The sequence below is a fragment of the Lagopus muta genome, chromosome 4 (genome assembly GCF_023343835.1).
Source record: "Lagopus muta isolate bLagMut1 chromosome 4, bLagMut1 primary, whole genome shotgun sequence".
Classification (NCBI taxonomy): Eukaryota; Metazoa; Chordata; class Aves; order Galliformes; family Phasianidae; genus Lagopus; species Lagopus muta.
The window spans coordinates 25,850,825-25,922,913 of NC_064436.1; the positions used below are offsets into that span (position 1 = coordinate 25,850,825).

General features: G+C 39.8%; 1 protein-coding gene and 1 long non-coding RNA gene across 9 annotated transcripts in view; both read left to right on the forward strand.

The window, feature by feature from the left end:
- FGF5 (fibroblast growth factor 5) overlaps nt 1–8,801 on the forward strand; it is a 22,885-nt gene extending 14,084 nt beyond the window's left edge. For 4 of the 8 annotated variants that reach the window (XM_048942505.1, XM_048942508.1, XM_048942502.1 and 1 more), the window contains one exon: nt 1–8,801. This exon is cut by the window's left edge and continues 1,918 nt beyond it. The gene's annotated coding sequence lies outside the window, so the exon portion shown is untranslated. The other 4 variants (XM_048942503.1, XM_048942504.1, XM_048942501.1 and 1 more) reach the window with 4 other exon arrangements.
- A 9,415-nt stretch (nt 8,802–18,216) lies between these two features.
- On the forward strand, nt 18,217–50,323 carry LOC125692109 (uncharacterized). Its single transcript, XR_007376468.1, has 3 exons — nt 18,217–18,319; nt 49,046–49,144; nt 49,466–50,323. It is a non-coding gene; the product is annotated as an uncharacterized LOC125692109 (long non-coding RNA).
- The last annotated feature ends 21,766 nt before the right edge of the window (nt 50,324–72,089 follow it).

Genomic DNA, 72,089 nt, shown 5'->3' on the forward strand with positions numbered 1-72,089 from the left:
CAGCTTCCTCCCATTGAGTGTCACATGAATGTGTATCTTCAAAGAGATGAAATTCAGCCCCTCTGTATCGACTGAAAAACAAAGAAGATTTCCTCCTCTGAAGTATATCAAGGGTTGCAATTTTTGCAGAACCACAATGCAGAGCTAAAATATCCCTCTGCAGCAAAGTAAGAGGAGAAACAAGTCCACACTGACTGAATTTTCTTCCTGGCCACCTCCAACACAGCAAATAGTGAGTTGTGAAAAAGGTACCAAATCCCCACAAAATTCACTTGCTAACTTCTAAAGGACATGTGCTAATGCTGTCTGCGTGTCTAAGATTCAGCTGTGGTTAAGCCCCTTTTTAAGCAAACACCACGTTTGGCACTAGCATGTGGATTCTTACCTTTAAGCTAGGAACTGACCTTCAACTGAGAAAATAAAGTACTAGGATGAGCTATTAAAAACTTCAACTGAATTTTGCCTCATCATGTTGCTTTCAATTTCCTTGTCACTATTGTCCTTTTTTTTTTTTTTTTTTCTTTTTCCTTTTAATCCAGGTGAGAATTTTGTTTCAAAAATAATTTCTGTATGGTGATAAGTTAGGTATATGAAAATCCCAAGCAGCTTTCCCAATGAATAGATGAAGTACTGAAAGGAGTTAAGCCTTTGGGATTTAGGATAGAAATCTTTATTCTGTGTAATATATATATATATATATATATATGTATATATGTATATATATGAATGTGTGCATGTATATATTTGGAACTGCATCGCAAAAGATGAGGTTTTTACCTTGTTATTTCAACTGCATCCATAATGATTGCTTCAATAATGGGATCCGCGTGCTAAAATTGTATTTTTTGAAAGATTATGATTCACTTTGAAGCTGGAAAATAATGGGCTAAGAATGCCAGAATTACATCAGGATAGCACATTTGTCAGTCGCTGAGTTGAACATCCTTCAGATTGTTAAGGATGGAGTACTGCTCCATAGCAGCTCACAAGTTCTTTGCTCTAAATTGGCTTTAAATAACAATTCCAAACTTGCATGAAAACAGTTAAACAAATAGAACTGATTTGGAAATGGTTGCAACTGTTCCAACTGTACCATAATCTGGAGGTCTCACTTCCAAATGAGAATCATCTTCTTGAGGCTCATCATTTCATCTCAGTAGGTAGGGTTGTAATTTTTTTCCTCTATAGGCATCTGTTAATTTGTCTATTTTTCTGCACCAGCTGTCCCTTGACTTATTACTGTCCACTCACAAAACCTCAGTAGATCATTTTATAGCTTTTTAAGGTGTCTGCTCATCCTTAGACTGAACAATTTCCCATCATCTGTAAGTTTTTTTTCTGATTGCTCTTTCTGTTTTCCCCAGACTTAGCAGCACACCTCCAGACATCACTTTGCTGGTGTCCCTTTGTCTAAAAGATGGAAAATGAAATATAGAAGTGGTCAACTTTCATAACATATATCCCAGTAAAGGCCTTTTTTTCTTAACTCTACTACTAATTTGTTTTCTTATAAAGCCTTCAGTGATTGGTTTTGAGAAATCCAAGTAGACCTTGTCCACCAGATCATCTCTGTGTGTGCAAACTGACCACTTAAGAGCCCTCTCAAGGTTTGTGTGGCAGGATTCCTCTTACAGAAGTTGCATTGACCCTTTTCAAATAGATTAGAAAAGAAAGAATATGTGGCCAAGTAAATGAGTATGTTCCAGCTCTTCACTGGAGATCTTCACCCTCTTCTCTGTGCTGTGGCACTTGGCTGTAAATGCTTGCCATTAGTCAACTTCATTGCTGTGTCCACAAGTGCTGATTTTAAAAGAATAAGATTTCTAAAAGCACTTTGTGTGTTTCTCTTTGGCTTAGGTAGATTTTCAGAACTCAGGAAGGTATGTGTTAACTTGAAATTTCTTGTGCTTCTCAGCCTGTAGGAGACCTCTCTTTAAATTCTGTTTTTCCTTTTTTATTCCCAGGGAGAGCAGCTTATTAATAGTTGCCTTTGATCACTCGTTATGGAACAGGAGCGTCTGTCTTCAGGCTTATTGCCAAGCATCTTACTAGAGGCAACTTTTCTGATAGCACTCATGGGACTCATCTGTTAAATAATCACCTAAATGAGACGAAGAGAATTTTTAATACAAATGATGTAGGTCTACTGTTTCCATTTTTAGTTCATACTTTTCAGTGCATAGTAGTGTATGAGAGGAAAAGGAACCTAGATGCCTTTGTACTTTCCTGCCTCTGGTCTGTAAGTTCACGGGCCCAGTGAGTTCTGTATCTCCTTTAGTCACAATGCCAGTGGCATTGCTGAGGTGTCACTGAGGATTGCTAAGATGCTGTCAGAGTGCTGGGTACTTGCATGGGAAATATGTTTGATTTCATGAAATGAGTTGAGCTGCTTTTGGTTGTATCTTAGATAACAGTGCTCGCAGAACTGGAATTCCTGAATATGTTGGGAGCTTCCTAATGCCCAGCGTGAAAAATATGCTAGAAACAATTGACAAAAGTTACTCAGCGAACAGTATCAAGCTCAATGCCTATGCTCTCCAGAGTTGAAGAGCAGTCAGTAATGAAGTAACCATCATTAACACTGCTTCTATCCTGCCTTAATGAAGAATTGCAAATACTGCATTTTTGTAGAAATGCTTTAAGGGAGGCTCAGAGAACTGCTGATTAGTGACTGTTTGCATTGGAATGCATATAACTGATCACAGAATAAAAACCAAAACAGCTGGAAGATCACAATGAGATGGTTTTGGCAATGAAATAAAAGGGTTTGATTCATCTCTTGCTGCTCTTTAAACGCACTGCATAGAGGGAAAGGTAAGAAGTGGTCTGACAAAAAATACTTAAGCTTTCCAAATGTCTTCAGCAGTAATTGTCCACTGGGTTAGTTAAATAAGTAACTATCTTGGCATGCATCAAAATATCTTATAAACCTTGAGGTGTAAGAGAGCCTTTCATCTTGGCAGAAGACAAACAGCATGGTCACTCAGTCCTCTGTCCCCACATCCATGTAGAAGCACATGGCTGTGACTGTGCCTCCTTGTTCATAAGCTTTGTAGGTAGCCTTCCTTGACTCAGGAGCTATTGCCCAAGCAGACTGTTCTGATTATACAACTGTTTTATTTTTGCCTTTATCACTGCAGTTATTGAAAAGAAAGCTCTTTCAGAGTTATCCACCTGTGGTACGTTTAGGAAAAAGATCACATTTACCAGTTACATGTTAATGGAGGAAGGACAATGTGAGACACAAGGACTACTTGGCCTTTGCAGCTGAAGAGGATACTGCCTCTTGTACAATTTGGCTGCTCTGTATTGAATTCTAGTCTCACAAACGCCACATTACAGCATGGGAAGAGTTTGTAAACTGCTCCAGCTTCCTTTCACAAAGAGTGGAAAGAAACATCCTATAATTATATGATCCATTTAAGAAGAGCACTCCTGCTACCCAGCTGGAATCCACTTAGTCACTCTAACCAGCACTTCCCAGGCTGCTGGTGCTTAATTGCTAACACCCTGTTACAAACAGCCCAGGAATAAAGGAAATATTTTTAAGCTATCTAATGTGTAACATGGCAACACGTGATTAAAATTCAATGCATTATCTCTCTTGGTATTTTATTACTGCAGGTGCACAGCAGTGACTGATCAGAGCAGCACTGTGGGCTATGCTGCAATTAATTGGAGCTATGCTATTCATACACCTGTGCTCACAAAAGATTCTGAGTGTAAATAGAGGGTGCCGAGGAAAAGAAAGAAGGAACTGACTCAGTGCTGATGTAGCTATAAATAAATCACTTTCTTAGGGGAAATACCACAGAAGGGTACAAACACTTCTTAAGTCAACCTGTCTGTCATTCCAGGTCTGCAGATGTTGGAGATGCTTGAAGCATGGTTACAGATAGATCTCAGCATCAGAGAGTGACTCAGCTCTTCCTCATTTTAGTAAGTGGGTTTAGTGAATGAGTTCACAGGCTGCCCAGGGAGGTGGTAGACTCACCGTACCTGAGGGCATTCAAGAACCATGGAGATGTGGCACTGAGGGACTTGGGCAGCAGGCATGGTGGAGATGTGTTGGGATTGGACTTGGTGATCTTTTCTAATTTTCATGATTCTGTGATTCTATTATCTGCAGTTCTTGGAACAGCTTGTTTATCTTCATGACTCAAATGTGCTGATGTGGTGTTCCCACACCTAGGGGAAAGCATGGCACATTTGGGAAGGGGATGTGAACAACTTGTTGGAAAAGGATGCCTGCAGGAAACACTGTGAGACATTGCTGGCTAATGTGGGAAGGATGGAAGCATTGCGAGTGGCCTTGTGGATCTTTGCCCTTTGTACAGAGTTTCAGACCTTCAGTGTGTTTTCTTACCTGATTTTGTGTACCTTTCACAACATTTTACCTGTGTGGTTTTTTTTTACTTAGGAAATCACAGAGGGTATACCACATCAAAGGCTGGAGTGATTTTAACAGAAATTGGAGAGTTGTCTATTGGGGAATCATATCTGTATGTTGTCAGTGTAAAAGCATGAAGGTGTGGGGTTATTATTTGCAAATAGATTGAAGGATATTTGGTTTTGACTGGTTCCTTTATCATTGTTAAAATTAATTAAAATACTTCAGAAAAAAAAATAGATCTTATAGGGTTTATTTTTTTTTTTTTTATTTTCTCACTGAAACCTGTTCTGGAAGTGATCTCATTGCTTTAGTATTCTTCTCATTACATCATGGAACACAGACTTGCTTGTTTCATTGTCCAAAGAAGCCAGCACATCCAAATCATGTGAATTACAGAAATATTTCAGGCAGTTTTTCCTTGTTTGGTTTGTGTTCATTTGTTTAAAAAAAAAAAAAGGAAAAAAAAAACCCAAAAAACCAACAACAAATCCCACAAGACCACAAAGCTTTTATCTATGAGCTTTATCATTTTTGTTTTTTATTTGAGCCACAGCATTAAATAATGACATAAAGCCTCTAAGAAATAGTGTTAAATAGATTTTACCCTCCTTTATTGAGCTCTTCAGCTCCTTTTTGGTTTATTTATTGCTGTACTGATATTGTGCCACAAGTACAGCTGACAATTGTCTGTGCATCTGTGTTTTATTCTTAGGCACAACCATACTCTGCTTGGACAGACTTTGCACCCAAAGCCAGGAAGCTGCTTTGAAGCTGCACTTTATTTTATAGGTATAGTGAGTGATATTCTCTGTTCATGCCAAAATCTCGATGTGTTGTGATTTGATAGCACTGTGATAGGGAAATAGCAGTAGGTGCAAAGTCCTGGAAAGAGTTGTAGAAAGTGGAATGTAAGGAAAGAATAGGAATAAGAATATGTACCAAAGTGAACTGTGATAGGCATCAATGCAGGAATAAATACTTTTTACTGAAACTTTCGTATCTAGCATTTGGAAAGTCTTAGCTATGTCTTCAGTGGATTTCCTTTTGTTGGCCTTTGCTTTTCTATGATAATGTAATTATTTTAAGATAAAGCAGTAAATAATGCTCTTTCCCAGTTTGGTTGTGTAGTGCCTTTTGAAACGCTCATGTACTTGTTTGTATTTATTTTATTTTATTTTATTTTATTTTATTTTATTTTATTTTATTTTATTTTATTTTATTTTATTTTTCAAATGACTCTTCCTATTGGTGTCAATGGTGGCAGCCAATTCTTCACAAGGATTCCTCGGTAGGATGTGTGAAAATTTTGTTTTCTAAATGTATATAAAGCTGAATCACCAGAATCTCTACATTCTCCCCTAAAAATCTTTCCCATGAGGATCATCAATACATTTATTTACTTTAATCATGTCGTCAGATGAATCACCTTTTAAAAGCAAACACTTGCAGTAGATTTCTGCCAAGTTTTTTACACATCTCTTTCAGCATGGTAACTCAGGCGTTTGTGAGAGTCTGTGGCTTCAGATAAAGTTTGTAGACATGGCTGTGTCCTTGTGCTGCAGATAACTTGTTCTCAGGTGGATCTGTAGAGTTGAGTGCCTAGGAAAGCCTGAGGGGATACTGAGAAATGTTAATACTTCCAAAACCTTTTTTGGTACAAAAAGGGCTCTGCATATATTTCTAAGAACATGATGACGAGTTTTGTCATCTCTTCCTACTTTTTTCCTAACTACGGATTCTGAACTTCATGTCCTGACAAACTATTAATGGATTTGGTTTGAATTACTTTCCAGGGTATGTCTTGTTAGTGTTTTCCATTGTTTTTCTCCTTTGAGAATGTTGGCTCATTCTGTTTAATAGAAAGAAAGTATTCCTTTTGTAATTTAAAGATTCTAATTTAAATAAGAACATATAAAGAAGAGCTTAATGTCATAAGCAGGGTTGAAAAGAGGTAGCAGATATTATCTTGAAATAACTTTCTTTGCATTTGAACACTGAAAACACCGCTTGAGTACTTGCTTGGTACTTGCAATTGGTTTGAAGGTTGAATAGGAACAGCAATATCAAACTCTCCCATCCCCTCTCCTAACTGGAAAGATAGAAGGAAAGAAACAGATTTTTATTTTCCTAAATGAAATCAAATATTGCACTTGAACTGAGGCAAAATCTTTGGTCCATAGGGGATGCCTGTAAGCTGAAGTGCTTGAAGGACATCATCTCACAGGGGTATCTCACTTGTATTCTGTGGTTTGCATTGAAAACTTCATCATTTCCATGCAGTTATTAAGATGTAGAGCAGTTCTCTTGTTAAATCAGTTCTTCTACCAGAAGAGCTTTGTGCTCAGACTCAGAATGAAAGATTGGCTTCAAATATGATAACCCACCAGACTAGAGGGCTGTCATTTTATTTCATGAATACATTCTATTTGCAACTTGAAATGGAAAAAGGCTTTGTTTTTTCTTGATTTCTGAGTTGTTCTTATGTCAATAGGCACTATAATTGTTTGTTCAAAAAGGTTAAAGGAGATCTTCCATGTCGGAGTTTGAAACATTTAAGATTAAAACCAACAAGTCTGAGGGCCCATCTACAGAACCTAGGTCCTTCTTATCTGTTCTCAAGAACAGTTTCCATATCCCTACATTGAGGCTAGAGAGCTATGAAAGTGAGATACAGAAATGTACTGTCAGAATTAAGAAAGTGGTAGTGGTAAAGACAAAGGTTTGTGGAAATAATGAATATGTGATGCCAAGAACTTTGTTATTTGCCTTTAGTTGGGAGAAAGCCATGCAAAATGGACTTGAACTTATTCAGGGTAACTGAATAACTGGAGTACAAGGATGCTTGGTGATTTCAAAGAAATAAAGCAATACTGCTTGACAAACTGTATTCATGGAATGAATAGCAAGTTCTGCATAGTTTCTTTCATCTGTCTTCCTAAAGTTCAGTTGTACTGACGCAAGATAAGTTTTGGTCTTTCATGTTTTCAGAATCATGATATTTCCTGAATTCTGACATTGTGTTACCCAACCTTTCTTGATTAACCCTTGAGCAATGGGAAGCTGGAGGTTTTACAAACATGGACTGCAGTGAGCTAAATATCAAATGGCTTCAAAATTGGAACTGGCCACTTTACACTCTAATTAATGCATGTGGTTTGTTAGTCTTTTCCAGCTTCAAATTCTGACCCCACTCAAGTCTTAGCCTCGCATGGAAGACTTGATGAGAAACTGCTCTCATTTACTGAGGTGTGAATCATTGTGCTGAAGCCTTGTACTGTGAAGAAGATTTTGTATTGCTTGTGTCAATTTGTGCCAAATGCCTGTAAAGATCTGAGTGTGTATGACTCAAAGAGAGAAACAATATAATTCACTGGATCAACACTCTTGCAGAGAGGAGGGAAAAATTTCAAGCTAACACCTCAGTTTGGCTAATAAAAAGCATTACTTTTACCGGAAAAAAAAAAAAAAAACAAAACATCAAAACAAAGGAAAAGTGATGATCACTGTAGATTTTTAGCTCTTTGATTTTGTTTTGGTTTCTTTTCTTCAAGAAACTGCAGTTTCAGGGGAAAAAATGTACTTTGTTTATTGCTATTTCAGTGACATTTTCATAAGATAAAAAAGAAAAAACTCAGAACTACTGTTGCATTTCTTGTTGAGTTGACAGATTTCGGGTCCTCCTATGGGGAGGAGGTGTTCTTTGAAAGAAATAAGTGCACACCGTGTTATCATGGTCCAAAGGTGTTTTTGTGTCAGCTGGCATTTTGCATTTCGAGAGCTGCAAATGTGATAGATTCAGTAAAGTTCATCTTCTTCTAGCATAGAGTCAAAGGTTCATCTTTGAGGCATTTGAAAAAGTGCTTCTTCTGAGCTGTAGCTGTTTTTCCATTCCTGTGGAATCTGTTGACATTCTAAAGCATGCATGTTATTCAGACAGAAAATGTTAGACAACTTCCTTTTTCTGGGGCTGCAAGATGTCAAAGATAGAGGATTAAAAACTATCTGGGGAGGAGTCTTCCATATGAACAGCAGAACAGCTTTCTTGTTTGGTGTATATTTTGAAAGGACGTGTGGGTTTTTGAAAACCAGAAGTTTAGGCACACTGGCAATACTGGGGAAGAATGAAAGGGCTGCACTCAGAACACTGGGAGGGAGGGGAAACAAACAAACAAAAAAAAAAACAGAACCCAGAACCAACAAATATCCCCACCTCTAACCACCAGCTGGAGGTCTGCCAATTCTGTGTGCATGGGTAACAAATTTACTCATTTTACTTTTTCAGATATAGTCAGAAGAAATTGAAGGAGCACAAAATGCGTGTGAAATACTGATAGAATAATGCATTTAGGTAACTTTTAATAAAAAACCTTAGTTTGGCTTCAGAGAAAAATTCTTGCTTGTGTGATGTGGTTATATGAAGGGGAACTCCTCATGGAACGTGTCTGGAACATTCACCCAAAGGTGCAAAAAGAATGAAAGGATTCTTTTGCCCTCAGGCACACACAGTGTGGAAGGCAGCCACCTGGGTGTTCACAAATTACATTCCTGGATTATCTTCTATCTCAGGAAAGGAAGTGTTTGGTCTGAACGGTGCATTGCAGCACATCATCCCCAAGTTTTGCTGCGGATGTAATTGTGTGAGGAGGCAGCAGCATTCTGTAATGCTGCTCAGATGGCTTTTAATTGTTTTGTTTGAAGCTCTGGTAACTCATAGTCTGAGCTGAACAACAGAGAGACACCAAGCAGCTTTTGTTTGTTCAACCATTACTTTTGTCACCTTGTTCTTTTCTCTGCACCCTGTTCTCTGCACCCTGTTCTCTGCACCCTGTCCTCTGCTTGGTGATATTTTTCTTGGCTTATGTTGGGAATTAGAAAAACAGCTCTCATTGACGGAAATAAAATCTGCTCAGTGCAGCACAGGTACACAGGATTCCTTTTGGGCTAGAACTAGTCCAAAAGGGTTTTATTGGCACAGAATAGTGTTGACAGTGCGTAAGGTTAATGAAAATATGCATCCAAACCTCCCAAAGGGGTGAGGTGGTCCTGCTAAGGTGAGGACCAGGAACAGTTGAGTGATGTACTGAGAAAGGAAGGCAGGCAAGAGAGAAACAAAGAGTGAATGCAGGCATCAGTGCGTGTAAGGTACAATCAGCGAGTTATCCTGGGGTCTTGGCAGTGTTTTAGAGGATTGGTTATAGCATGCAGCACAGCTGTGAGGACACTAGATGATCTTAAAGGTCTATTCCAATCTTAAGGTTTCTGTGATTGGTGTGCAGCACTCACTTTCTGACATGTACTTTTTTAAAGAAAGTAATACAGAGGATATCGTTATGTTGTGGCTGCTAATTGTCACCCAACATCCTTGGGTGATCATGTCAAATGCATGACGGTCACCATAGTGACACACCATAGTATTCAGCTCTTCTATTTTGCTTCTCAACTTGAGGGAGCTGTTTAGTAACTTCTAGCTTATCCCTAGGATGTACCTTAACCAATTCCACTGTATTTCACACTGTGCACATAACTACCTGGTGATGCAGAGGGACACATTATGGCCACACAAACTCCCCGCTTCAAAAACAAAGCCTTTCTTCCAGAAATTTCACAGTACTAGTCTCTGGAGACCAAAAGATAGTTGCACGTTCTTTAAGCTTTTTCTGTTGTATTTATTTGGAGACAAAGATGAAATATTTGGATTACAAGAGGTTTGCACTTGCGCTTTATGGCCAGGTGTCTTGGGTTTGACTTCTGGTGGTGGCTAATCTTCCGAGTTGGGCAGATCCCATGGATGCTGTGTGTAAATCCAGCTGTTGGCATGGTGGTGTGATCCCTTAATGGCCTCACTTCATCAGAGATTGCGCTCTGTCCTTCACAGAAACTTAAAGGCAATGTAAAAATATTAAATTCTCATTCCCACTCAAACATTTTATTCATTTAGCTTCCAAGTGCTCAGTTAACACCTAAAGGTGAAAAGGAACTTTTAAAAAGTGAAAAATAACACCCCATAAAATGACACTTTTCCTTTTTAACTTTGTCCCAATCTTTTACTAGGAGGAAATAATTAAGTAAAAAGAGAAGAAATTAGAAAGGAGAAATGGGCATTTTGCCACTCTTTCTGCTTAGAAAAGAGTCAGATTAAACACATATTGAGAATTTTTCTTTTTGCCTGAAACATTGTACCAGAGTTACCATCAACATGAAATCCTTTTTAATGCTGAACTGTCTTATTTTCATGTGCATTTCCTGCCTGTAAACATGTTGTTTTGATTATTAGATTTAGTGATTATTATTCTGAATGATGCATTAAGCCTGGGAACATGGAATCTCTTTCTCAGAGATCCTTTTCTCCATTTAGGCATGGCACTGCAATGTGTCTTTGGATATTTGAGGCCTCAGCTTCATGGAAGGAAATTTGTGTCTTTCCTACAGGAAAGTATCAATGTGCCTGTTACAAATACAGCTAAATGCTTTGCATTAAAATAACTGGTGTTGCTGTGGGGTGGTGCAGGGGAGATGCAGCAATGAGGAATGATGTTTGCTCTGTGCTGGTGATATGCTGTAAGTTTTCATTGCCATGAACACTGAATGTCTGACACGCAGTTTTTCAGATACCATTGTTTTTGCTGTCTTTTTGTATTGGCAGCAGAATAGTTCTGTGAGAGAAGAGTTTTTGGATCCTCTCTGCTGTGGCTGTTGCAAGTTTTTGCTGGTTCCCATTTTCTGCTCCTGGCTCCTTGTAGCTGTGAGGCCCTGTAGAGAGAGACCACCTTCAAGCATACACTGCTTAGAGGTGACACAGCTCCATACACAGGGTGACTGCATTCTGCTGCAGCAGTGCTGCAAGAGCTCTGTGCTCACATATCAGAGCTGTGCGTGCCCCTGAGCCCTGACTGGTCTGATCCCTTCAGGCAGTTCACTGAGGGAGGTGGTGTTTCCTAGCACATGACCTGTGTATAGGATCTGTGCTCTGGAATTTTCTTCTATGCTTCTGCTCAAATCGCTGCTGCTGGAAAGATGCAGATGTTGATATTCTGAGGACATCCCAAGTGCCAAAGCTCTGTTGTGTTCAGTGCTTCCTCCTCTACAAACTGATGGGCACTGGCTCCTTGCTGCATGCCAGCCTTTCTGCATGCCAGCCATCTGAATACTGCATTGCTGATAACAGTGGGTTCCCTCTGTTCTTGGTGGGTGCACATCAGCCTGTGACACTCGGAAGTTCATGATGGTGACTGTAGCTGTTGTCACACAGCAGCACCACAGTCTTCCCCTGAGGTCTGATTGGGAATTTGCTCTTTGTATGTGTGCTCTGTGAGGCTTCTATTGTCATTGGAGCTCCATAGCCATGTATAGGGCACAAGATGAGCACAAGATTCATTTGTAGGTGAGTGGCACCAATATGCCTCAGAGCATTGCATCTTGCTGACAGAAAGAATCTTTGTTGATGTGGAAATTAAGAATATTTTTTGTAACGAGGAGAACTGACTTCTTAGTATCCGGGTAGTTACCTTCCATAACTTAAATTGCACCTGACAGTGTCATTGATGGTGGGAGCTGTCAGTGAAATACTTGCTTGTTCTGCTCAGGCAATATTTCTTCTGATCCATGGCCCATTCCAAGGAGGAGCATTTCTTCTCTAAGTTTCAGATCAGAATTCTGCCTGTGGGTGCTACATTTCAACCTTATGATGTTATTGATGTGAGTTGTGGCAGTGTCAAGGAGACATCACCACAACCATTTGCAGTCTATGGTATTTGTGTTAGTGCTCATTGTGCTGTTGGAGATTGGAGGTTGGAGTGATCTGGTGTTGTATCTACTCCTTTTAACCCACAGCTATACAAAGGGTGGAACAAACTGTGTGCTGAAAGCGGCAGCTTTATTTTTTCATTTCCTCCCAAATATTTAGAGTGCTGCATCTCTGATTTACTGATATTAGCATCTGCAGCAGTACTTCTCTAAGGAATGTCATTAATACTATTCCACATAGAATTAAACGTTCCTTCAATTATTTATGAGCTGATGAACTGCATTCTGAACCTGTGCTCACACTACAGGGTCAGGGTTCACTCCTTGCATTGCATTGGTGACTCCAATTGAGGTGTGGAGCCTTTGTAGTCCTGTACTTTGAGCTGTACAGACATATGATAAATTATATAGTTGGAAATCTCTATGGCCTGAACTCAGTGCTTTAACAGATAGGGGTTTGCAGCATCAGCCTGCCTGAAAAAATGTAATTATTGCACTTTCAAATAAATCTTTTCTCTCTTTTGTATCTTCCAAATTTTCAGTAAGTCTTCATATGTATTTCTTAATTTCAACTCAAACTTACTTTAAAATGCACGGGCAAAAAAAAAGAGAAAAAAAAAAAGAAAAAGAAAAAAAAAAAAAAAGAAAAAGAAAAAGAAAAAAAAAAAAAAGGCAGTGCATTTACCCAAATACTTATTTACTTGTGAAAAGCAAAGGAGAAATTTGTTTCAAAGGACTTAGATTAAAAATTGTAACAGAATTATTTGGAAACTTCAAAAACCCTTCGTCTGTTTTCATGGTGAATGACCATGGAAAGAAATGCCTTTCAGCAATATGACATAACTTCACATAGAACTAATTGTTATCCGGTGATACTGAAATTCAGAATGAAAATGCACCACCAGTATCCTGCCAAGAACGGGCATTGGTCCAGCACAAATAGGTAAAGTCATGGTCTTGAAAAAAAAAACCATACACCCAATTCTTCATTAACCATTTGATTTTGTAATTACTGTTCAGATAGTGGTGTGCTCTTAATTTATTTCAGCCCATTATCAGCCAGTAATCCAGGAACTGTTTGTTAATCTCAAATTCTAATGCACACATCAGTGGAATGCTTCGAAGGGCCAATTAATGCCAACTAACTGACTGTTTGGTTAAACAGTTAGCAAATATGTATGTTTCTATTCCAAGATTAGATATTATGCCACTTTGGAATAAAGCCGGCTTCCAAGTAGCAAATTATTTTGAGTGGTAAGAAGGAGATTCTGAACTTTCTGATTGTTTTCCATAATGAGACAGATTTCTTATGGTGTTGGTGGATTGGAGAAATTAGGTGGCAGAAGTACAGGGTTACAGTGATTAAATTCAGAGATAAACTAAAAACATGCAAAATCTCATTCTAAATACCCATCAAGCTTTAAATCCAAGTTGCCAAAAGATAACTCCCTATTTAGGTTTTAAAATCAGAGTATGTAGTGAAGTCAGCATTTGCTCACAGTCTGCTGCAGAACAGACTTAAATGAAAATATTGCCTTGTACATTAGTGCTTTCCATTTCCTCAATTGCTGCTCTCAAAGATATCTCAATGCTGGCCTGGAGGGACTTTTTGATGTTGGCACTTGAGCCAGAGTGGAATTACATGGGGCTGAAACAAAGGGTGTTTTAACCACAGCAAAGTAACACATTTTGCTTTGGGCATGAAAGCTGCTGGTGGCTGGTATCTGAAGGCAAGTTTTCTTCTCTCACTCTCATTTTATTTCAGGTTAGAGCAGCATAACCAGGCCACCTGGATCTTTCACCTAAGATATAAAAATATCTTTGTTCATATAAAGAACTAATAACACAGCACGCTACAGGAAAAAAAAATGACATGCTAATGCTTATGAGGTGTGGAAGCAAAAATAGCTAGTGTGTTCTCAATTAGTTAAAACCCTACAGTTAATTTGCACATCCCACTGGACTGAAACATATAAAACTTCGATGTAAGTAAACACAATTTTGTCAGTTATTTAAGAAAATTCTATGTGTGCAACAGCATGCTTTCAGAGTTTTTTTTCCCATCTCTTTTTAGAATAAAAAAGCTTTGTAAATAATTGACTATCTCGGTATAATACAATGGAACTTTGCCATAGCTCCTTCTGTCCCCCAAATCCTTGGGGTTCGCTTGCATTTGCTCCACTTTCTGTAGGTATATAGAAAGATAGTGTTTCTACTACTGTTTATTTTCAGGTTTGTAAATTCCACTTTCAAGAAAGAGATACTTATGGTGATGTAAGCGTGCCAATATTTTCATTGAATTTTATTTTGTTTAATTAACTTGTGCCAGCACTGCAAAACAAAACTCTACTTCTTTCTTCCCAAGGGTGAATTCTAACCCAACTGCACTCCAGAATGGTCCTCACCACCCCCTTCTCATCTCCTTTGAGATTATTTTACTCCTAAGGAAAATACAGATCAACTCCTAGAAATGCATCATCGAAAATCCCAAGCAAAATACGATGCACATCTGTAGCACAGGTGGAATTTATTTGATTATTATTTTCATTTTTCTCTATTATCTTGAGGATGTGGCTTGGGAAGGGGGAAACCAGTGTGTGAGCACCTATATCGTGTTCTGGATTTGTACATATAAAAGATGCCCAAAGTGCTTTAATTTTGCCCAAATATGTAGAAAATGCCCAATCTTCTCACTTTTTGGTATAAGTGCAAATACAAATGGATGCACATCACCTTAACATAAGTGACTACATCTCTTAAAGTCTGAAGTCAGTTGGGGTGTTGCAGGATTGGACTTCTATGAACTACAGCGTGCATAACAATAACTGTTGATACGGACTATTGAACAAAACACAGTAAAACTGTAATTAAAATTTTTAACTTCTCTAAATGAAAAATTAACACTTCATCATTCAGAGGTAGGAAGAGCCAGGGGTGGCAAGATGGATGAGCAAAGACATTGAGTATTATGAAATAAGGAATAAGAGGAAAGTTTGTGTAGCACCTGCTTATGATAGATTTGAATCGTAGAATCATAAATGGCCAGGGTTGAAAAGGATCACAATGATCATCTAGCTTCAACCCTCCTGCTACATGCAGGGTCACCATCCACTACACCAGGCTGCCCAGAGCCACATCCAGCCTGTTTTATTTGTTTTAAGATGATTTTGTTGATTCCTCATGCTGAGAGCTAAATGAGCTCTAAGGATGTCAGAAGCGAGGAGGAAGAGGAGGGAATTGAGACTCATTACCAATTTGAATTTTTCATTAATTTTTGTTTTTTTTCATACCACAATCATGACCATAAAATATTCCCTCCCTATTCCTACACCTAAAGTCAAAAATCAATAAGGTTGGAAAAGACCTCTAAGACCATCACGTCCATCCCCACCATGCCCGCTAGCCATATCTCTCAGCGCCACACCTCCATGGTTCTTGAACGCCTCAAGGGATGGCGATTCTGTAATTGCAGTTTTGTGAATTATTTTCTTGACAGAAACAATGAAAGAAAACTGATTATAGGAAAAAAAAATGCAGAGAAGAGAAAAGGATGGCTCCTAGATCCCCAGATAATAAACTTCCTGCTAACTTTTTTGACAGATTTTAAATCAGATTGTAGATCTCTTAGTGATGGTGCCAAAATTACTGTGCATCCATGACCTTCATTAGACTTCAACTAGTGTTGTTCTCGAGTGTACAGATGGATTATTTTCCTTGGCAGTCAGGAAGGGAAGAGGGGGGAGCTTACTTGAAGAGGTCAAGAGCTTTGGATTTTCAGTATACAGCAATGTTTCAACTCTGTGTTTTTTTTTTAATCCCAAATATCAGTAATTGCTTTTTTTCTCTTGCTAGTACCAATAACAAATTGCCAACTCCCTGGTAAACTGATGAAGCAGTGCGTGTAATATTAACCAGCTTTGACAATTTGAATCCTCTCCATTGACATGCTTTTAGAAGCAGGTGGGCTTGGGATGAGCAAACATGAGCCCCAGCAAAATAAAATTTTTCAGAGCAACAGAAACTGCACTCTGCACATAAGGAAAATCCTGTGTAGTGTTCACAGCACTTGGTTGCATCTCTGCCTCGTCTCATTGCGAGGTGCTCTTTTGTGCTAACAAAGGCTTACATTAAGCTGGCCTCTTTCTCCCTTCTCCAGAGATATCTTCTCTGTGTTCTCCATCACTGGACCTTGAGAAGTCTCCCAACTGTCAGCTCGACAGCCAAACAATTGTATGTAGGTGAAAACTGAGGCAACATATTGATTGTTTATAGGTGAGAATTCTTCCAGAACTGAAGGATTTACTAAAGCTCAGAGAAAACTAGGGAGCTAAGGGTAAGTATCAGCTAGTCAAAAATATCTCCATCCTCGCTCTGTCCTGGTACCAGATGCTTTGTTTATAGTTGCCCATTTAGAGCTGTAGTGAGTCATCAGTGAGCTGTCCTGTGCTCCCTCGCTTACAGTAAACATGCTGTTTATAGCGCATTATTTTATCCAGGTGCTCCCTGACTTTCACTAAAGCCTTTTTACTAGTGTCTTGGAACAATCTTCATTATGTCTCTTCAAAAGATTTTGCTTTCACCAAACTGGAGAGTCAGGTTTATATTCCTTTGGAACTCCATGTTTACTTCTATTGTTGTTGTTTTTATTTTTCATCCAAGGTGGTAACTTGTTACTCTGTGGAGATGAGACTATTAATCACTGTGTCAGAAGCTCAACACTCCAGTACATATACTGACATTTATGTACTCACATGAAATCAATATAAAATGCTATTTCTTCTTGGAAAATGATGTATCTGGACTGCTCTGACCCTGACTAATCTGTGCACCAAAGTAGCTATTCTTCCTATGCCTGCATATGTCCCAGGAGCTCTCCTTTGCTGTAGAAGCCACTGCCACCATCAAGAAGAGTGGTACATGCAAGTTAGGAATCCAGTGGCTGCTGCTCTAGTGTCATATGTCTCCTGCCTCTTGGCATAGCTCTTAGCGTTCCAGTTTTCACAGTTAGAAACAGAGGTTTGGACTGACAAGTGGATGTTTCTCTGAGTTGGAAGTAAAAGTTAAGTCTAAGACTTGCAAATTCAGGGCTCATTTTTTCATGGTTCAGGACAGTTAAATCATCTGGCTTTGTAGAAGAATTGCAAATGCACTGGTCTCCTTGTTAACTTGATTTTTTGGCCTCTCCATTGAATGGCCTTCAGATCCCGATAAGCATCTTTATCACCATACAGAAATTTATCCATTATTAATAACATCCGGATTCCGAGTTCTTTTGGATTGCCAAAGATGGTAGTCAGGTGCAATAAAGAAACTTAACAAATATAGTTGTTTCATTTTCTTTATAATGAATTAAAGTTCTTGTGTGACCAGAAGTGGTAGATATATAAGTACAGCAGTACATCTTGTGCATACAGTACAAGAACTTCTGTAGAATTTATTTTTGACATGGGTGAAGCTGAAAAGTTCTACAGTGCTGCAATGGAGAAGCAAGGACTGTGCCTACTGTAAATGCAGAAGGACTTCAAGTTGGCCTAAGAGCTCTGCAGAAACCAACATTCAGTGCTTTTGTTTATTTGATGCTTGTTTTTTTATTTCTCGTTGTATGAGAATTGCATGTTCCAAAGGTAAGGACACAGCAAGAAGTTGTCGAATGGCTCTTGGCACAGGTTGCATGGAGAGACGGGGCATCTCTGAAGGTATTTGAGGCCAGATTGGATGCGGCCCTGGGCAGCTTGATCTGGTAGGTAGCAACTAGCCCACAGCAAGGGATTGGAGCACAATGATCATTAAAGTCCCTTTCAACCTAAATTCTAGGATTTTGTCACTTTTTTGGATGGGACCACACAGCAAAAGAAACCAGTTTCTCTGAGCTAATGAGCAATTTCATTAAATACTTGAGTTTCTTTACAAAAACCACCTCAATACAATCCTAACTTTTCTCAGGTCATTCAGATTAGCCTGCAAAAGATTTTGTATTCTACCTCAAAACTCACCACCTGCATGTGATTGAATTGCCAGAAGGAGGACATTAACCATGATTGCTGTTGGCCTCAGCACAGCAGGATTTAATCCTGCCTTGGGGGGTGATTTGCTTCAGAGCTAGACTTCAGTCTTGCTGGAGGAATGGTAGCTGAAAAGAGAAGAAGGCAGCTCTAAAAATTGCTTCTCAGAACCTGCATAAATGTGAGTTTTGTGACTCTTTTTGTATCACTTTTTAAAAATGGGTAAGTTCCTTAGGGTAAGGTACAAATGGACTCCTTGTGGGTTTTGTAAGCAAGTGTATGTTTACTCTGTCTCACCTTCACCTATATAGTCTGATGTGCATTCAGTGTTGCTCCTTTTTTAAGGATGATAAAGGGCATGGAAGTCATAGTGACATCTTTTTGCAATTCAGGAAATGACACAATACCCTGGGGCTCTTATTGTGCCCTGGAGCAAGTCTTACAGTTTAAGATAAGCTGTGGCTGATCTTCCAGGATAGACATGGGGTGACAGGACAAAGAGGGAGGCTACACCTGCACAGGGAGATCTGTGAGTGTGGGTTTCGGTCACCGGTATCAGAATGAGTTGCTATTATGTTCTTGCGGATGTTGGTGTCAGCATCAATTAGGTAAAACATACTCATAGAAAATGGGGAAAATGGAAAGATGAGAACTCATCCTTCCTGTTCTGTCAATAGCAAAAAAAAAAAAACCAAAACAAAAAACCACAGAACACCTCAACAAGCAATAGTCAAATAGATGTCCTTGTTCTCAGTCCTGTGAGCTACTATACTGTAGTAGAACAGGACTTGGTTCTGACCGAGTCATCATCATGTGCTGACGAGGTCTTGTTTTCCTTTGCTGTTTGCAAACATCTAGGAAAGATTTCCTGATGGGAGAAAGAGTGTATTAAATGAATGTGTATTTCATTTCTAATTAAGTCAGTTTGTATGTTTAATGAGTCCCTATGGATACTGCATGAGTCACGCAGGTAATTGTAACTTCATCACAAACAAATCAATTCTGCATTTGGAACATGAAATACATGTCAAATCACATCTAATTGGGAAAAGCGTAGTGAAAACAAGATTTTCTTTCTGGGTATAGATGTGTTCTTCAGTTTGCCTTGTGTGCCTTTCTACCCTTTTGGAAGGGGTGAAGATGAATGGAAACCATGCTCCTTGCTGAGAATTATTGCATAGATGACAAGCAGAACTGTTTTTTCTTTACGGTTTCAGAAATCATTGGCATAATTCTCTGCTACTGCTTGTGTAGTATATGCTGGTTCATGATTGGGAACAGGTGTCACAGAGTATAGAACCAACTGGAACACTTAGGAATGGAGCTACTGGATCTAGTGCTCTCTGAAATGCAACAGCTGTTGGGAACTGCCTGCATGCTTCTGTTGTATTCACTCTCACAATGATCAAATACTGGGTGCTATTTTAAAATATGACTCTATGACTCAGCACACTAAGGTAGCTGTTAAATCCACTGTTTTTCCTTTTTTTTTTTTTTTTTTTTCTAACTAGTCTATTCCAAAGAAATATATCTAAAAAGAATCGCTTGATGTTAAATGCTTCTCATAAATAATAACAGGCAATTTAATGGGAAGTATTTTCTGACAGCATGCATGTGTTTTAAGAGCCTTTTGGTGTTTGCAGTTAGGCATCATATTTCACATAGAGTTTACTTTATAAAGCAGCATAAAACAAATAAGCAGGGGGAATAAAAAGGTATCTGGGCAAGCTCAGTGAAACAGGATAGTGATGGTATAAGAAAAAGTTGTTGTTTTTCAAAAACCAATTTAATTTCTCTGTTTTTGTCACTGGCTTTTTTTCAGTCATTAGCATCTACACATTTATTGTTTTCTGCTCTTGAATCCCACCATCTTACTGCCTAATGTTACCAAACACAATGACTTTCACAATGTAAACGATTACCTTGAAAAGAAGCAGTGGGGGGAAGGTGGAAAGAGGTAATGCATAGAAACTTCTGGTAAAAATGAATGAAATAAGCAGCTCTTCTGTCATCAGGTTGTTTCATGTCCTCAAATTAAGTAATGGCCTGATAAGTGAGACTCGGTGAAAGCCAGCTGTAAGAAAAGACATTGAAAGTTTCACTGACAGAAGCATAATGTGACAGCTGGAATGAGAACTAATGGGCTTCAAGGGATTTCTGTGTACCATACAAAATACTTGAGAATATTTTCTTTCTTAGCTTGTGAGTGATATTCTTGACCACAGCACCTGTTAATGTGAAAAATCTTATAGCTGTACTTCGTATACACTTGTGGACTTCAGTGAAAACAGGGTTTGTTAAAAGGGAAAATGGTTGCTTATTGACAAACTGATGCACTGAGACTGAATGTTTACTGACATGGCCACCACGTGTGATGACTTTGAGTTGATAAATCATCACATTGTCATAAGGAATCTTACAAAGTGCCCAGTGACCACTTAATTTAGACCATCCCAGAACCAGTCAATACAGCACATGCTCCCATTATGATATATCCTCTTTGAATTTTAAGGTAATAAATGACCCTAAAACATGTGTACTATGGGTCTGCAAACTGTTCCTTTTAGACCTTTAAAACAATTGAGATCAGCCACCACTCATTGATTGAAACCCTTGTGGGTGAAAACAACATATATGGGTTGTATCTGATGGGAACCTGAAATATAAGAACAATGAAATATGTGAGAAGTGTTCCGTTTTATATGGAAACTATGCTGATATGATTTCAGCAGAATAGATGAGAAGTAATAGCTTTGGGAAGTATGGTCTGCCTTTCTTGAGAGGTAGGAACCTTCAATAGGACTGGCTTTCCAAAAGGGTTAAAGGAGTGCTCTGCTCCCTCTGAAAGAAACCAGTGGCCTGCAGCTTATGCTCCTGTTCTCGGTGTATGCAAAAATCCACCTGTAAGTTATTCACTCTGTAGCTTCAATGTTATTTTTTGTGATCTAGGAACAACATTACTATTTATTCACATGTACAGTGAACTTAATTAGGCAAAAGGAGTTTCCCCCATTACTTTTTTTTTTTTCTTTCTCTCTGATATATGTGACAATCACATGAGAACTTGCTTTCAATGTGAGAGCTCAGGCTGTACTATGCAGCTCTTCTCTCTGGCAGGCAGGATGCTACTAGATGAAAATTAAATGCTTTCACTTTGTTAACCTGAGAGAGTACCAAGTGTTTACAATGTGAGCAAAGAAGAAAGAGAGAGACAGAGAGATCGGCATTTGTCAATCACTGAGAAGTTTGTTTTGATCTGTATTTGCTTTGAAGGAAAACTTGTGTTGGATGCAGATAAATAATGCTATTTTGACTCTTTAGGTGTAAGCATCTCAAAGGTGATAAAGTTAGAAAATATCAGCTGTTGAGAATGTGCTGGAAGTGCAAATCTCTCCAGGTAGTTGAACCTGCTTGTTCCATCACTATGGAAGCTTTGTGTAATATTTTAATGCAATAACCTATCTGCAAGAAAACCAATAGAAATATTATAATTCTAAGCATCAGGGAGAGACTTTAAAAGGAAACAAACCTAAATTTCAGTGTATAACAACTGTGATACGTACTCTTAAAATAGCAATGCAGTACCCAACCAGAAACCCTTTGCACCAGGTATTACACAATTAGAAGATGTCATAATGACTTCTGGCCAGCATCTTGTAAATGAATAAAGGTGGGGGGGGGGGGGGAAAGGATGCATTTTCTCTCGAGAGAAAATGATTTCTTAATGTGCTGTAGGCACTTTACAGCAGTGCTGAGGTTTACCTTCTCTTCAAATGCTTTGACAGTGATTTCTCTGTGTCTTCTGTGCTCAAGGAATAACTCAGTAATTGCCAGTAAGGGATCCAGTGAGCAACTCCAGTGAAAGGTTATCGTTTAAACTAATGACGGTTTTTGTTCAGGAACAACAACTAAAAAAAATGTCCACAGACAACTGCTTTTTGTTGTCCGCTGATAGGTAGTAACCTACGGAGTAGCCCTTGCATATAGTTCATGTTCACAGAGCTTGGGGCTTATGCTGTGACCTCTCTTCCCCTTAGAAATCTGTTTTTGTAATGGCCAAAAGATGTTTCAGCTCCTTTTTTTATTTTTATTTTAATTGGCTCTGGGGTTGGGGATTCTGGTGAGACATAGCTCTTACTGAGGGTTGTGAGGTACTTGTGTAGCATATTAATTCAGTGCTCAGGTCACTTCAGTTTCTCCAATTTGATTTCATGTGATTTCTCACTCTAAGACTGCAGTCTTTAATCTTGAAAGAAATACAAACATTTTATCTGTGCCATTTCTTATCCTCACTTTCAACGAAGGAATATGTTCCCCTTTGCTGTTTTCTTACAGAAGTGTTGCTGATGATGTTTAATTCTGAGCAAACTTCTGCTCCTGAGGATTGATGCTGAAGGTGTGATACAGGAAATGTCACGGGCTTTTGAGTTTAATGCATGGGGAGATATAATCAGGCATATCGATTCTTTCCTTCCTGCATTTCCGCTCTCTGTAATTAAGAACAAGTTTGTGCTTGTGCAAGAATTCTGTGTGTTCCTTAGAACAGTCACTTGTTCACAATCTGAATACTAATGAGACCGAAGGAGGGAATTAATTTCATCAGGGAACAACAATTTTTCTTTCGGGTGGTAATAGTAATTCCTTTAATAAAGAGGAAAATATATTTCCACTGGTTGTAGCGCTGTAGGACCAGACTTTGGCCTCATTCAAGAACTTGCCCAGAGGAGTAAAAGGGAAATATAACTAGTGTGAGATATCCAGATTGCACTGCATGTGGAATAAGAGAGTAGGGCTTACCTTTGTGTCATGTCCCACACTTCTTCAGGGGCAGGAAGAGCTGGGTAATCACACTGGTGTGTGCTACACAGCCCATAAAGTTGTGAAAGGATATGATAGGATGGGCAGAGAGAATGTGGGGTGTAGATTTGTGCTGAGTGATTGGGTGTTAGCAAGAGTCAGCTGAAGTAAATCAGTTGGGTCTGTAGTTCAGGAAGAAGGCAGCTGGAAAGGACAAAGTTCTATTTCTGTACAGAATTAGGAGATGTTGGAATGGATGGATTGTAGAATGAAAAACTGAGTCTCAGAAAAGCAGTGATAAGGGAAAGAGGTCTTGTGCTTTTTCAAGACAAGAATACCACAGCAGACATCAGGAGAATAAAAAAGTATTCTTACTGCTTTTTACTTCAACTAATCAAACTGGGTATGTTAAAAAGTCATTGTCAGCAGTTGGTAATAGATACAGTATAATGTACAGTAACAAGCAGAATTGATGGACAAGCATTTTTTTTCCCTGACTTTGGAAACCAATAGTTGTCAATGCCTCTCCATTTCCTTGATGCACCACACAATGGCAGTGTTTGTCTCTGGTTTGTAGACCCAGGATGCTTGGTGCTGGGCAGAGGCAATAAGCTGGGCAGCCATGCAGCTGAAAGATCAAGTTTAAAGCAAAAAATGAAGAATTCCCAGCAGTACTGTGTTCCAGCCCACTGCGCAGCCATTTGCCCTTGTCATGAGCACCAGAGCCAAAAGGGAAGCACTACGTGCTCTGTTTTAATTCTTATAAAGTAACTGGGAAAACAGAGAGTGTAGATCCACCTCTCAGGCCACCCAGCATTCAATTCACATCATTAAGGATCTGATCCTTCATGCAGACTTCCTGTTTTCCTTTTCAAATTTTCATCCTGAATTCTTTTATGAATTTGTTTTTATATATTTTTTGGTGCTAAAAGCTCTCATGTCATCACCAGAAAATAGGTTTGTAGAGCATCTTGAACACTGCTGTAGTTTCTTGAGAGATGTTTTTTAACTTCTCTCTCCAAAATTGGAATTTTTCCTTCTTAGAGTTCTGAGGCAGACTCTCATTTTGAGTGAGAGCTTGTTGCTGGTGTTGTACCAGTGGGTGGAATGGAGGACAAGGCTCATCTTGACCTTACGCTGGGTGGTAGATTTTGTTGCAACATCTCAGGTTGGATATTAGGACAAATTTCTTCTCAGAAACAGTGATGAGGCATTGGCATAGGCTGCCTGGGGAAGTGGTAGAGTTGCTGTCCCTGGAATTGTTCAAGAAACATGAAGATGTGCAATTTGAGGATATGGTCTAGTGGAGAAGGTGGTAATGAGCTAGATTATCTTCGAGGTCTTTTCCAACCTTACTGTCTCTATGATCTCAGGCAAAAGAAAGGGCATCGCTTTTATATATTGATTTGGATCCCTTTCAAGTCAAATAAGTAAATAATAACCTTTTCTTGAGTCACGATGGATGTAGAACTGAGTTTTTGAATATACCTGATCCATCATTTTAGTGCAATTCTCAGGCTCTGTGTTTGCAGTGAAGTTAACTTTGGTTCAGTTTTACTGGAGGTATGCTGAGTCTTAGTGTCCAGCACACTGTGAGAGCTCAAGCACCACTGTGCCTGGGAATTGTCCCTGGGAAGGGCTAAGGTCTTGTGCCATGGCCCCACCTGCTTTTTTGGAAAATCATACTGTCAGTCTGTATCCTTCTCTTTTGGTCAATGAACAGAGGGTATTCCCTGCTGCAAAGGGAAATGTACTGAAAATGTCACATACTAAGTACAGTGGGCACAACATAGTGGAACGCAGTGGAAAGTATGCACAAGGGGTAAAAGTAAAATTGGAGGTGTTTTTATTGCACCCATATCTTTCAGATCATTCTTGTAATGCATGATATTATGAATTCAAATTTAAAAAAAAAAAAAAAAAAAAGGCTAAATATAAAGAACAGTGTGATCTATACCTGTATCTGGGGAATAGAAGTCTTTCACACTTGCCAAGGAAGGGACACCTGCAATCCTACAATTACACATGGGATGTTTTAGGGAGAGGTGTACCTGAGCTCAGAGAGCTGAACAGTCAGTGCTTCTGGGATAAAACTGACAAAATATCCCTTGGTGGAGAAATTCACTTTGCAAATACAAACGCTGTGTGGTAGTAATGGAGCTGTGACAAGAGGGGGCAGGAATGCTCTACCCTGCTCATGGCTGCACTCAGCCTCACTTAATGCAAAGGAATGGAAGACCCAAAATTCCAGACTGAATCATTGCAGTGCAGTGCATGGAACCTGTTACCAGGCCATGGCAGTGTGCTGAAATGAATTTACGGTGTTATGCAGTGATGTGATTTAAATTTAATGTGTTTTTTTTCATCAGGCTTGTAATAACCTCACATATCTCTGTCTTGCAGTTGTATCTCTGTGGCTGAGATAGGAGACGCATTAATCTAAATCTTGCAAAAATTCAGAAATATATGGTTTTTAAGGTATTCTTAGCACTTCTTTGTGTTTACAGAAGAGCTGGTTTGCCGTTGGGGTACATTTCTTTCAAAGGTTGCCTGGCATACTGTAGACGTTGCTTGCTATATTTGAATATTTGCTTTATCCCAGCAGCGATTTTCTAACTCTAGTTATTGACTGAGGTGGGAGCACGGGCAATACAGACAGAGTGATGACACCATATCCCAGCCCCATGCCACATGTCAGTGTGTTCACATTAAGTGATCTCTGACACTGCACATGCTGACCTGGGATTTGTACTGTTAGATGGATGTCATATGTTGGAAAACAGCTGATTTTTATTTTTTTTTTTTTTACTGGCAATTTGAGTGCATAACCCTAGTCAAGAACTCTCGAAATTCTCACCCTCATTTATGAGCGAATTTATGGCTCAGGCAGATTTTGTTATTTCTTATTACATTACTGAGAAAGGAGCAGGTAATACGAACCCTCCCTGGCTTTAAGAACAGCATTTGTGAGCTCCAGTGGGATCAGCATTTCTGATAGCTTTATGAAGTTGTTTTTTATAAGCAGTTTGTTTTCCCAAAAATGAACTTTTCATTTCAAATGTTCTTTGAATGGATCCATTCTAAGACTTATGAAGAATGGATTGATAGAGTGGATTTTTTTTCAGAGTCACTGAGGTTGGAAAAGACCTACAAGATCATCAGTCCAACACCTCTCACCAATAACTCTCACTAAACTATGTCCCTCAACAAAGTCTACATGTTCCTTGAACACCACCAGGGTTGGTGACTCCACCACCCTCTAGTCCTGTTGCTAGTTACATGAAAGAAGAGGCCAACACCCAACTCACTACAACCTCCGTTCAGATAGTAATAGAGAGTAAAAAGGTCTCCCCTGAGCCTCCACTACTTCAGACTGAACAATTCCAGCTCCTTCTGCCACTCCTCATAAGACCTGTGCTCCAGACCCCTCACCAGCTTTGCTGCTCTTCTCTGGACACACTTCAGGGCCTCAATGTCTTGCACCGAGGGGCCCAAAATTGAACAGAGTACTTGAGGTGTGGCCTCACGAGTGCTGAATACAATGGGGCAATCTCTTCTCTGCTCCTGCTGGCAACACTATTTCTGATGCAAACCAGGATACCATTGACCTTCTTGGCCACCTGGGCACTGCTGGCTTATGTTCAGCAAGCATCAGTCAATACCCCTGGTCTGTTTCCTCTACACAGTCTTCCAGCTACTCTGACCCAAGCCTGTAACACTGTCTGGGGTCACTGTGGCCAAAGTGCAGGACCCAGCACTTGGTCTTGCTGAACCTCATCTCTTTGGCTTCAGCTTAGCAATCCAGCCTGTCCAGATCCCTCTGCAGGGCCAGGCAGGTAAATACTTCCAGCCAACTTGGTGTCATCTGCAGATCTACTGAGAGTGCACTCAGTGCCCTCATCTAGGTCATCAATAAAAATATTGAAGAGAACAGGCTCCAATACTGACACCTGTGGAACACCACTTGTGACAGGTGTCCAGCTGGATTTATCTCTGTTCAACATTGCTCTCTAGGTCTAGCCCTTCATCTAGTTCTTTACCCAGCGAAGAGCATACCTGTCCAAGCTGTGGGGCTGCTAGCTTCTGCGGAGAATACTGCGGGAGACTGTGTCAAAGGCTTTGCTGAAGTCAAGGTAGAACACATCAACAGGCTTTCCCTCATCCACCAGATGGGTCACTAGATCATAGAAGGAAACAGGTTGTTCAAGCAGAACTTGCTTTTCATGGACCCATGCTAGCTAGGCTTGATCCTTCAGTTGTCCCACGCGTGCCATGTGATCTCCCTCAAGACAATCTGCTTCATAACTTTCTCTGGCACTAAGGTCAGGCTGACAGATCTGTAGTTCACTGGATCCTCCTTACAACCCTTCCATAGCGCTGCATGTATTATTCATCATAATGCATCAAGAAATTAGAAGTTTGCATACACTTTGAAGAAAGAAATGCTGTAGATCTAGCTGCAATAATATTAATATATTTCATGCTAATATTATTTATAAATAGCATGAAATGGATAAATGCTCTTAAGAAAAAGATACAGCATTTACTATATAATCATTTTTAAACAATTTTGAAAATAGTGCTTTGTTTTGCACTAGCTATTCTGAGATATGAAATTTGGTTGGATGTATTATGTTTGAAATCCTCAGGTCCCTACTTCTGTTTTTATATCGGTAGTCAATATTTTATTTAAGCAGAAAGTTTCAAAATTAAATCCATCAATCACATCACCTTTCAGCAGTATGTAAGCACAAATTCTACCACCAAGAAGAGAAATATCATCTTTAACTACAGGACAGTTCTGTATTTCTTACTTGAGTCTTTAGTATTGTTTGTTCTTCTAATGAGGAATGGAGCAACAGACCTATATAAAACTCTGCTTGCTAATTTTTGTGGTGTGGAAATGCAGGGAGAAATGTTGAGAATAGAGGTTTATTGCTAATGGGAGACTTAGGAAATATGAATTATTCTACATTCTCAGTAGTCAAAGCTTAACACAAAGTTCAGCACAGTAACACAATTAATTTTAATGTGGCTGATTATCAGCTTTTGTTAGCGTGAAGTAATAAATGGGACTTTGTGTGGTCCTTTATTTGAGGGCATAGTAATGGAGTTGATTTTAAGGATGAATAATTTTAGACCTTCAAACATTCAATCTTATGACTCTTAAATTTTAGTTGATTTTCTGTGCCCAAGTAGCTCTACATTCAAATATTTCCTATGGGCTGCTGATAATATCAGTGTAAGAATTAATGGATCAATTGTCCATTACCTGAGCTGATCCCACCTCCATTCTTCTCAAGTTGAGCTAGCAAGAAATGCACAAAAAGCATAGGAGAAAAATCAGGAAAATGTGAGGGTATGGAAAGATCCTCCTGAAACACACCTGACTGTGGTCTGCCTGTGGTGGGTAATATTCTGTGGGCTTCAGTTACACACAGAGTTGTGAGGTTATTGCTGGCAGAACGCGTGACATAACTTGCTCAGCTCACTATTTCTGAGTTAGATTGTGGTCCAATACTGAATTAGTTGAATTGGAGCAATTACTTCTCATAGTTTTCTCCCTTGAAAATTTTGTTTGGTAAACCTGCCCTGATAGAAGGACTTCTACTCCTGCAACGTGAGGAAGACTTTCTAGAAATCATTTGGACTGTAGTTAATTAAAATGGAAGATTTTAAGTGCCAAACCACAACTGCTTTCCAGTGTCTGTAATCTTTCTCTAAGCTGACGCAAATACATGTGTTCTACATCTGTACTGGAGTGTTCAGCCCTGACATTCCTTCTCTAGTGCAGTATTTGTGAAATAAAAGACTGGATGTGCTTTATACAGATGGGATATTTGATCAGCTTGGAAATGCTTCCACCATGGTTGCAGTGTTCTATTCCTGGCCACCTGTGTTCCATTTAAATTGGTGATTAGTTGGGACTTACTCTACTCTCACACCAGTTCATTACTGACAACGGGAATCACCGACCGTTCCGAATGTCAGTTCTGAATGTGTTGGGAACTGACTCTTGCTTTTGAAGATTATAATTGGTGAAAAGATACGACTGCAAACAAAGCAACTTCTGTTTTGCTTACAGAACTGCAACAGTTTTAAGATGCATTTTCTATCAGCTGACACTTGCAGGCAATCAATATAAAAATAGCATTTATCATGTTGAACTGAGCCTGTGTTGATAGCTAGAACTGTCAAAACAAGGTGGAATGAAATAAACCTCATTTTTATCTGTTATTTGACTCACAAAAATAGATCTGTTATATTTCTTGGGTCATTCATTTTTTCATTACATTGGCTGATTCCTTTTTTTTTTCCTTTTTTTTTTTTTTTTTTTTTTTTTTGGCTTTGACCAAGCTGGAACCTAGCAAAGTTATAAACTCAATGAGTAGTCACTCCCTAAGTATTGGGCAATAAGTTATTGTACTGACTCAGCTGTTAAGCGAATACCATCAGGCTTTGTCCCTTGAATTAGAATATGCTTTCTCCTTGATGTCCTGTTTGCTCTATTGCTTTCTTTTCTATCCAGCATATCTAGCATTCAGGACGGATCAGTTCAGACACTTCACAGAATCCCATTGAGTCAAAAATGAGCATTGCTTGGGAGGATTGCTGATGGAAAGCACAGCCTTGCTTGGGACTCCCATGTTGTAGAATTTCAAAAGTGATGCATCGCGATAGCTCAATGTCCTGGGTAGTTTAGCCTATAAACACAGCCTGCACGTAGCTGGTTGCTGTGTGGTTCAAAGCACAGCTCTGTGGTATAAGCACTGACGACTGACATGAAATCTTGGGTGCTAAGATTTGCTTGTTGTGCTCAGAAAATATTTCTGTCACCTCAAGCTTCGTGATGTATTTTTGCACAAGATTCTTTGGAAGGTGCCAATAGATGGGAGAGTAACAAGTGGACACATTTAGATATCCATTTCCATATTCCAGCTCTGCAGTGTGTTGTAAAACTTGCCAGGATTCTTTTTTACATATCACAGGTATTAACAATACTGTCACACCAAAGTATGCAGAAGAAATTTATTACAACAATTTCATAAAATGGGAAATAAATGGGGTAAGAATAGAGAAATGGGCAGATCACAATGATAAATTGCTTCACACTGCTGATCCTGAGTATCTGTGGGAGAAACAAATCACTGGACGGGCCTTCACCTCCACAGTCTGTTCTAGCTTTATTGAGATTGCAAAGATATGTTAGTGTTACTGTAAACTTTTATATGTGAAGATGGTATAGTAACACTGAGTGCGTACATAATCATAGCAATGATCAGGTTGCTTGGAGCCTGGTCCAGCATGGCTTAGAAAGTTTCTAGGGATGGGGCATCCACCACATCTCTGGGCAACTTGTGCCAGTGCCTCACAACCCTACTGTAAAAGGCTTTGTAAAGGACAGTCTGAGAGCAACCATTATTTCTTTGACTTTGTGTGGAAGGGAGTATTTCTTTTATTTCTTCTTCTGCTGTTTTTATAACCCCTGTGGGGTAAGGATCTAAGTGTGGAAATATAGAATTTGTTTTATTAGACTGAATGATATATTTAGAATAAACGAGTGAGCTTTCAGGCATGCAAACTGTTCTCCCTTCTGCTGTTTTGTGGCATTTTCATCATCCTGATTTCTCTGTATCGAATTCCAGAGCTGTTCTGCTGTTGTGAACATGGCTGTAAAGTAAGGTCAGAGAGTCTTCAGACTGCCTGAAGAAGTGGTGGATATAGCATGTATCTTCTCCACCAAGAGGGGGTTGCTTGTGGAAGGAGGTCTGTAGAACAAGTGCTGCATGAGGAAATTATATCACTGTGTTAGAATGGATTGGGTATCCAGGCCAGGAGATCTTGTATTTATTAGTTTAAAATAATAATATTGACATTATCACAGCTTCTGGAGGTCCTTCCTGAGGCTGGGTGAGGCATAAAAAATGCAGAGGTAGAGACCAGGAGCTAAAAAAGAGCGAATTCAAGAGTCTGAAGAAAATAAAGGAGAAAATGAGTGATGAGCTTGTAGTGGGGAAAAAAGAAAAAATAGAGATGAGAGCCTCTAAACCCAATGTGTATTCTTCCTGTGAAGATATGCCCTTAGTCAGGTGTGTGATGTGGCTGCTCTTGGTGGCTACAAATGGAGATGTTGGTTCCCACTGGCCGTGGATGCCATGGATCACCCAAACGTGGCAACAGCAAAGGAAGCAGGGAGGGGAAGGGCCAGGTTAACACAATGTCAGTGCATAACTCCACATTCTTGGGAGAATTTTGCTGAAACACTGACTTTTAAAGAAAATATTTGGGGATCGTTTTTACAGGAAATAAATTTCATGGTGTTTTTAACTCGTATCTATAAAAAGCTAGAAAGGATACCAAGCAGACAGCACTGGTCTGCTGAGCGGCCCTGCAGCTGCTTTGGCTTCACAAATGTTTTGCATATGCAGTTCTTAAAGAGAAAAGAAGAAAGAAATGGGGCAAAAACAACACCAAAAACTTTGTTCCCCTTGTCCAAACCATGAGAATTTCTTCCCCTACTTTTTTTTTTTTTCAATAATAATTTTCTTGAACACAGTCTGCATTTTTCCATTGAATGTTTGAAATAATTAGCAAAGACTTCAGCTTCAAGAAGCAGCTGTTCTGAAAATCAGGTGTAAAAAGGTCCTGACAGTATTTGCAAAGCAAAATTGCAATTATGTAAATTCCAGCTACTGGATTTGTAAGCATGGGAGCCTGGGAGAACAGAGCTGGAAAGCTCTCAATTACACTGTAGAGAAATCCTGGTTTGTGTTACAAGGCAAAGGCTGTGCTTGGCAGTTTGCAGTGAGCGTACAAATCGGGTCGCAGACCTGTACCCATCGCTTCTTCTATTTTGGTCTGGAAGTTGAGCGGTTGCAAGGTTCTGTCTTTAATGATTTCCTCTTGACCGCTGTAATGAACAGCTGCACAGCGTTGTCCAACACCATTTGGAGTATTTACTGGCCTGCATTCAGCTGAGATGAAACGGGAGACACTTCATCTAATCGTCCTGGATGGCTCAGTGTTTGCTCTTGAAAGTTTTCTTTTATACAGACTTTGAGCAAGTGCAGAACAAATTAATGTCACAGTTTGACACTGACTGACCTTTTGAGAATGATTATTGCTGGGGAGCTCTTGAGGCATATTTTACAGAGCTGTTTGCTGTAGGCTGGAGCAAGGAAAAAAATCATCATTCAGAATTGTACAAGTAAAAATCTAAGCAATATCCAAGGTAATGCAGATCTGTGAGTTAAGTGCTTGCCTGCTTCGACTTGTTACATGTTACCCATATAATGTTTGAAAACTAGATCCAAAGTTTTTTACATTGGGTTAATTCTGGTAACTGGAAGCATGAAGGAAACTCAGTTTGGGGTAGAAGTTCACAGCTCATCATGGAATTCTGGGTTTGGCTTGTGCCATCTGAACCTTGGGCCACTGAATTAGTACTGATGGTCTTTGTTCCTTTGTTTCTTTTATTCTGCTCAATTCCTTGTTTGGAGAAACATTGCTGTATCTTGTTCCCATGTATGATCCTCAGGAGGAGGGGATCATACTTCTTCAGCACTCTTTGAAAAGTAGGCTTGATATTTGGGGAAGAACGTCCAGCTGTAGCCCACAGCAGCCTATTGAAAGATGAGAGAAATAGATGAGAATGGACAATTGTTGAAAGGACCAACTAAGAATACTTTAATAGGCAACTAAAAGAATAAATATGCCAAGAATAAATATATCATGCAGTAATCCCAGACATCACTGTCTCTAAGATTTCTGCTGTATTTAAAAAATGATGGTCAGATACATTCTTCCCTCTTTTGTTTTTCCTCTAGTTTCACCTTTTTACAGACCCTTCCTCCTCCTGTGGAATGTTTCATTTTGTCTCATAATTAGGGGCTGCATCACCAGGAGTCTCAGGGCTCTGATGAGTGCTGAGCCTGAAGGATGTCCCAAGTACTCAAATCTACTGGCAGATGGGAGTGAATATAGTTGTGTTTCTAAGCAAATGTCTGCTTAATAAAACAGCAGCAGGAAAACAACAGTTGTCATCAGCTGGTGCAGCCCATTGTTTTGATGAACATCACTGTCTCGGAGTAAGGGTAAGAACCAGCGATGTTGCTCACATGGTGTTCTTGGTGGGGTCAGAAATAGAAACTGGGTCTCTCTTGCTGAGGGAACTGGAGTTATTCAGTTTGGAGAAAAGAAGTCTCAGGAGAGATCTTATTGTTCTCTACGACTCCCTGTAAGGAGGTTGTAGCGAGGTCGAGGTCAACTTCTCCCCGGTAACAGTGATAGGATGAGAGACAGTGACTTTAAGTTGTGCCATGGGAGGATCAGGTTGGATGTTGGTAAAAATTTATTCTCAGGAAGAGTGGTGAGGCATTGGCACAGGCTGCTTAGGGAGGTGGTGGAGTCCCTGGACGTGTTCAGGAACTGTGTGAATGTGGCAATGAGGGGCATGGTTAGTGGGAATGGGTTGATAGTTTTTAACACTAAGATGTGTGTTTTAACAGTAAGACAATTTGTTTTCTGCTTTCCAAATCCCCGAGCGCTGTTTTGGAAAAGCACTGAGAACAGCAACATTTCATTTGAAATCCTGCTCATGTAGGAGACACCTTCATTTATGGGCAACAAATCAAGCTACAAATTGCTGGTGCAGACCTCTCAGTTCAACTGTGAGCGGTGGTTTTGACAGATACATTTTTCCCCAGGGGCTACATTCTGTACATCAGGCTGAGGTTAAATTTGAAGGATCTGAGGTAACATTCCAGGGCTCCATCCATTAGCCAGCTAGCCCATGCCGTCTGCTGTAAAGCAGCGCAATGGGAAATGTGACCCAATGCTTGGGAATTGAACTAGCGCCAACTGTGCTGCAGTGCTACATCCATTATGTCATACCACACACATCTGATAAGGGAAGACATAATGCTGTTGGATAAGTTCATGTATACAAGAGCTCTGCAGGTCATGGAGAGAGCTGTTTTTTATTTAATAACTGAGGTATGCAGGTGCTAATTGGAACCATATGCACATGAGGCTAACACCAAAATTTGTTACACTACAGTGAAATGAAGACTGCACTTCTAGGGGGCAGGAAGGATTAATTTTAGATTAATCTTTATTTTTCACAGCAGTAAGGTAGATGTATGATTATAATGCTTGTATTCTTTTATTTTTGTGCAGCTTGACAAATATTTTCCTCTATTCCCTCCATCCATCAGAAGCCTTTGGATTCTGTTTTGCTGGAGAAAACACTTATGGGAGGGTCTGAAGTGGTGCTGAAGGAGTGGCAGGTTTTTTTTGGCTGAAACAGATCTTGCTCCCTGTTTTGCTTCTCTTGGATTTCTGTTTATCTCTTTCTTCTCCTGTCTATGGGTGTTTCATTGCTGCAGCAGCTATACCAGAAATTTCAATATTGCATGCACGAGACATTATTTGTCCCTCTTCAATGATCATTTGGGAGTCAGCAGTAATGTTTGGCATTATGGAAATGTTACTTTCCAAAATGGGTCTAAACTCATCAAATCAGCTGAATTGCAACAATTAGCAGTTTGGAACTGAAGTGAAATTCATCCACTCTGCAACGTCATAGATGCTCACAAAATAATTGTTAGAATAGGTGTGTTTCTTTATATGGTATGAAAATCAATTTCACCAGGAGATAATAGTAGCCCTCCTGTGATAATAAGAGAAAATCATAAAATTTGAGCTATGTGGTTGAAATGCAGAATAGCCAGAAAGTGCATCCTTAGAAGCATGCATTAGATTGGTTCAAGTTAAAATAAATCTTAGCAGACACGAATGCATTGCACAGTGATCAAAATTGAAGACTCCAGCAGCAGAATGTCAAAAAATCATTCCTGTAAGACTGATACAGAGTTGACTTTTTTATATAAGAATAAACAGAAGAAGCATTGAAATTCCAATTAATATCTTATTATCCAAGAGAGTTTTGAATTGCTTCCCAGGATGTGTCAGTCTCAAGGGGATATATATGACACAATGAGCTTGAAATGCAAATTGTGTTCTTCTAAGTTACTCAGAATCAGACTTTCCATCTACAGTCATGAGAAAGAAGGAAAGGATAGCAGTAAAGGTTGCTCTGCTACAAGAACCTTGCCCTTTTATAAGTAGCTGTCATTTCCATTGGCAAAAGAATTTATTTTTAAGAGGGTGGAATCTCTAGGTTTGTTTCTGTCAAACACACTCAGTGTGGCTATTAAAATAACTAAAAATTGAGTGATTAGGTGAGATCCTGCAATGCAAGTGCTTTTAATTTAATGTAATTCGTTACTTCTATGTAGACCAATGAGCTTAATGAAGGTAGAATGTGTGTTCAGGTTACCATTGGTTGCACTTATTGAAGCCATCCATGGCACAGGATTTTATCTTTGTGATTTACCCTCCTTTCATATACTCAGATGTAGAGAAAGCACCTTCCTCACAGGCCAATAGTGTGATGAGGCTGTAATATCCAGTCCTTGAATTCTGCCAGCTATAATGCTTTCATGATCACTACATTTTCCCTTACAAATGCATTATAGTTTGAAGAAATAGCGTCAAAACATTCACATAGCAGGTCAGGTAAGCTTTCACCAACCTACTGTTGAAATGTCTGTGTCTTGGATTCCTGACAAATGACTCTCGTCAGCTTCTCACAACACTGGTACGATTTACGCAGAGAATTGTATACAACTTCTTCTCTTTCAGAGCTTACTTTGTTGTGGGATTTTTCAGCATAATTTATCTTGGTGAGCATTCTCAGGTGTGTATACACATCTGGTGCTTATATATATGTATCTGGTGTCTAAACAGTGGTTTGATAATGAACATGGTTTGATAATACAGTTAACCATTCCTTGTAATTTAAATAAATATATTTCAGATTTATTTAACTTTTTTCCTTTTTAACACTATAGGCATTTGGGCCTTTGTCATATATTTTCCAGTGAAGAAAACATAAATATTTGAGCTGTGTTTTCAAGTTATACCTTCTTATATGAGAAGAACTTCACTGAAATCTGTTGAGATTCATGTGTGTTTTGAAACTTGCTTTATCAGTCCCTTGTTACTTCTTTCGTGTTTTAATCTCTGGAACAAGGACGTGTGTAATTTGATGGCTTAATTCAGAGTTCAGAAGTAACAGAATGGGTAATTGTCCATACCATCCTTGTTCATGAGAACACCACAGAATGGTACATGTGAGGCCACATCCTGGTAGCTCTTACCCACATGAGTATTCATGACCTGGATTGGCAATCGAGGAAGAAAAATGAGAACACTTTGCAGTGGAAAAGAACACATTCATTCCTTGACAAAGTCCTCAAATTAGATATGAGCAGAGGAATCCTTTGTGCTTTTCTTCAAACTTCCTTACCTCTGACAGCCATCATGACAACAAGGCAGGAGAAAGCTTAAATTTTCTTAAGAAGTTGCAGTTGGGAACATCTGTTCCTAGTCCTGAAGCTTCTCAACTTTGACAGAGGAACGCCCATTCAGCTGACAGTTTTTCCACAAGTTCCATCTCAAAAACATATCAGTGTCCTTCTGTGTTATACGTCTCTGCACTTTTGATATATGGATGCATCCAAATTCCACTGTGACTCAGAAGTGCATTAGATTCATATCTGAGTGACAAAGGAATATTGACATAGCCAAATGGGAAAATGCTGATGGTTACAATACGTAATCTTAGTGGTCTTTTCTAATCTAAACGACTCTGTCTTTCACAGTATTTGTGCATAGCTTTTATTCCATTTTCTGTTTCTTCTTTTCCTCAGAATGGCAGCTTGCCTTGATGTTGGCATAGCTCATGTGTATGTTCAGGATCCTAATCAAGAAATATCTGTCTTTGAAATTCCTGAAGCTAATTATGCTGCTACATTTTTTTTCCCTTTTTAAAAATGAATTCTAGATCTGATCTAGAGATAAGGACTTAGGTCCTTTGTGATTCTCACTCTGCTTGCATCAGTAGACAGGGACAGCCAGCAACCAGTGTTGTCCTCTGCCATCCAGTGCATGTTTTCCTGAGATATCTCAGTACAAGCAAACTGTTTATAAGAAGACTCTGAGCTATTGCCAAAATAGGAGTAGATGTTATGAAAACATCACAGATATTTCGTATTTGGCATTTGTTTCTGAATCTGTAGATGGGGGAAGCCCCACCCATGCCAACATCTTCCACAGCTGTCCATGAAGTGCAAAGAGTGTGAAAATAAGAAGCAACACAGTCCTTTTCCATTTGAATGACTGGAATAACTTTAAGTGGAAAACCAGCAGGGGTTGAAAATGGTGTGTGTGGTCTTCACTCACAATGACATTGATGATGCTTTCTTGGGTACTGATATTAAAGATTGTTCAATTTAGCAAGCATGTAGGTGTGGAGTGCTGATACCTCTCCTTCAGAGGGCTGCTCAGAAGATTGAGAGTTTTTATAAAATCATCAGTTGCAGTAGTCTTTCTGAGTGGAATGTAGTGATCTCAGTACACTCCTTAATTAATATGTTACCCAAGGACCACTTGAGGAATGTGGTTTAGTGGGCATGCTAGTGATGGATTGATGGCTGGACTGAATGATCTTATTGGTCTTTTCCAACCCTCATGATTCCGTGATTGAGCTTACAATGTTGTCTACAAGTCCTGTTCCTAGCCATTTTGGGGGATGAAAAAAACCTAACTTAATTGCATTGATATTCATTTTCATTTTTGCTGAAGTTTTAAGCAACTAATGAAAAAAATATTGCTATGAGATTATATCTTTTCATGCTCTTGTACCTTGAATTTGAAATGGAATTGCAAGACAAACAGTATTCTGTTGTACTTTCTGCATGGAGAAAACACAACCAGAGCTTGGACAGGCAAAAAAAAAAAAAAAGAGATGTGAAAAAGAGTTGAAATTTCTTGCTAAGTATAGCAGAACAAAGGTGTGCATTACTTGCTGGTTTATGCCATACTGTTTCTAGAGAAACAGATGTTTGGCCAAGTAGCACTCAGTCCAAAGCTCTCCAGTTGGGATGCTAATGCTGTGCCTGTGCGTTCAGTCAGAGCTGGCTCATAAAGCTGTACTCTTGGATGCTGGTTGGGCTTAGTTAAACTCAAATGGGCCAAGCAATTCTGCAGTCTTGAGAAATATTTTATTGTTTTGCAGATTTCTTGCTTAGGTAAAAACAGAATCTCTGTAAAGCAGCAACAAGAAAAGTTAAGATTTTTTCCTTTTCAGAACTACTTGTTCTCCTCCAAAATAATGGTCAGATAGATAGTTAAATGGTATTCATTACAGTTGAAAATAGGTAAATATTTCTCCATTTAAGGAATCTGCTCTGGCCAAATACTACCTTAGGATGCCTATGGCCCAATTCAAACCATTCTATGATTCTATGAATTTCTCTCTCTACTGAATGAGGCACTGAGAGCAGAAGGCAGTTCAACTGTTGCTCCTCCTCTGATCCTCAGTTTTGAGAAGCACAAGCACTTGCTTCTAACCCTGTAAATGAACCAGAAAAGAATCCAGTTCAGATTCTTTTTTTTTTTTTTTTTTTTTTTTTTTTTTTTTTTTTTTTTTTTTAATTTGAGCAAATGCTTCTCTGATATTCTCTTCATCTGAGGGTGCTTTCGTGTCTTATTCTTATCAGGTTTGTAAAGAATTGAATGCTTGGAGCTGAGATTTCAGTATTGCTTCTGCTTAGTGTGGTTGGTCAAAGGAAATAACCAAAGAGACCTCTGGGTTATGTTGTGCGTGCATTGCCAGGAGAGAAATGGGGAGTGAAAAGTGATGTTCCCCTTTCAGAAACTTTCAGGAACATTCACATCTTCAGCTCAGAATGAGTGTTTCCTGCTCATTTCAGATACATCTTGTGAGTGAGAAGAGTGTGCACAAAGATGCCAAAAGCAGGTGAGGAGTATTGAGTACAAGAGCCAAGACACCACTGAAACTGATGTTGTGGCAGCACTCTGTGCTTGGTGGAGGACAAGGGTCCTGTAGGGAAGGAGTCAAAAGGAGACGAGCTCATCTGGATGTGTTTGGCTCCTGGGGGAGCAAGTGCTCTCTGGCAGAGTCAGGTGTTGCCAGCAGCATTTTGGGGCTATAACTAACTGCATCCTGCCAAGCAGCAGGTGGCATCCAAAATCGCCAGAATCAGGAAATATCACTGTTAGCATTTACTGTTAGTGTGAATCCTGGGTAGTTTTATCCACATAGCTGTGGAAGTAGGGGAATTGTCCAGGCATTGCAGAAATGCTGGTGTGTTCTGATGAGGGGTCCTCTACTGAGGGATCACTGATGCTGAGGCAACTGCATTCCTTCTACTGTTTGTGATGAGAAATGCATTTCCTCAAATTCCTGGAATTTTAACTCCCACTTATGCTTGTGGTTCTCCATATTGAGCATAAATCCTCTGATTTTAATCAAAATCAGTAATTAATTACTAAAGCTATGGTCATTGGCTGCACTTGGTTGCAGGCGGTTCCCCATGTAATAGTCTGACCAGTTCATAGAGACAAAAGTAATGCACATAAATTGTCTTTTATTACCGGCTTGCACTATTTATTTTGACACAAAAAAGCAGGGACAGCTGAAATAAATCCTTGGGGGAGAAAAAGTCAATCTCCACTGGGTCCCTACGCTATTCCCCACATCCCAATTATATTCTGCAGCTCCATAAAACTTTTCCATTTTGAAAAGCTGCTCGAGTTCTATGCTCAGCGGCCCCAAACGACAATAATTTTGCTTCTGGCTGTCACTTGATATTGCAAATACTGTGCTTATAGTGGAGCTAGGAAAGTCGCACATGGAGCGCATTCTTTGGAATCCTCTTTGTTTTATCATTACAGAACAACCCACAAAGATTTGTATTATTGCACCTGAATAAATAGAGCTCTGCACTTCACCCATTGAGGTCACTGCACGTGGCTTGCAAGGGGAGCATTCTTCAGCTCATTCCCTACTGCTCCTGCTGAACAACAAGAGCCTCGGCACCCGTGCCATGATCAAATGTCACACAGTGCATGTTCTTGGTACTTATCTTGAAAGGCCAGCTGCCGGCCACCAGTAGTTTTCTGTGCAGCAATATTTTTCTAGCAAGTAGGAACAGTATTCTTCTACGCAGTTCATTGTTACAACTACCATCATAGTTCTAGTGGAGCGGGCTTGCCAAATTCTCTAAATATTTTAATTTCATTGTAATGCATAATAACAGGTGTACAACATAGTTGCCAGTTTCTGCTTGCTGGCTGGGAAATAGTAAATTATTCTTTGCAAAGTGAGAGTAATATTTAATTGATATTTTAAGATAGAAATGGCCAACAGAAAATGCTCAAGCTTCAGCTCTTAGCAGCTAGGTTGGCAGCTCCTTTCTGTAGACTACTGAAGATCTTGCCTTCCTTGGAAGTTATTCTCATCTGCCTGGAATGATTAGAAACAAACTGTTTCAGAGAGATATTTTCCAAACCTTTCTAAGTTTTTTCCTACAGCTCTCTAATTCTTGCATATGGGCACACACACTTGCTCTCAATGTTTTTCTACTCTTCTTGAGAAGTTATTGTGTGGGTGAAAGACCCTCCTTTTGCATTTTGACCACGGCTGCTCTGCAAATACATTTTTTAATTTAGAAGTCTGAGCAGACACAAAAGCCAGATTTCCATGGTCTTGGCTGCAGAGCCTTATGCGGCTTATATGATACGACTACTGCTGAGCTGAAGTCTGATTTGGGAGCCAAACTTTTTTTTTTCCTACATTGTTCTCATGGAGCCCAGACATTTGTACTAGTCAGGATACATTGCCAAAATCCAAATGTGAAATTGCACCTCCTGCTCACTGGTATTGTGGAAGGCATCTCAAAATTACTGCTTCCAAACAGGTCAAATGCACATAAATGAGTAACGCAAGAGGCCATGGTGAGCATTCTCTGATGAGTGGGCTGCTGCTGCTGGTCTACCAGAAGAGCATTCCTTAGTTGCAAGCAGATCAGAAGGGGTAGATTATACTTTCCTTACTGACTCCATGCTATTCTGTTTGTTACTCACCCTTGTGATGTAGCTTTCAGCCTCTTGCTATTCTTTACTTACTTAAGGCTTGCTGAATATCTCAAGTTTAACAGCCATAAGCAAAGAGAGTTTCGTAGTCATCAAGAGCAAAGAGCTCATTAACATGGAAAAAAGTTGTCTGACAGAGTTCAGAATTCTGAGGTCATTGCAGTCTGATAGGAGAATGATTTATCTCCCTGTATTGATTTTTTTTTTTTTTTTTTTTTTTTTTTTTTTTTTTTTTTTTAATGATTCCCTATCTGCATTTCTATTATTTTCAATGATGATCCCAACAAAGTGGAGCGCTGTAAGGAGAGCCATGCAGATTCGCAATCTGGACTGGCATTCATAGCTGGTGAGGAGATTTTTATGGTACCCGATGACGTTCTTACACTGCATAGTACAGCAGATGGTTTGCACGCTGTGGGACAAATTCTGAGCTAAAAAGCCCAGGCTGAGCAACCATAGAAACCATTGCAGTTTGGGCTGGAGAAAATAATTTGATTCAGTCCTATTTTATTTTCTTTCTGAAATTACCTTTGAAGCCTATTTCTTTCTGAAATGCTTTAGGATGTCTCCTTTTGCCACATACCAGAAGACCAATTGCTCTTCCAGGTCATCAAGGTCTTCCAGGTCTACTGATGCCTTCTGAGAATAATTAAGAGTCAGGCTAGCAACATGTGGTTTTGGAGTTGAGATTGTGTGTGCATTTTTCAGCCACAAAGAAGGAAATAAGGGTTAAAACCTGTAGATATGTTTAAAACCTGGAGGCTGCAGCCTAGAAACTGTGTTGATTTCTATAGTCTGAGGGTGTGGTGCTCCTCATCTCATTATCTGCCAAGATTGAGATTTAGATTTCATTTTCTTAGCCTGAAGGCATTGCTGCTATCTCATGCTTCAGAGTAGTATAAGAGTTTCCCCCATCAGAAATAGAATTTATACAATTTTCAGTGATTCTCTATCCAGAGGAAAACTCCAGAATTTGTCTCACGTGCTCTGCAGTGTTTGCATTTTTGAAGAAACTGGAGTCTTTATGCTCATTTCTGAGGGCTCTTCCAGGTTTCATAAGTAATCCCTTTTACATGCAACACTGCAGAATGACCGTGCTGGAAGATAGACAGGGAACTGCAGGCAGGGTTTGCATCTAAGCTATCTTAAAAAGGTGCCTGTGAAATAGATGTAGTCAGTACTGCTGTCTCTAGCAGGTGGGTAGCAGTGAGACAAGCAAATGATTTTCCTAAGACTGAAGGGCAAATTTTTATCCTGGCCCCTAACCTGCATGTGCCTGTCCCAGAGCAGATGTAGGACTGGTGCAGGTAAGAGCAGACCATGAGCAGTGCCAGAACATCTGAAGAAATGCTTGCATGAAGTGTGGCTGATCCTTTCTGGAGGTCAGGGAAGTCTAACACAGGGGTTAATCACTTTGGATATCCTGCAGGCGTATCCAGGGACTTTGTGCTTGGCAAGGGACTTTATGTTTAATAGCTGGGGATAATGCTTTTGTTTACATAGCATAGTATTTCATCAAATGCTTAATTATTTAAAAGAAAGTAAAAACTACAGGTTTAAAAGTTGCTTATACTGAAATTCCTGGCTGAGGAGGAGTGAGAAACAAAATGAATTTCCAGCATGGTGGCTGCCATCAGCTGTAAGTGAAGAAGGGCTTGGGCTGCACAGCTGTGTCACTCACATAGGAACCCAGAGAAGCAGTGAAATGCAGAGTGAATTCTTTCCAAGAGTGTGAAATGCTCTCCACCTGCAGGGCAGGGCTGATGTGCAGCTTCACTTCTGGAACATCGTACTGTGAGTTGTTGCATGAAGTCCAGTGGTCCTCCAGCCCATCTGCAACCCTCTCCTGCAGCCCACCAGAATTCTCCTCCAGCAGGTGATCTCTCTGTTTTGTATCTGCTGAGAAGGGAAAGGGATAAAGGGCTCATCCAGCAATAGCAAGCTCAGTGTCCTTGGAACCAGGAGATCTCATAAAATCATAGAATCACAAGGTTGGAAAACAACCTATAAGATCATCTAGTCCAACTGTCTTCTCATTACCATTGCTACCACAAGCTACTAAACCATATCTTGCAGTTCCTCATTTGCCACAACCCAGATGCAAGACTTTGCACTTAGCTTTGTTGAATGTCATGAGGTCCACCTTGGCCGACTGCTTGAGCCTGTCTAGGTCTCTCTGACCACTTAACGTCATTTCTGGGCAGCTTGTGGGGATTTTTTCATTAGGTTTGAAGGGTAGGGGAGAACAGTTACTGTGTAGTCGCTGATGTGTTTGCACACCTGGGGTAAGATTCTCGCAGGTGTGAATTTGGGTATGGGTTATACTCTAATCTTCAGTTGTAGTGTGTTCATCAGAATGAGCAGCGTGTTTCTGCTGACTCCTGGTTTTGAAGCTTTATTTATTCTGGGAAGGTTCAAGCTGGGGGACTTGTAGGTGCATATGGAAACTTGCAGTTAACTTCCAGCTGCTGAAAAACTGCCCCATGAAGTCCTTTTTTTCAAAGTAGTATATAAAGTGCTGCTGCAAGAAGCAGGTGCTATCAGATTTAATTGTGTTTACTGTTGGAGAGACATAATTTATACAATTGTTTAAGGAACGTGTCTGAAAACTACACTGTTTACACATCATGCAACTCATACGAAAAAAAATAGTACAATCAAATACAGACTGTGCTTGTATCCACAACCTCAAATCAAATGAAACTCTGTATTGTAATTGAGCAATTATCCCAGCAGGTTTACTGTGGTGAAGCCTGCTGTGGTTTGAACATCTGGCTGCTCTGCAGGGTGACATCTGGAAGCTGCAGGCAGGAGGACAGGAGGGATGTGTTAGCATCTCGAGACTTAACAGTTCCGATCTGGTCTTCCTGCTCTGTCATAGTGCTCACTTATTATCTTGGGTGCTCCTGATTGGCAGAATCACAGGAATCAGGGAACTGTTGGTAATGGAGCTTCACTCAATGACAGCTTTATGGAAAAACTGGCATTGTACCATGTTTTTGAGAAAGCACTGATATGTAGAACTATGCCTATTTAATTAAATAATTAAATGAATTAAGTGATTTAATATCTGTTCTTGTTTATATGTCCCTCTCCCATCCTTAAAAATCCCCCAGAGTGATCGTTTTATTCCCTTTGGTTCCAGTGGTAGCATGTTTATCATAGAATCCGCAGGCTATTGCAAATTGTAAGGGACCCATATGGATCACTGAATCCATATAGCAAGTCCTATAACTTGCTCTGTGTAGGGAAGTGGTCTGGACTTGACCTTGTCCATTGGTGCTTTTGGTGCCCACTGTAGGAAGATGCAGGGGAAAAAAGTAACCCTCCCCTTCAGTCCACAGCAGTGCTCTATGTGTGACACCAGCATTGTCTTCAACATAGTTTGAAGCTCAAGGCTGTTTTTCAGCATTGGTGTTATGGAGTGATGAGAGAGACCCATTGAAATCTACTATTTGAGAGATATTTTGTTGACAGATTTTGCCTGAGACATCTGCCAGTGTTGATTTAAATGCATGTCTAGGGAAAACTTGATAGAAAACGTGCACTTTCTACAAGCATTAGGGGCAGTTTGTCAGAAAACAGGGACAGCTGTGTTGTTCCTTTTTTTGTTTGTTTGTTTTTTTGAACCAAAGACCATAAGCAAAGTGACCAGCATCACTGGAATCACATGTTTGTAGTAGTTGTTTCAAACTGTAGGTGCCCCCAGTCAACATTTTGAGAGCCTCAGCTTGAAAAATTGATTTGGCGTGAAAATTGCTACACTTAAAGCAAATTATACGTCTGAAAATGTTCATGCTATTTTGGAGTTACAAACTATTAAAAATAATCACCCAGCTTTTAAATGTTGGCTTTCATCTAATGCTGCTCTCTCTTTCCTTATCTAAAGGAAGAGCGTTGTTATTCCTGATTTGCATCCTTCAAAGCTTGCAAGTCTGCTGTATATTTTAAGAACTCTCTGTAATTGAGAGTTGATAATTGACTTGTGTGCATGTGGGCTTCAGCTCTGCTGTCACTGATTGCAGCACTTCAAGGATTCATCTTGATCCTATTAAAGTCAACTGGAGGTTGGGTTTCCACACTGATCTTTTCTTTTTATCAGAAATAGGCCTAGGAAATGTTTGAAAAATTGCTTTAATTGGTTGGATGCACTTTGGGAAGAATGTAGATGTGCTTTTCTAAGTGGGAACTTTCACTTCAGCTCCAGACACTGAAAACCAAAGTGTTTGGGTCAGGGAGTTTTCAACATTTGTCTCTCTTGTATGAGTATGAATTGTATTAAGATTGTGTTGGACTTTGCATTTCCAGCCCCTGAGCCCCAGCAGCCTTGCTTGGAGCCTGAGGGATGATTGTTCACAGTTGTGGACTTGTTTGCATGGGTGGGAGAGCATCTGCTGCTCGGAACAGCCACCTTCTCCGTCCTTCTCCCCAGCTGGATCGATACAGAATTAAGCCAGGAAGAACAAGATTTGCTGATATGGTTTCCTTTTGTCCACAATAAATAATATGGTTAATGGAGTGAGTAATTGTTAGCAGAAACCTTTTCTTTGGAACAGTGTGTTGGTGGGCTTGAGAGCTTCTGTAATTCCAGTCAGCACCTCCTTTTTGGGAAGGCTATGCTGATGTGGGAAGGATGCATGAAGTCCCAGTGCCCCAAGCCTGGTTTGCAACTTCTTTAAGCCTATATAGTGGCAGTAAATGGTGCAGTGTGCATGCTGTTGTCTCAATTAGTGTGTAGGAATCAGGCTGTGAGTCAATGTCCCCAGCAGCCGCTGCCATAGGGAAGCAAGCCTTTGACTATCTCTACACATGGACAGTTTCTGTTTCCCTACAGATTCTCTGTTCTGTACTTGAATGGTATTCTGATGACCACCATTAGCATGTATGGAAGCTGAGATCCCATTGTAGAGCAGAACTGGTGATGTAGAAGCTGCTTCTTTGGCTTGTTGTGTGTGCTGGCGTGTTTGTGTAGCAAACTGGGAGTAGAGATGTGGTGCCTGAAGCTGTGGTGCTCCTTTTCTGCAGAGCTGACACTAATGACTGTTTTTACTCCCCACAACAACTGGGCTGAAGCACTGGAGGGTATGGCTGGTGAGGCTTAATGAGCCGAAGGAGGATGCTATTGAGGCCAAGTGCCATGCATTTTGAGACAGTGTCAAATAAAAGCCCTTTTTGTAGTGATTTACCTAGCTTCTTGGTAGCATTCTGTGTCAAAGATATGTTCTTGTTGTGCCATCACACTTGGATCCTGCTCCTCATAATGAAGCATCAATTCAGAAAGTTTTGGTTGATTGGTAATTATGTAAACACAGGAAATGTGAGGAAAAGATTTAGTGGGCATGGTGGTGATAGGTGGATGGTTGGATTGATGATCTTTGGGGTCTTAATGATTCTGTGATTCTTGGAAAATTAAACTATCTGATGTGATCCTAGGCAAAAACCTCAGTAGCTTGCTAGATTGCTTTAGAGCCATCTGTGCCATCAATGACTTCTGCAGAACTTTTGTATCTTCAGTGTTCCTCAAATTCCAACAGTGTGCCTACAAGGAAAAAAAATGTAATTGGAAATATGATTTATTAAGAATTTAAAACAGTTTGGCATCCCTAAAGACTTCATACATTCTCCGAGTTCCATTTTTACCAGTACACAAAAGGCCTTTCCAGATGTTTTTCTTTCCTTCTAGTTTCTAATTGAAAAAATATTTCCATCTACCACAAATAATTGGCATACATGAATAATATGCCTAAAGTAGTCTGTGTAAGGTCAAGACGTTTTTTTTTGTTGTTGCTGTTTTTTTTTCTGTGTTAGTGTAACACAGTATATGTGACAATGGGATATACGAGGATAGATTGGTACAGATTTTTCAAAAGAGGGCTCCCCCCCATTTTTAACCCACACTTGAACTGCAGGTGGGAATTTTAGCAAGAAAACGTCAGTCAGCTGTAGGTTTGCATTATGGCAATTGAGAAATACTCTGTTCTGCATCTGGAATTCATTTACTCGATGCACAGTTGCACCTGCAGAAGGGGGATCCACTTCTCCACAACCCAATAGAAAGCTAGCTCAGGAGTTTAACACAATGAGTGACAGCTCTTTGAAAAGTTGTTGGGGGCCCTGCTGGAAACTGTACTTGTTCAGAGCTCTTAATTTTTTTTTCTTTTTCTCTCCACTGAGAACCATTGTTTTGTGTTGTAGTGCTTTTTTTTTTTTTTTCTTTTAATGGGATGGCTTCCTCTTCCCTCACTTTTGCTGAAGTGTTATCCTGACAGATGAATTATTGTAATTCATGGCAGAGGCAGCATGGACTTTAATGCGTGCTTACTCTTCTTCAAGTTACATCCTCTTTGTTGACTTACCTGATTGAAAACCTTAGATTTTTTTTTTTTTTTTTACCACCTCATTTTGCCCTGAAAGCACAGATATTTGTGTGAATCACCCTCAGCTTAGTAAAGTGAAATGTTCAAACATTTTTTCAAGTGCTGTTTTGATGTAGGCTTGAATAGCTTGGAGCAGTGCAATTCAAAATGATTCCTGAAGAAGCATGTGTGCTTCCCTGCTGTTCCTTTCAGAAGTGTCCCATTGGCTCAGTACCATCAGCAACTTCTGCTCTGCTGTAATGCTGAGTGTAGAGGGAGGCAGTCCAACAGAAACAGGGCTCAAAATGTTGAGGGATAGGAATCATCTCAGAAGGGTGGGGTGGGGCTTTCCTTCATTTCATAGTCATAGAATTGTTAAGGCTAGAAAAGACCATTAAGATCATCAAGTCCAACCAACAACTCATCCCCACCATGCCCCCTAACCACATCACTCAGCACTACATCTCCATGTTTCTTGAACACCTCCATGGACAGTGACTTCACCACCACCCTGGGCAGCCTGTGCCACTGCGTCACTGCTCTTTCTGAGAAGAAATGTTTCCTAATATTCAGCCTGGCACAAAACAATTGCTTTTCATCCTATTTCTCCCCATTCACACATTTCCATATTTTTGCTCGTCACAGAATTTTGGCACCTGTGTGAATATGCAGCGTTAATCTCTCTTTCACTAGTGTCTTATTAGACCAAGGTTTGGAAATCTGTATCAATTGCAGGAGGTGCTTAGGAGTGCCTTGCGTTGCAGCCGTGTATGTTCTTAGTACTTAGAAATAAGTCCAGCTTGGTGCCAAATAGAGGGCTCTTACTGAAGGATATTTGTGTTTCTATCAAGCCTCTGCTCTGGCTTTCAGTTGTTAGGAAAAATGTCATCAGTTAGCAAAACACTGTAGTGGATTGCCAACACTTGGCATTTCATACAATGTTCTCCAAAGGTTCTGAACCATTTTGGAGACTTTCTTTTAACCAACAATAATGTTGTTGTCACCATGTGCGCATGTTGTCACCAGTATGTGCATTCTCATCACGTGCACATGGAAATTGAAGTCATTTTTTCTTTAAATTCAGAACATAAAAGTTTTAGAAACTCTTGCTTGGTTTTATGAACAATTTTGGTAAGAGAGTATTTTACATTCAGTGCAAGGAGGGTAGTAATGTTATCTCCCTTTCCAGTTCTAGGAAAAGCATTATAGCTTAAACTACATTGTTACTTTCAGCTCTTGGATGTGCTGAGGGATGTGGTTTAGTGGGCAAGGTGGCAATATGTCAATGGACTTGGTCATCTCAGTGGCCATTAAAGTTTTCCAGCCTTAATGATTCCATGTGCCACTTTGCTACTTCCCATTCTTTGTTTCTCCCTCTGTGTCACTCCTTTGATGTGGCAGGAGGAGGTCCTGAGGCTGTAGTAATGGACTTAGTTCTGCAAATTGTACTTCTGGTGGGAAACTGTTGAGAAAGTATTAGCAATGGGTACACATTTAGATGGAAAGCTTGTCACCAAAAGCTGCATTTTTAGAAGTGACTTGAACCACCAGTTTATGAAAAGATGAGCAAGTAGGCCAACAGCCTTGTATGTCCTTTCAGTGAGAGATTCAGGGGCTAACCTAGATAATGTGTTTCTGTGCAGAAAACTCCCCATCACGTCATTGCACATTCCACTTGGCATCAGAAACTACTTCTCTGCTGTTTTGTTCGTGTTTTTTTTTTTTTCTAGTTGTTGGATTTTGAGATATGACAGAATGAAAGGTCTGCAGGAGTTGTGGTTTGTCCACAAAAAGCAGGATGGGCAGGTGCAAGGACTTCTAAGATATTTGTAAGTAATTGCAATCAATTTTTACGTGCTCAGTACCAAAAAATAAAATGATATTAAGGAGAAATAAAGATAATAATAATATCTGAAGTCTATGTGAGGAGCCTAATTAAATACAGAGATCATCAAATAAAATGTTTAAGTTCTTGAAAGAGCAAAATAAAAAGAGCAAAATCTCTTTTCATAGTTCGGAAGAAGGGATGCAGGGTTCCATCTGTTTCATGTCATAACTACGGCAAATTTCAAATAGCATTTATTTGTAATCCTTCAAAGGCATTGTGTGAGAAGATGATGAGGATAATATTCCATGTCTTCTCTCTTCAGCTGAACTGTTAACTGCATTGCGCCTAGAAGGCCAGCTTCTGTTCTCCATCACAGCCCTCAACTGAAAGCAGCTGAAGTTACACAGAGCGATGTTTGCTGTCTTGATTCTTGTTGTTGGTGATCAATGAAGAAGGCACAATTTAATTTCCAGATCCTACCAGACATGGACAGGGTTGGCTATTAGGAAACATGCTTATTTTACAAGAACCCACTGAAAAATGGAAACTCTTGCATGTGGAGGAAAAAAAAAAAAAAAACACACCTCCTTTCAAAGATGTCAGATCCACTGCTACAATAGACTGTATCTGCTGTTCTTACCATTTTTTTTCCTGTAATACTTATTAGCAGATACAGATTCAGTACAGTCCTTTCTGTGATACTTGTATTCAAAAAGTTAAATTCCTGAAGTGTCATTGTTTTTGTTTTGTTTTAACTTAGAAAAGAATTATATAGGAGAGATGATACTCATTTAACCGTAGTTATTCTTTGTGTGTAGAATTACTTCTCTTTATGGTGCAATAAATGCATAAACAGAAAATCCACAAATAATCACATTCCAGCTTTATCAAATAACTGTGATTATAAAAGCCAATTTCCAAACAAATAATCACAAAGTGTAATAAGAAGTTACTCATATGCTTATCTGTTTGTTTCATGGGCATCTCTGGCAAACTTGTCTTCTGTGCAATTATGGTCCTCTGTTTGTATTTCTGTTATCATCTGCAGCTTGAGTTCAAGATACTTAGAACTGTATGCAAAAGTCAAAGCGTAATATAAGTCTTTGGCAGGAATATTAACTGCCTCAGCCACAGTAATCAACGCTTTTATTAAACATATTTGGTAAATGCCAAGAATCAGTATTTGGGTATGTTTTAATAGCATTAATTGGGGTATTGTTAACAGGAGGTTTGTCCTAATGATATCTCTTCTGGCTGTTGGCAAAGGCAAGACCCTGGCTCTAAGATGAAAAGGCTGAGAGCCTCCTGGTTGCCATGCTTTCAGCTCAGCTACTGGGATTTGGGTTTGAGCCCTACCTACAGAAATCGGGAATAATCATAGAATAGCTTAGGTTAGAAGGGACTTTAAAGATCCTTGAGCTTCAGCTTCCCTGATGTGATCTAGGTTACCACCCACCATTTCAGATGTTCCAGGGCCCCATCCAACCCGGCCTTGAGCACTTCCAGGGATGGGGCATCCACAGCTTCTCTGGGCAGCCTGTGCTAGAAGAACTTATATGGTGCTGTTCATCTTAATCACTGTGGCTCTAAAGACCTCAGGGTGACATCTGCAAACCATGTAGTGAGAACGGAAACCAGTTTGTGAGTGTGAATTTTCCACCTCCTCTGGAAAATCTTTAGTTGCTCAGAAACAGAAAAAGTTGAAACTGAGTGCCTCAGAGACCACACATCTCTGATCTGGAAATCTTTAACAGCATGAAGTTCTGTAATATGGGGCTGATTCACACTCCTGGCAGAGAATTAATGCATTTGGGTGGCATGATACGGGACCACTGTGCATAAAAACCTCTAGTGCTGAAATCCATGTGTGGTTTGGTTCACTATAGCACGACCTCCTTGAGCATCACGCTCTAAACTTCAGCAGAAATATTGCCTCTAAAGAAGCAGCGGTTCATCATTTTCACTGTACATGGAGCAATACGTTTATTGCAAGGTCTCTCTTCTCTAAGGAGTTTTTCTTCTACCACAGCTTCAGGCAGAAGCTGTGTGGGGAAGACTTTCCTTCTCACAGTACACTTTGGAGCAAGCACGCAGAAGGCTGAGCACATGCTCCCAGGCACCAGATGTGGAGATCCTGTACCTACTGTGCTTCAACAGCCAATTACTCAAACCCATAATATTTTTGCTTCTGAAATTAACCACTTTATGAATTATACAAAAGGAAATGATCAGTGTTGACAGCTGATTCTTTGAAATAGGGGGTAATCACAAATACCATTAAAAATATGCCTGGAGTTCACCATTCCGCAGTGCTGAATCTCATCAAGTTTTGAAATGCTATTACCAATCGCATATCTTTCCTAAGACTCATAATTTTCCAGGTATTGTCCTGTCTGACTCAATAAACCTCAGTTTCTACTCTTCAGAAATTGTTACGATTCCTGGGCACTGCACCAAAATTTGCAGATGTTTTGAAGATGTCCTGATCAGCCAAGCTTGGGACATGTGTGTTTTAACCTATTATATAGATATGGCATCCTTGAAACCAGACTACTTTAACTGGTTAGACAGTTCAGCGCAAGGAAGCATGAAATACTGCCTGTTAATGAACAGCTTTGTTTCAGCTGACTATATTTCCGACTATTAAAAAAAAAAAAAAAAAAAAAAAACAAAGCACAAAAAAACAAACCCCAAAACTATTTGCCTTCTCCCTCGATCTTTTCATGAAATCTATACATTGGTGCTGGAAACTGAACATAGTAGTGCTGTTGTTTACCTTAATTTTGAGTGACTTTAGCCTGAAGATTATGAGAGTTTGTCCTTTGCAGAGGGCAATATAGCTTTTTAAAAGTTTCTGTAAAGGTGACAAAAACATCAGCTCCTTCTAAGCTTCTTGTTGCTTGAGAATAATATGTGTTCTAATGTGTGTGCTTTCAAGTGACTTATTCAGAGCTTACCTCAAACTTTCATTTTTATCAAAGATGCCATAAATGTCTTCGTAGTTTCCGTATCAGCATAGTTTTGAAGAGTCTCCAGAAATGAGAGATTTTTTGTGGGTTCCTTCCTCTCTGTCTCCAAATGCTTATTCTCACTACTTGGGTCATATTTCACGTATTTACTTAAAATAAAGCTATACTGTGTTAAAGATTCTTCTGCACTGAAGGAGATGGAACAAAGAGCCCCTCTTCCCTCAAAACCCTTGTAAACATAGAAAAGGAATGTAGATGATATAGGAATGCCAGCATATGGGGAATGCCTGAGCATCTGTAGGCATCATCACTCAGCATTAGCATCAGGAAGCATCAAAGCAATTTCTATCTCTCAAAATAGTTGTAAGCATTTTAGAAAGGTGAGTTTTAGAAGTAAACGTGAGAGAGCGGAAGGAGTTTATCCCAGGTGTGAGGAAACATTTGCAACGCTTTTAAGGAGATACAATGGAGTTGGCTGAGCATTTCCTGTAGATACAGTAATCTTGCAAATAGATTGTAAATCCTTCAGATTAAGATCTTCATTCTCCTGGTGCCTTTCTCCTGACCAACCTGGATGTTTTTTATGGCTGTCTTCATATTGTGGAATATTACTCTTCTTCAGTTGTTTTGGTCTTGAGCCCAGACCTTGGGATAGTTCACACAGCCTAAATGCAAGTGCATGTGTTGATCCAAGCATGGAGGTAGCTAGCTGACATCAGAAAGGAACACGGGCATTAAAGAGGTTTGGCTGAGATGTAGTACTGCTCTTGCAATTAATACAGATGTAATTACCTTGACTACTTGTCTGTCAGACAGAATGATGGATGTCTCTGAGGCTGTTGCTCTTGCAGCGTACCATTTGTGTGGTTACTATGATTTGTTGGGTGGGATTAATAGGGTTTGAATCCTGTCTTTGCAAAGCTGGATGAGCAAGTGCCAGAAAAATAAAGGGTACCATTTCATTTGCTTTAAATCAAGCTACAGTTCAGTTGGGTACCATGGATGAATAAATACTAGAAAGAATGGGAGATAAATTAACTAATTGAGGAAAATTACTAAAACCGAAGGAAATGGCCTGGATTCTATCCTGGAGACTGTCACTGAGTCAAGCAGTTTGCACATGGTTTCTGCTGCATATCTGACCAGCCTCGTACTTCCTTCTGGACTTCAGCTATTAAAGTATTTTTGAGGTTGACTCTGTTACTTATCACTGAAATACTGTGAAAGCAGTTGGCCTCTGCAGTTAAAAAGCAGTAACCATTTCTGTTTGTACTCCATAGAATTGTGGTTCGCTGAGGCCATGCCACATTCTGTTCAACTTCAATGCTAACAGGGATCAGGCACCCAGGAGAAGGTCTTTAACATGGAGGGCTCCAGCCCTCCATGGAGATGAGAACAAGCAACGATTTCATGTGGACTTTGGGAAATCCCCTAAGAGAATGTAACCTTGGGCATGATGGTGGTAGGTTCATGGTTGGACTGGATGATCTTAATGGTCTTTTCCAACCTTAACGATTTCACAATTCTATGAACCCTCTCTACTCAAAAATATTTTGTGTTATTGTAGTAGTGATAAGTGGTTTTGAAGTACTTGTAGGTTTGTGTCTGTTTGTTTTTCCTGTTAGCGAAGCAATTTTTGGTGCTGTAAGTCTTTTTCTTGGAGCCTTCTGGCCTCCTCTGCCAGACTGCTGAGTTAAAGGTGGGTGGGCATTCACTCACTCTGTTAATGTTTCTCTTTAATGTAGATGTTTTGGTAAACGTTGGTCCTGGCTCTTCTCATGCTAGTAGTGGGCTAGACTCGGAACTCCTGGGGTGGGTCTGGAGGAGGCCACAAAGCTGTTCAGAGGACCAGAGCATCTCTTCTAAGAAGATAGGCTTGGGAAGCTGAGCTTGTTCAGTCTGGAGAAGAGAGGGCTCTGGGAACATCTCACTGTTGCCATCCAGTACTTGAGGGCAGTTTATAAACAAGAGGGGAAACAAGTCTTTACACGAGTAGATAGGGATAGGACAAAAGTGGATGGTTTTAAATTAGAAGAGGAGAGATTTAGATTAGATGTTAGAAATTCTTTACTGAGAGGGGGGGTATGAGGCTCTTGCACAGGTTCCTCGGAGAAGCTGTAGATGCCGCATCCCTGACTTGTTAAAGGTCAGGTTGGATGAGGCCCTAGGCAGCCTGATCTGGTGTGTGGCAACACAGCAGGTTGTTGGAACTGAGTAAGCTTTAAGGTCCTTTCCAATCCAATCATTCTGTGATTCTGATTTTACAGCATCAGTGGAAATAATGCGATCAATCATGTTCAACATGAAAAATGTGTTCCCTTACAGAAAATGTCCACTATGAGGTTAACTAAAATATTTATTTCAGCCACTAGCCTGCAGAATTACATTGCACTTTCATGATTTCTTTCTCTTTTTGTCACTGTAAAGTCAAAATTTGACCAAATTGTTTGGGAGTCTTTCCCACAGATATGTTTTCTCTTTAAAGAGATGCACTCCATTTTGTATTTGTGGAAAAATACCTGAATTACTTTGCTCATGAAAATCAATGTTTGTTGTACTCCCCTGTTTAATAATTAAACTCTGTTTACTGTTCAGTACTTTAAATGATACTTAATAGGTCTGTTGTAAAAACGTGTCACACAGTGAAATGCAATTAAGGCAGCTGATGAAATGAACATGACTAATACAAATTATTACAAATGTAAACAAGAACAAAGTAAACAAACTGAATGTTCGCTGGCCCTTGAATGTGCTCTAGGTCATATAGGCATGATTAGGACCTGTATGATGGTGGCTTTTAAATATGGTTCTCTAACTCCAGTGATCCTTGTTGAGTAACCTCTATCTATTTGTCAACTCCCAGACTTAGAATCATAGAATCATTATGGGTCAAGAATACCTTTAAGGCCATCCAGTCTGACCATCAGCCCATCCCCACTAACCATGCCCCTCAGAGCCACATCTCCACAGTTCTTGAACACCTCAGGGACAGTGACTCCACCACCTCTCTGGGCAGCTTGTGCCAATGCTTCACCGCTCTTTCTGAGAAGAAATGTTTCCTAATAACCAACCTGATCTTCCCTTGGCACAACTTAAGGCCACTACCTCTCGTCTGATCAGTAGCTGACTAGCTCTAGAGGTTTCTGGTTTAAGATTTTTTTCTGTGTTTTGTTGGACTCAGAAAACTGAGTACTGGCTTTCCCCTGTGCTAACACCCTTCATCTGCTTGGCTTCATTCTCCCATTCTTTTCACAGCTGCTGTGATTGAACTAAGTCACTTGATCCACAATAAGGAAATGGTGATAGGTCATTGTGCTGTATTTTTAGATTCATGTGCATAGTAATTCAAAAGACTCAACTGAGCAGAAGTTTCTGTGTTCTCCATCTAGCATTTCTGAATTATTTTTTTAATTTCTTTTTCAGGGCTGACAACCATATTTCTGACTGCAAGCCAACATCCTCTTGGGTGATGTGTGTGCTTGTGCAATTGATAACATCTGATTGATTTTGCTCCTTTATTACATGTCTAAATCTCCCATTTGCAGACATCTTGCTATATTTATCAGAAAGAGCCCTCACCTCATGTTTCTTTCTTGTAACACCCTCATTAGAAGGCTTTGATTACGCAGGAATGTCTCCATGTCAGGCTGTTCGAGCCCTGCACGCGTCTCTGGTGTGTGGTGCAGATGCTTGGAGCAGGAAGTTGTGAAGCAGACTGATCTGACTGGAATAGTGCCAAAACAGGCAGAAGACTAGGAGGAAATGATTTGGTTTCATGGTTTTCACTCATAAATCTTCAGGCTGTTTTTTTGAGAGGTGCCACAAGTACTCAGAGGATGTGATGTAAGAACAGGACACCTATGCCATACCATAGGATGTATCCTGCAGAGATGCATCCCTGCATTTATCCCCTAGTGGTGCTGAAAAACAAGCAATTATTCATTGTTTCAGGTGGACGACAATTGCCAAGCATTCAAATGACTCTCGCAGTTAAATGGTCCTGTCTAGAGCTCAACAGTCACACTAGTTAACAAGGATATTTTGTTCATGGCTTAAAGGAGTTAAGCTGTGCAATTGCCAGGAGCGGCTTTATTTGTGAAACTGTGATACTATCCTTGATAAGAAATCTGTGTTTGTTCTTGTGGCATGTTTTGTTGGCTTTTTTAAATGTTTTTAAAGCTCAAGTTCTTGCTGGGAAATAAGCATATTTAGAGACTGTCAAAAGGGGAGATAGGAAAGAGGTGAGTACTGCAGAATTGTAGCACTGCCTAGGGAAAGTACACTGTACCTCTGAGCATCCCTGTGCTGCCTGTGAAATGTCCCCAGCTTCACACCCTTACATTACAAACATTGTGGCCTGATAGTGGCCTTTGAGAATCTAAAGGGGAGATACAAGAAAGAAGGGAACAGACTCTTTAGCGTGGTCTGTGGTGATAGAAGAAGGGTAAATAACTTCAAGCTCAAAGAGGGTAGATTTAGGTTAGACATGAGGAAAAGGTCTTTTACAGTGAGGCTGATGAGGCACTGGAACAGTTTACCTAGTGTTGTGGTTGATGTCCTGTCCCTGTCAAGGCGAGTATGGATAAGCCACTGGACAACCTGACCTAGCTGTGGTGTCCCTGTTCCTTGCAGGGGAGTTGAACTAGATGGGCCTCGAAAGTCCCTTCCAACTCTAAGGATTCTTTAATTCTGTGGTCATGTCAAAAGAAGATTCTGACACGCTCAGATAATAGAAGCATGTGAGATATCTGTAAAGTTTTCTGTGTCTCTAGCCAACCTGCCAAAGAGATGGCAAAGCAAACAGTATGTTATCACATCCTTATCATCTGTACAAGTTACATATTATCAATACTATATTAAATTCTGCAATAACAAACAAAGATGGTGCTTGGTGTGAACTGTAGAGTAGGTTTGTAACAAATGATTTGCCTATTGTAATGATTACTAAGAAGGACTTTGCGTTCCATAAAGTTTATGGCTTGATATGAATACTTGTCAAAGATTTTGATTTGTAATACATGCACAAGTGTTTTTTTGAGAGTTTGTCTATTTTCCAGAATTTTCTTAAGATTTTTTTTTCTTTTTTTTCGGATAGGGGGATACTATGGTTTTTATATATAGAAAAATTACTTTAACTTTAAGCCATGTCCTTATTAAATCCAATGACGGCAATGCTTCCCAAAGTGAGGACTTGGGACACGTGGCTTCTCCAGCTGCCCTGGCTGTCCCAGACATTCCATTCCCAACAATTACACCAGAGGATAGATGGTATTTGCTGAATGTATGACAGAGTAAAGCCTGGTGACACAGATAGAAGGGAACTGCCAGATCACGTGCTGCCATAACCTTCCTCATTTCTTAGTACTGGGTAAAATACAAGGATAGGTAATGAACTGTGGTTTCTGTTTTATGGCTGTTAGATTTCTAGTAATACAACTTTTGATGACAAAACAAATAATAACTTTTTATAAACGATGGAGCAACCCAACGAAGTGGTGAAATATTTACTTGGCTGCAAGCTATGGACTTGCATGTAAATTTTCAGGTCCTTCCTATGTAAGATTATTGTTTCTTTTACGCAGTGAAGCAAATAATATCTTATAATAACAAAACAGCAAGAAATTTTTTCTTCGTATCACACAAAGGAAAGCATTTAACCTTGCTTTAACTGTTAGTTGGTGTGACAAAAATGTTACTCCTTAGGTGATGATTTTCAATGCAGTAGAGTACAGCCCAACTTGGCAACACACAATGTCATGTTCTTTCAGTAATTTGCTGCGAGAAGCAGCAAAAGTTTCGGCTGTGTTAAACAGCTTCTCAAATACATCTGCAGAAAATGAACTTGCAGTTCAAAGATTAAAGACTGTAGTTTCTTCTTTCCTTGGAGGTGCTGAAGAAGTGTGGAGATGTGGCATTGAAGGACATGATTAGTGAGCACAGTGGAGATGGGTTGGACTTAGTGATCTTAGAGGTCTTTGCCAACCCTTATGGTTCTATTCTTGAAAGTAATATCACAATGGCGTTCTTAATACAGAGCTCTTTGTCCATTCACCCTAACAGTTTCCTCAATAACCAGAGCCCAGTGTAAAAAAAAAGTTGATAACACTTTTTCCTGTGAATAAGTGCCATTTGTTGGAACCAAGGCGTTTTACAAGTATTGAGCAGATTTGCTGAAAAAAATTCTCAGGTTCACAAGGGAACTGATGGTTGAGATGAAAAACTGTTGACGTTTTGGAGCTGTTAGAGACTTATAGCAGCCAATGAATGCAGGCAGCGCGGCCCCAGGGAGGCTCACCAACAGGGCAGAGGTTTCATACTACTCAATTCTCAGAGGTAACAAGAGCTACCATTGCATTTCAGATCTGAGTACAATAATCTCAGTAAGGTCTGATCTGTCTGTGTCGTGTCATGTCCTCTCCATACCCAGTGCGGTGCTCCTCCAGGCAGGCACTGTCACATGATGGTGTTCCCAACTGTCCAAATGTCTCTCCCTCACCCTGAAGTTCTGCAACTTTTCCCATTACTCCAGGGGATAAAACTGATCTGTGATTTCTTTACTTTGCAGTTCTATATTCAGACTTTGTTATGAGCTTTCACTGTTGTCCTAAGAGGTCAATATTACTTGTGAGGTTTCATAGTTGTGGAAGAAGAGCAATCAGTATCTTAAGATGTAAATTTACAGGCAATGTCTCACAATTTGATGTCTGCTGGGGGAGAAAATTCTGTATTAGGATTGTTGGGCTCATCCAATATGGCAACTCGTGTTTTTAGGAACAACTGTAGTGAAATCTAGAGGCCAGATTTCCATTATGCGAAGCACTGTAGAAATGTATCTTGAAAACTGTGGATGTATAGTAAGTATTTAATTATATAGGGAAAAAAATATTAATTACTGTTCTAGTGTGTGTTCCATTCATATAATTTATACTGAACATTAAATTATTTTACTCGATGTAATGAATAAATTAAAAACAAATAAGAAGCCAATAATAATGGGTTTCCAAAAATTACTTAAAACAATTAAATTTTACAGTTGACTTAAAAATAATTTCTAAATAAATAAGTAATTATTTGGATGGGATTCATCTTTGAAATCCCTAAGGCAAAAATAAGTTTATATTTATATACCATTAATGAACTTACTTTGTGGTAGAATTAAATGCTGCAGGCGTGCCGGAACAGTATTTTTTTTCCTCAATGGAAAAAATCTTAATGATCCTAATACATATATTGTCATAAATTATTTACTCAGTTGTTTACTTCTTCAGTGGCTAGATATCTTCTTTCTTAACCATCATCTTGCAACATAAACTAGTGACAGCATCGAAGAGCCATCGCTCTGAGTACTTCCGTCTGTGGTAGTCTGCATTTCTGTGGAGATGGGTTTGAAATATCAACAGGTGACACGGGATGATATAATTTTTACAGAGTATCGCGTGTGTTGGCATTTTTGAATTGTCCAATATTGTTCCTCAGGAATGCAGTGGTCATAGAGGAACATTCAAGGATATTTAGGTGATCGAGAAAGTGGAAGAAATTTCCACAATTAGGCTTCCAGCGCTTGGCTGCTATATCAAAACTTGTGTAAACTTGCAGTGGTGAAAAGCTCAAGTTAATTAAAGTCCCACCCTGCTTGATTATGACTCAAAAATGTCAGCCAGTTCAGTAAATCAAATTAAGCATCTATCCTCACGAGGAACCAACACTTCCAGTAAATCAATGGGAATTTGCCTGATGAAGATCAGTCCCCTATGAGGATTTTGTTTCTTTAGTACAAGTCTGAATGATAGAACTATCTCAGGGTTATGTAGATAAATTAAAATATGAGAATATTAGAAGGTCCATATGCAGAAGAACAGGCAAAGAACAAACTCGGGTACATTTATTTACAGACTTATTCAAGGCTTATTTGACCCATGAGACAGTAATAAGAAATAAGACATAAGAAATAAACCCAGCTCTAACCAAGTGTAGAACAATATAGAATAATATTTAAGTATTTCCATTTGGATCAGCTTCAGATGGCTGCTTCTAGTGAGAAATCATGCCTCAATAGTTATGGTTAATGGATTTGCAGATGAAGTTGAATCAGAACAAGTAATTGATTTTGATTTTTCAGAATGATTTTTATATGGTTTCTTGATATAATGTTCAGGAAAATAGCTATGTAACTAGAGACCACAGTCTTTTTATGGAAAATGAGGCAAGTATACAGCTAATTACAGAACACGGAAAAGGGCACGTTGTCCTTATGGGATTGATGGTTGGACTTGATTATCCATGGAGGTCTCTCTCAACAGTAATGATGCTGTGATTCTATGAAATTGGAGCAAGATTTCAAGGTCACACTTTGTGGAGTCTTTGGAGAGTGTACATGGTTCTGCATTTGGAAACCTCTCTGTGTTCCTACAGACTGTGAGAAGTGGGGGGCAAGTGGGTGTCTCTGTTTGTCAGTTCTCCTAAATGATTACAAAACCATGCAAAGAGGAGTTGGTAATTGAGTGTTGGTGTTCATGAGCTGTGCTGGAATGAACTTTGGGCTGTGGTCTCAAAGCCTCATGCTTTGCTTGCAGCTGAGTTAAGGGAAAGTCCATGCAGACAGCCCCAGGCTTTTGCAGAATTAGCTACACACAGAAAAAATTTCCAGATCACGATGGAACTTCTTCAGAGCTTGGGTGGGCAGTGTGTGCCTCTGGCATCACTTAGCTCCATGCAGTCAGTGGTGCAGCATTCAGCTGGAGATGGATGACTGTGAGTATCTCCAGTCAGATCACGTTAACACAACAGCGATCCAGTTACTAAGATTTGTAAGCTATGGATTAGTTAGATTTCACCTGTGGCTTTGTGTGCTTGGCATCCTGCCACCATCAGTAGGAGTCTGAAGGGGAGTACCTGTGCTGTGTGATTCAGGAACCTGAGTAAGCATTAATTATATCTTTTGTTCTGTGCTCTGTGGGTTTGGAACTGTTAAGCCTAATCTAGCTGACTCGCAGCTTTGCTGCGATTTGTTTGGTCATGTTACATCGCTGAGACTCTTTGAATGATATGGGCAAGAGGTTAAGGTTTCATCACTCACTGGAGCCAAGTGGTGCCAGCGCAGTACCAGGAGGTTGGAGAAAACAGAGAGGATGTCTCAACAATAGCTTCACTACAGCTAACTCTTCAGATACGGTGATGATAGATGCCTTGTGCGTGCTGACAGCACAGGGTTGTGCACCAGCCGTGTATGAAATGCCAAACATTGATCAAGCACTAAAACACAGCTTTGATCATACTGGCAGTATGAAAGAGAGTAGATTGTCAAAGCTGTCATGTCAAACACTGACTCCCTGGCATGCTGGAATGACAGTATTTGTCAAGATGGGCTTATCCTATACATTATGTTTTCTGAAAATTGTTATTAGCACTTTATACCAACAAAGGACGTGCACAATTAAGCTATGAAGTTTCACGACCTCTCAGTATGGCAGCTACTGTTCACTCTGTCTGTTTTATTGCAGTTTTTATCACTAGTGCCTTAGTGACCCGGCATGTTTTACAGTTTTGAGACAGAAATCTTGCATGCTGTAAGATACATAGAGCATCATTTGTTTCCTTGATGAAAATTTTAGTACCAGGTACTTCATTTCCTGTGTTGATCCCGTGGTGCCCCTTTATTCTCACATTTCTTTCCTATTTATGGGTGGAGGGGAAGTGAACCTTGTGTTGTTTTTATACCTTGTTTGTATTTAGAAAGGAAAATATGAAAGCAGAGAATCTTTCTTGTATAGTCTTTCCCTACCAGGTATCCTTGGGAAAAATCTTCCTGACTCCAGGGATAAGTCTGGGATCTCAACCCTCTCATATAAGAACATGTGCACCGCACTGTAATTTCTGGGTCAAGGAGTCATAAGGAAATGAATTGATCAAAAAAAAAATCACAGGGTTCTAGCAAAAAGCAAAGCAAAGAAAGGTGAAAAGATTTGCTATGAGTTTCAAGATGTGTAAGAAGCGTAAGAAGTGTTGCAGCAGTGGAGAAATAGCATCTGTCCAGGCAGGCTTCTTTCTGCTGGACGAAGGTACTTCTGCTGCAGAGGAAATGCTGCTACCCTGAGTTAGATTGGAAATTCTTGGGGATGTATTCCTTCCAATTTCTCATAAACCAAAGTCTAAAATGTTTTGTTTTATCATTGCTTTTGTTGTTGTTGTTGTTTTAAAAAGGTTTTATATAAATGTTTTATTTTGTGTTACTTTAAGTGATTGTTCTTCCAAGGAAGAAACTGTTCTGCTGTAGTTGAGAACAGTGAAAATGGAGCAAGGCAGTAAAGAAATGAGCAGGAGGATGGAGGGAAAATGTCTTTTAAGCTCTTGTGAAAGGCCCAGTATTGCAGTTACTTGTTTCAAATATCCATCCTCCAGGGTGATAAGTGAAAAACTTAAAATGCCAATTGATCTGGGTGGGAAGTGGAAAGCTGCTATAATCCAATTAATCACAGAGCACTGGATGTCTCTGTGTCAATGCAGAACTCCAGTGCATGCTCAGCTGTTACTCTTTCACAATGAGTAGTACAGTTGTCACTGTGAGACTCCTGCCAGCAAAAACATCCGCTGGGTTCGTTTTACCACCAAATATTTTTACACTTCTGCACTAATAAATACAAACTACCCTGGCTGGAGCAGGCATGTCATCCTACCGCTGCTTGCATTGCACCAGGGAAGGAGGTTGAGCTTTGCCACGGCCACAGGAGTGCATGTGCCCCACTGCAGGGATTGTGGCTGTGATGGAATTGGTCCTTCTCAGGATTTTAGCCTCTCAAACTGAGAGGCAGCAGGGCAAGTAGAAAATAAAATAAGCTTTTACAAGAATGCTCTGTTGACAGTCCATATCAGTTCTTACTCAAGTTTTGTTCTAAACGTGCCTACATACATGCAGAGCTTGTGATGTGATGATGCACAATGAATTTGCCTGAGCTTAGAAGTTCTGCAATGTTCTGTAATGTACAGGGGAACATGACAGATGTGCAGTGTGTTCGTGGCTGCTTTTCTTTGACATGCGGAAATATGTACTGGAGCAATCAGCAGAAGGGAAGCCTGCAGTAATGCCTTCTGTGTAGCACATAAGATCATCCATTGGGTGATGCTCCAGTCTTCTGCCATCAAATCTGTAGTGCCTTTATGTATAATTGCTACCCCTCTATGTGCCACAGATCTAAGAGTTGTGATACCACAGCTGAGTGGAAAAAGAACTGCATGCCCAATATGATCCTACTTAGCTCTTACTGAGCTTGACCTAAAAATGCTCCAGGTATTGAGATCAACAGGATCACTGGTCAGCTAGACATTCTTAGTTGGAAGGACTGGCCTTGCAGACTTCAACTGAACTTTTTTAAGGGTGTGCCAAGCATTTAACTGCTGAAAATATACTTGTTTCCAACACTGCAGAAGACTTTCACTGTTGAACTCTCCAATGTCTATGTTTGATATCAATGGGAACATTGCTGAATGTGAGATTAGAGCACTGTTCTGTTTTCGGCTCACAGTGTCAATGCGGAGGTGTATATTGGGTACTTTATCATTTCAGCAATATAGGATGAACTGTTATGGGAACAACCTTCTGCTGCTATACCAAGAGCTTCCCAAGTTGTGTCACAATGGCAGTGCCCTTTCTTGGGCAAATGGCACATTTGCTGACACTGAAAAAGCATCTCAGGTTGAGTTTCTGGTTAGCATCTGTAATGCTGGTGCTTGGTTCTTCTTTGTATGTATGAGTGTGCCAGCCCATCAGGGGCTGGGGCCCTCAAGAGCTGTGCTTTATTTTACTAAGGGATTGACAGATAAAAGTTTGGGTGTTGCGAAAATACTTCTGCAATTAAAGACACAGTGGACCAAATTAGGAATAAAAAATGTGGTCTTGATCTCTAAATAAATCCCCCCACCACCAGCTAGCTGCTCTCAGTCATTAGTTTCTAACTTTAGGTGATTTCAAGTGTTTCAGTTTGAAAGCATTGCATTTAAGCCATTAGATTTGCATCTGTTTATGGCTATTGTAGTCTTACGGGTAACTGCTTTTGTCTCTGAAAAGAGATGAGTTATATTTACCTTTTCAGTTGTGCCTTGAAATTTTAAAAACGTCTGTGTATAGGAAGTCTTCTCAATATACCACTGCAGTGTAAACATAGGGAATAACTGTTCTGCACTCAGATGTTCCAGTAGAAATGCAGAGTAAACCTGTTTTCTTCAATGCAGCAATGATAATGCTCACTGCTGCCATGAGATCAGACTGCTCTGTAGTTTTGCCTTACTTAAAATCAATGCATTTTATTTCTTCCTGCAATGTGTTTTACAGGGCTTTCCATCTGAAAAAATATATATTGAATTCTTCTTTCTGTTTAAATCTGACTACTATAATTGTAGCTTAATCCAGTGCCTGATGAGCACGATTATATTTCTCCAACACAGATGTTCCAGAAATTTGCATTTTGTTGACATCAATACTTAATTTTATTTTCCTAAAGCTCAATTTGATTTTTCTAAAGAATTATATAAACAAGAACACGTGTGTAACTAAGCTGTGTTTCCCCCACAGCCTCTTGGATTTCAGTCCTTCACTTCTGGGTGGTCACTGTACTAATGGCTGTTCTCATACAGTAGGGTATAGAGTGCTAGCTCTGATATAAATGAAAATACAACAGAATTGTGTTTTCATTGAAGGCGTTTATGCTATCTCACTGCACTCATCCATCTCTTCCTGTGGTTGGCAGGAGAAAATTGTTTTGTTGTTACAGTGACAACTTGGGATATGGTTTAACACTGAAAGGAAATTGATAGCAACCTTAAGGAAGTCTTTCACTTCTTAGCAGTCCCTGCACGTCAGCTTCACTGCAGTCCAACCTACCTAAAAGTTGGTGGGTGAAGTTGGCCAAACCACATTGCATGATAGCATTCACCATCTAGGTCTGAAATTGCACCGGTGCTGATAAGTCCTCCCCAGTTTGGGTCTGCCAGCCACTCGGACCCCTGTGGTGTGAGCGCTCTTCTCCATGTTTGGGTTCACCATTCTGAATCTCCAAGGTGGACCCATCCAAGTCCAATTCATTCCTTAGAGGTGCTCCCCTGCTTTGGGATGTGGTTGGCTCCTGAAAACATACTGAGCTGGAGGAATGGCTGCGGGGGCTACATCAGTGCTGGATTCTTCTTTCAGGTTTAAGAGAGCCAGATATATTTGGTCTTATGCACAGTTTGCAGCTTTCAGTATACCTAATGCAATCATCTCATTTGAAGGACATGATTTCAGTTCATTTCTTCCTTGTCTTTGAGGTTAAGGCTTTAACTAATTGCAGATATTAACCAAATCTATTTTTATACTACATGTTTTCTTCCCTATCCTGCTGCCACAGACTAAATGACACAATGTCTGTAAGGAGGCAAAGCTTCACTGCAGCTGCTATACTGCTCTGTCCCAAATGAGTTCAGCCTGGGGGAAAAGAAGGGGTAAGCTTAGACCTCTGCCCTTGACAGCGGATGTGCATTGTTACATTTGCTGCGTGTATGATCTGAGGCCTCACTCAGCGCTGACTTCCTTATGGAAGGGATCTGCTGAAGTGCTTCTCTCCATCTGCTCCTGTTGGGAAGATAGGAAACACTTTCCTTTTGATGTCATCTTTCAACAGTTACTCCTTCATCTCTCCCAGAGGACATGGCTGTCATGTACCATGCCCATACAGTAAGTGCAGGCATCCACAGTATTTGACTGTACACCATATAGTTAGGAAGTTAGGAATATAAATTACTGTGGAGTATAGTTAATCCTACGTGTAACACTGCCTTCTGATCAATAACAGATGCTCCTGCCAAGCAGCTGTGCCACAGGCTGTAGAGACAGCATTTGTGCCAACCTCTTGGATGCTAGCTTGAACCTATAAAAGTGAGAAGGTATTTAAGTGAGAGAAGAATTCAGTTTGTGGAGGAAAAATGAACTTTTTCTGGAAAAGAAAAAAAGAAAAAAAAAACTGCAAGCCAGGAGCTATTTTGTTCTTTTAGTTTTATTTTTACTTGTTTTGAGTCAAGAAAGGACAACTGTGTTTATCTCCATTGCCCCTTTCCAAACCAGAAGATGGGAGGGGGTTACCTTTTTGAAGTCTGGTATCAGGGTTTTCATGAGCTTTGTTTCCAGTGAGGGAAAAATAATCCTGTGCCTTTAGGAGAGCATTGAAAGCATAATGTGAGAAAGATGCCTTGATAAATAAGTGCCTTTGTGGTAATAACAGAGATGGTTCTTGGCTCCTCTCTAAGAACAGCTCACCCTGTCTAAGGTGATATTGAATTTATTTTGGTAAGGTGATTTATGTTAGCTAAGACTTGGTCTGGTTTTCAAGAGACAAAAAGCAAAACAAAAAATAGAAGCTTTTTCTTTATTAGCCTGGCGAAGAAGAGACCACGGGTAAGTTTATTCCTGGCGATCCTGTAGCGCATCTGAAAAATGGCATTATTTGATGTACTGTTCTTAGTAGTTATCTGTTCTTGAAGAAAACAAAGGGACAGGCAAGCAAAACTTCACCTTGACACATCAAATCCAGCTTCTGTTTCTTTCATATAGATGCAGTCATTTGAAACAAAAGTTTGAGCTTGATCACTTTTCCCTTGTCAGTAAAGAAGGTGTCCAAGAACATATTGCTGTCTTTTTCCTATCTTGCCTCCATGCAGCAATACATGAGAGGTATTTCTGCCATCTGCTCTTTCTCTCTTTGCAGTCTCCTCCTTTCCAGTTTACATGCCAGTCTGCAAGACCAAAAAACACCTGCGTTTTATCCCTGGTCTGGGATATTCCTTAGTCTGATCAGGTTTTAGAAACCAGGTCTAAACCAAATATTTACTTAAACTGTTCTCATAAAAACAGTTCTCTGGTCGTGATCATCAGGACACAAACACATCAGTAAGCTCTAAGTTTTCTTCTTTTGCCTCCAGGAAATCACTGCTCATTTCTCTCTCTTTCGAGACATTTCAAAATAGCAGCTGCCCATTTTATTGGTGTCTCCTCCGGATTAGACCAAAGTTTAAAAATTGTTTTGTATGTTTATGCATAACTCATTGAAGAAGGTTCCCGTCAAGTCTGCCAGCTTCCAGAAACAACCCTCCAGTCTCAGAACAGATGTCCCTTGAAAATATATTTGTATTTTCAAATAGGCTACAGAGTAAGGAGGCAGTTCCTCTAAGCTCCATTTGAGATAAGAGGACTTCTGAAATTAGTGCAAAGCGTGTAAGCAAGTTGTTTTGAATCAGGACTCTGAAGAGCTCTGCTCAGTTAGCTGATGAGGAAATTGCCTCGTTTCCTTTTTCTTCAGATGCCTAATGATTTGGCACCACAATCTACAAGAGAGAGATTGGCTTGCTCCATAAGCAGAGATAGAAGCTATGGGCAATCTTCATGTCTGCTCCTCATAATGAAGCATACATGCAGGAGTAACTTATTTGTAAATAAGCACAGGAGAGCAAAAGAAGGCTTGAATGTACGGTTTTATTGTTGGAACACACCAAAGTATTCCAGTAAGAGAGTTGACTGTGAGTTTACGAACACGCTGACTCAACAGAATAAATACTACAGTTTTTGCCCTTTGAGTGTATTGGCACTCTATGAAAGAATTTGTATTTTGTAGACATAGATGATGGCTCTGGCTGGAGATGCTTTTCTTAAGTTATGAATGTTGAGACCATTTCTGTCAGCCCCAAGTTACTTTTTCCAATGATAATATTCTGTGACAATATATTAGAACTTCAAAGTAATGGGAAGTACTGAAGAATATCTGGGACTGAGGCCTGAGCATTTCAAAAATCGTACCTGAAAGTAGTCTTTTTAAATGAAAAAGATTTATTCACTAACAAGAACAAATATTTAAGGGTAAAGAGATGCTGCTCTTTGAAGAACTAAACAATTTAAGGAAAACAGTGAAAACTTTCAGGGAATAAATGGTGAGTCAGAGGCAGATATGAAGAGAACAAAAGGGTTAGGAATGAATTAATAGGCAAGAAAATACCCATTCAATTTGTGGGGTGAAAGATTTTGGTTTAATTTATATTTCAAATGTTTTCCTTGCTCCAGATAATATCAACACTTTTTGCAGAAAGAGAATACCTCCCTGCAGAGGACGTGTAATTTTCCTCCTCTTTAACAAGCCTAAATGGCAACCAGTGGGAAGGCATTTCCTCACAGCCTCAGTTGCCCCCTGTTTTGAGCTTCCCAGCTCTGTTTCTGCTCTCTCTCTGGGCAAATTTGAGCTGGCAAGGTGTTCTGCCACATGCACAATTTGCAACACTACTTGCAGTTGCAGACTGTACTTGCAGATTGCTATATGTTCCTGGCCTCTTGGAACTGGAAAATGCCAGAGTCAGATACAGGACATGATTGCTATCATTTGCCTAAAAATGTTTTTATTTCATGCATCTATGGAATGCACTGAACCTGAGTCATCTACAGAAAAGTCACTGGAATGATAACAAGGGTGTATTTGGCCCTACAAATGGCATGTGAATCTCCTCACAACCAGTCTTACATTTCCAGTATTTCCTTCCTGGAAGCCGACTGGAATCCTTGTAATAGTCTAAGCATAAAAATCTGATTTCATGCTCAGTAATTGCAGATTCTCAAGCCACTTAAATTCTAAACATCTCTGAAAACAACAGCTGATCCCAGTGTGCAAAACCATCCTGTATCCAAACATAGCCTGTTGCATTCAGTCTGCTGAGTCAACTGCAAAGCCCAAAGATCTGCCATGATGGAGGGAGTGTGGGGCAGCAGTCTGTAGAATAATAGAATCATTAAGATCGGAAAAGACCTCTAAGATCATCTAGTCCAACAACAGACCCATCCCCATCATGCCTACTGACCACGTCCCTCAGTGCCACATCTCCACATTTCTTGAGCCCTCCGGGGATGGTGATCATCACTTCCCTGGTGAAATCTGTACTGAAGAAATTGGACTCCATCCTCATTCAAGTAAACTTCTTGCTAGGTTCAGTGGAACTTTGCTAAGGATTGACTGCTAAAGTTTTAATAATTTGCAAACTACGTATGTAGCAGAATTGTAGCCATGAATCTCCAGTCTGTTTATCAAATATACTCCTGAAAGGAGTATACCAGGTGTGTAAATCCACCTAATAAATGGTTTCCTCTTTGCTGGATTAATATTCAATGGGAAGACACTGCCATTTTTCTCTCCTTACTGATAGCAGCAAGCAAGTATTTCTTCTAAAGAAAACTTAAAGTTGAAAGCAGAAGTTCATGTGTAGCGACAGAAATACAGTGTCCCTGTCAGGCTGCACACAGAACACGGGCTGCATCTTTATGGAGTCCTGGGAAAAATCTCTGCAGTGAAAATGGTGTTATTTCTTGCTCTTAGGTATTATTGCTGAATTAGACCAGTTTAAAGGAGACCAGTTTAAAGGTGTATTTTGCCCTTTGGTTATAGATCATAGAATATTTTTATATGTTAAAAGTAAAATCAGGAAGGTGACTGTCCGCACTTGAGTTTTCCAAACACATTCTGTGTGAAACTGAACTCAGTGATGTGTTTCTTAGCATGCTCAAGAAAAATGTAGTGGTATGGAGCAGGCTCTCTTCATGTATCACTGAGCTTCCATTTTGCTTCCACAAAGTGTCGTAAGAATAGTGCAGAGGAGGGGATACATGAATGTAAGGTACATTTTTATGCAGAATGCAAACTGAACTGGAGAAATAAAGAAAAAAAATCCATTCTGTTAAGTTCAAAGGAAGGATTATAGGGGGTGATTTGTCAGCATGGAAATGCAGCTCTAGAACTGGCAAGATCAGAGAATTATACAATGTACAGGGCTGATAAAAGCTGAGTTTAAGACTGGCTGTGGGCTGCTTTAATATGTTTATATACTGTGTTTTGGATAAAGCCTTGTATATATTATTGAGATTATTCAGTGTTTTAGATAGATTGCTTAAATAAATGAGCTAAGAAAAACATGAAGCAGTTTGGGTTATTTGGCGCTGGCTTTTTCAAACTGTAGACAGACTTTCACTGCCCACTCTTTTCTCTTGCTACTCATGCCTGGCATGAGCAGCTAGGTAATAGATTTTGAGGGAACTCAGTTATTTCTTGCTGCCTGACACTATTTTTATCTGAATACTGAAACAGATTCTTCTGGGAGTCTTGAGGGGGTTCCGTAACTCCATACTTGCAATGTGTGTGACATTCTGGCGTCCACATATGGTGATGGGCACCACTCTGCATCCCTCTGCTCTTGCTGAGGATTCACTCCCTTTGCTCTAAATTTCACAGCTTCCTTTCGTGCCACTGGTTCCTTCTTGAAGCAATGAAAAGTAAATCCCTACAAAGTTATTCCACACCATGCAAGTTGTGTGAGTAGAGGTAGGAAAAATTTCTACTCCAAGGATGGAAATGCATTGGAACAGGCTGCCCAGGGAATTGATGAGTCACTGTTCAAGGAGGTATTCAAGAAACTGTTTACAAATATCTGAAGTGTGGGGGTCAAGTGGATGGGGGCAGACTCTTATCGGTGGCATGCAGCAATAGAAGGAACAAGGGGCAATAGGCAGGAACCAGAACACAGAAAATTCCATACGAACACAAAGATAAACTTATTTATGTCAGCGACAGAGCACTGGAAGGGCTGCCCAGTGAGGTTGTGGAGTTTGCTCACGTTCTCCTTGTATAGAAGCTATTTCATATCTGTGATGTCTCTGTTGATGTTCTCTTCGTGCACTTCTGATTAATGACATTAAGCAAACGTAAATCCTGAATACTTTGCTGAGCAACTTAAGTCATCTGAAGAGGTATATATAGTAACTGCAACTGGGATCATTCAGCAAGTGACAGGCTCTGTCTGAAGGAAATGAGGAGCTGCACTGATGTTGTGGGGTGGGCAGTTAGGCACCGCAGTTTGGTGTGATTTTGCACTGACTTTTTTGCTCCTTACTGGCAGATGTTGCCTGGAGGCTTGGTACCAGGGAGGAGAGTTAGGGACTTGAACAGTTCTGCTGCTGGGGAAGTACCTTGTGAAAAACAGACCAAAAGAATATAAAAGAAATGGTACAACTAAGAAATGATGATAGATTAAGCTGAAAGTGGACTGAATTGGAGGAGGAAGAGACAAATAGAGAATGGATAGAGAAAGGTAGTACTGCCAGTCCTCATCATAGTCCTTCTCTTTCTGATAAATGACTACAGGAGGTTGGCTTTGCAAATGAAATTCTTCAGAGGTTTGCATGAAAAAGCTCAAAAAAGAGAAGCAGAGTGATTTAAAAAAGAAAAAAAAAAAGTTAATGGGGGAAAAGTTATTTTTTGAATTTAACAATGTCCGTGTTTTTCAGTTTGTTTTATGTTTCAAAATATGAGATTGTGAGCAGTCAGTAGAAAGATTCCAGTGTATTGCCAGTCTGAGTGCAGGAGCTGGGGGTTTAGTTGTCCACTGAACTCAAGAGAGCATCAGAAGGAAGTTGGAGGACGGAAATTTCAGAGACTACACCTTATAAAATAATGCTGTAAAATGGATGTGAGAATGCAGTGCTCTCTTTGGATGGAGGTCCCAAATTCTTCCATACTTTGTGATCTGTAGTTACTCTGAGAGTTTGGATTTCAGAAGCTGTGAAAGGCAAAATAAATCAATACCAACACTGCTGCTTGCTTTCTTTCAGACAGAACACATTCTTCTCAAATTAAAATATAATTATGGACTTGACGTGTTCTGAACATTTTATTTAGCTGAGCCGAAAATTATGTTCTCTGTAAAGCTGCTTTAAAGAAAAATAATAATAATAAAAAAATCCACCTAATTATAGCAGCAGTGTGGAGGAGGTCTTCTATTATATTGTATGATACATTTTGACAGCTGCTTTTTACTGGAAGGTTTTCAAGTCCATCACAAAAATGTTTTGAAATGTTTAAAATGGGGGAACACATGTTCTGTAGCTGTGACAGAGCCGGCAAAGGCAAAAAGGGCTTTTGTGTTTGTTTG